The sequence below is a fragment of the Bidens hawaiensis genome, unplaced genomic scaffold (genome assembly GCF_021521415.1).
Source record: "Bidens hawaiensis isolate Kalapana, Puna unplaced genomic scaffold, B.hawaiensis_p1.1 tig00002839_1, whole genome shotgun sequence".
NCBI lineage: Eukaryota > Viridiplantae > Streptophyta > Magnoliopsida > Asterales > Asteraceae > Bidens > Bidens hawaiensis.
In genome coordinates this window covers 2,650,888-2,722,976 of record NW_027491153.1, presented here as the reverse complement: position 1 = coordinate 2,722,976, position 72,089 = coordinate 2,650,888, and the positions used below count along the sequence as shown (strand labels likewise).

The following is a 72,089-nucleotide window of genomic DNA, read 5'->3' as shown; positions in this document are numbered from 1 at the left end:
CCTTTCAACGTTCAGAATTTCTGAAGGATCACGTGTATGTTTTCTTTGTTGGCTGAAATGCTGAGAGAACTTTGCTACAAAATCTTTCCAATTTTTAATCTTTCCACATGGTAATTTCTCAAACCATTCTCGTGCCGCGCCAGTGAATGTTAGTGCAAACATATGACACCAATATGGAAGAGTCCAACCACTGACTCCTCCAACTGCTTCAAATCTTAACAAATGATCGCTAGGGTCAGTCATTCCATTATATGTTCCAACGGATGTTGGAATCTTTGCGTTAATCGGGAATGGATCTGTCGCGATACTTGGGATAAATTTTGATTTTTCTGCGAAAGATTCCGGGCGGTATGGTTTGGAAAAATCATGTTCAGCATTGCTGTGATACTCCGCCTGGCGGACAACTGGATGCGAACGGCTAGTCCCCCCATAATACGGGAGGCGACTATCCCCGCTGTAATAACTTCCATTTGGATGATATGTTGAATCGTATTCGTCCAGCTCATCCTCATAAGATGGTAGTCGCATATCTATGCGAGGACGAGGACGTAACCTCCGGACCTCAATCTGTTCCGGTGGTTGACTGTATTGGATGTGTCTTCCCCTTATAGGAGGAGATATAGATCTCTTGGGAGGCTCATCGTACGTCAAAATTCGGTCATGAAAATGTTCATTTCGGACCCGACGTTCATATTCTGCTTTCAAGCTGTTTTGTTGAATACGAAACCACTCATCCGGAGACAAAAGTCCTTCGGTTCTGGAGTTATGACGGCGAGCTCTTCTTGAATCAAAGTCACCAGAATCTTCTTCCAATCCTAACTCTTATTGAGTTCGGTGGACTTCTCTTGTAATTCGCTCTAGATTCCTCAAACTAGAACCTCCTGGGGCTGTAACGTACCCCAAGTCAGTAGTTGGTGTGACAACATTTCCGGTGTCTATTGAAGTAACACCTTCTTGTTGAGCAAACAATCCCCGAGCCGTCGAACCCCCCAAGGAAAATTTCCCTGGGTTGACGGTCTCGGTTCTTACGACAGGAGTTATGATTCGAGCAAAGACAGACGTTGCTTCTTCACGTGTTTCCAGGTTAGGATCACGTGAAGATTGCACTTGGTTCTCCGTCGGCCCTTTAGGTAACTGATTCATATCGTAAAGAGGACGGAAAAAATTTTAGCTGTTCTAACAAAACACACGGATGGCGCCAATGAAGAAACACGGATCTGCTCCGCACTAATGGGTCCTAGATCCAATGAGTCCACAGGATAGGATACGGTTGACTGCTGATACGATATGAACTCAATTGCCCAAAGTCCAGTGACGTGAACCTGCAAACAGATACCATGAGCTCGTTACGGGAAGGACAAGAGGGGGGTCTTCCCGTAACCACCCTCCGGCGTGAGAATAAGTATAGTTCTTATGAGAGTAAAGTACATAAGTAAATTGAGAGAGTACAGTGGGAGTGAATGAATACCTCTTGATGATTGAGAGGGTATTTATAGCCGAAGAGTGTAGGGGAAGTGATTGGGCCAGCCGTCCTTTTAGAAGATGCTCTCGTAACCGTCTGGACACGTGTCCTCATATGATAGGTTTAGGCTATACGTTGCATGTGCATGTATAACAACCTGGGCACGTGTCTCTCTATCATTGGTTAACGGAGCAATATTGGCCATGTGCACGGTTATAACAACCTTGTCAGGTGTTATTGGCTGATTTGCTGAAGATCACATATTGCCCAAGAAAGCATCTTGGCAAATCTTCTAGAAGGTAATTGGTTATTGACAGCTGTCCCGGAGCATTACCTCGTAGTTATTTACGCGGAAGGATATTCCTTCTTGCGGATGACTTTTGAATGTGCTGTGATGCTCCCGCATGTGCTATGAGGGTGTTCCTTCCTCAAATAGTTATGCGGATGGTTTATATGTCCCGCGGGTGCCTTATGAGGGACTTCTGATTGACCCGCGGATATTCTTTAAGGGTATTTGGGTCTTTTTGGTACCCTACCTCTATATGTTTAATAATACAAAGTTTCACATCTAATTATTTCATCTTAGGTCTCTTCATCATGTATACTTTCAGAGAAAAAACCAATCTCTATAATTTCTTAGTTGTTTTAACTAAAAACCTTTTTGGTTCTGTTATGCACTTTATATTCTCATCACTCTCGATATCATCCAAATGCGCATATAGTCACGACATTAGCTAAACGATTTCAATGAAAACCCTGATCAATGATATGTGTATCCTTCGCGATAACACCCTGCAACTTGTCAATACCTCTTTCAAGTGTATTTTCATAATTTGCATGATTAATAGAAATATAGAATTCTTGGATTGATTTAACATATGTGAGATGGCATTCGTGTTTTTTCCATCTACAATTATGCAAATGAGATTATATTATAACTAAAGTTTATATTTGGTTACATTTTTCAATAAACAACAAATATATGTTTACTTTTTCTTGCGAAATATTTTATCAGCCTAACTTATAATTATTGCAAACTGTATACTATAACGTAACCATAATATGGTTATTGACCTAACAACTATATTTATTGTTTTCTAAAAGAAACAAATACGTCACGCATTTGTCTTTTGATATCTTCTAGAAACAATACCTCGTGTTATTTTCAATTTTTCATATATTGTGGTGGTTGTGGCCGTTTTATTTTCAAGCCTTGTTTAAATGTTCTCCAAAATCTGAACATAAATAAACCGAATTTGATCAAACCATAACTCTATATATACAAACATGTAGGTATATCCGGAGAGAGACTCGTTTTAGTTCCTATGTGAGAACATCTATCCTGTGTGACGATAACGAGTTGTGTTTTAGTTCCCCCTAATGTTATTTGTATGTGTATTTTCTGTTCATGGTATTTTTAGTTAGTAGTTTGTGCATATTTTAGTCACTCTATTTTAGTTCATGGCATTTTTTGTTCATATGGATCATTGATCAAGTTCATAGTTTATGTTAAGCTGGTAACCGCATGCGTATTTCAGTTCATGGAATTTTAGTTTGCGGTTTGTGTATTTCATGTTTACATTGTTTTGGTTCATGATTTATGTTCATGAGTGTTCACTATGATGATTGAATGACTCAAAAAATAAAATCAACATATTGTGTTTTAGTTCAAGATGCTCAACATATTGTGTTGTAATTCATGATGTTCAACATATTGTTCGTAAGCTTTAAGAGAGAAAGTCAACATATTGTGTTTTATTTCATAACTAAGTTAGTTACTCGTGTACTGCACTACCATGCAGGTTAAACAATTAAAATTAAATAAGTCCTAACTGTATTCATTATGAGTTCATTGGAGTTTTATATCCATCCTCATGAACGTCAAATTTCTAAGAAGCCGACTGCGATAAATGTTGCCAATTTGATAATCTCGTTCTTCCACTTGATGAATGTGAAGAGCGGGGCAACAAATTCCATAAAATTAACATATTAGCTAATGTTACCACTTACTATACATCTGCTATTCAAATGCCGCTAAAAAAATACTATTCATGTATATAGGACAAAAGGGTAAAAATAATAATAATTTTATAGAGCCTTAGATGATCAATTTTGTTCCAATGGCCTTGTAATTTTATTTTTTTTAACAATTAATTTTTTTTCACCAAGTCCAAGCACTATTTTTTTTCACCTCATGTTTTAAATAAGCATAAAACCCATAACCATATGATTGTAAGTCATACACCTTTGTTATTAGAGTAAAATAGTGCTTGGACTTGCAACTTTTAGTCTTTAAAACTACAATATGCAATTAGTATGGTTTGTTTGACTTTTTGGGGTCAAACTTACATATTTCATTTCCACGATAGTTGAGAATAATAGCATCATTTTTTTCTAAAGTCTATGCAATAATATTGAGTCATAGAAAATATTGTTTGGGACTGTGTTTATAACATGAGAGAAATACTTAGCCGTAGAGCAAATTGTTTCAGGCGATAGTAATTAGTATCTGAAAAATTCATGCATGTTGGTTAGAACAAAAACTTTCGATTCTGCGTTTTATTTTCAATTTTCATATTATGTGATGGTTATTGTTTTTTATGTTCACCAAAGTGAAAATATAAACCTAATTTGATCATATCACATTCTTGCACTTCCCAAATATGAACAACTTTATCTTCGCCACCGGATGTTAAATATTGCCCATCAAAACTAAATCTCATTGTCCGAATCAAACAGTTTCCACGAGCTTTAGGTTAAACCCATTATGAACTCAAGTTCTTGTCGTTAGAAGTTGTAGCCAATCAACCAACTAAGAGGACTTTTCAAATTCGAAAGTGTATTTAAAGTAATGTTCGGTCTCTTTGTAGAAAGCAACAAAAAGAGAGGAAGGGGCAGCTATCTAGCGGGAGTCATTTAAGTTGTAGAGCAACGTGTAGCCCATAATTTGCCGTGGAGCGGACACGTAACTTACCGAATAAGTCGGATGTTGCTGAGTGTTGCTTTAACTTAATAACCATCGAAAGTTTCCGCTTGGGATATTAGCGGTGGTGGTGAGGTGCAAAACTCGTTCGGAAAAAGGATTTTACGAAAATTGCATGTGTGCGATTTTGGAGCTTGGAGTTGAGACCAGGTTTAAAATATAAACAATGGCTGACCTGAGTTTTCTTTTAGCGGGATCCTTTTTTTCGATGTTCGGATTTTGCACAACCATCATTAGAATTTTCGGTTATGTCAACGTTCGGGTCAGATCAGGATGAGTAACACAATATACAAAATTATAAATATAAACAATGGCTGACCTGAGTTTTCTTTTAGCGGGATCCTTTTTTTCGATGTTCGGATTTTGCACAACCATCATTAGAATTTTCGGTTATGTCAACGTTCGGGTCAGATCAGGATGAGTAACACAATATACAAAATTATAAATAGCATATTGGCATTGTTGTGATGTTGACAACTAGACATATCAACGAGACGTATGTTAGCAATCTATAGACTATAGGTAGCTAATGTATATGGAAATATGATGAGACGAACATAAAAGGTTTATAAAATATCAAATCAATTTCCCTTCTAATGTCAAAATTATTATAAACCTTGAAATCAATTTTCATTTCCACTATACAAATCATTTATAGCCTCGGGAAACACCTTAAAATTAAAACCAATGAAAAAAACGTAAAATAAAGAGGCTAAGTGAGACTTGAACTCATAACCTATTATATAAACTAGGTGAGTGCCCGCGCGATGCTGTGGGTTACGTATGCAAACATAACATCGAACGCGTAACAGGGGTCAACACGTGCATAATCTTGCAACGGAATGACGGTAACCCAATGATGGTATGCGCACAACGTAACATCGGACTTTTAACCAGTGTCGGTAAGTGCATCACATAATGTCATCCTCGTAACAGTTGCCTAAACGCGTGTAACAAGTGACAAAAATCAAGAAGAAAAGCTTAAATATGTAGTAGTTTTAAATAAATCATTTTTTTAAACCAACATGTTTTGACTCAAATCATGTTACGACCCGTCACTATTCTAAATCAAAACGTTCTTAACTGACCCCTTTCGATCTGAACCCTACCGACCTGACCCGGACCAAATTAATTGTTTTTTGTATCAACCCGTTCCAACCCTAATACGATCTTATACAGGACCATATCTACCCTATTTGGAACCATTGTCGGTCCTAACGCATAATTTCGTAACATGTTAGTTTTTTAAAATGAAAAGGTATAACAATACCATCTTCAAATTAAAGAGAATAAAATGCATGTTTTTATGATGTATTTTGTTGTTAAAAATATTAGCGTGTGAAAAATTTATAGCTGTTAAAAAGTCATGGGAGTAGTTGATTTAAAATAAGGGGTAAATGTGTAACTATGTTATAAATTAACAGAAAATAGTTAAAGCTAGTGTTATTACCCCTCGATTTTCAAAATTTTAATGCATTTTTGATTATACATTAGGTATTAGATATTGGGCCTCTTAAGAACTAAGAGGTCCTTGCCATTCTCTTTATGTATATACTAGCAGAATACCCGTGCGATGCGGCGACGCGATAAGTTTCAAATTTTGAAACCAAATATGTAACTATTTAACCAACCGACATCATATGGCCAAATACCATATTACCCCTAGATTTTCGAAATTTTAATGCATTTTTTATTGTACATTAGGTATTAAATATTGGACCTCTTAAGAACTAAGAGGTTCATGCCATTCTCTTTATATATATACTAGTAGAATACCCGCGCGATGTGGCGACGCCGATAAGTTACAACGCGATACATGTTTCTTGTTAGTTTATCAATCCTCTTGCGATATATCATATAGTACGGTAGCCGTTGTTTATTTCTTTAGGCTTTTCTAAGTTTATTTCATCCGTTTTTTGAAGTCATTCCAGTGAGCTTTATACGATTGGTTATGCGTGATGTGATTCTCCAACTTCGTCATTTCTCATACTTATTTCACATAACAGTTGTAAGTAAACTTATAAAGATTCGTGTGATATGATAAAATCAATAAAAAAAATTTGTTTGTTCAGTTTAAGATAAGCCTACCAAATATAACCTATAAAGGTATTATGCGTTAAAATAAAATGTTTAATGGTTTAGAATTATTACAAACTAAAAGAATAAAAAATTTGAAATTAATTAGCATGTTTCCAAGATAAAAAAAATGGTGAAAATAAGTAGAAAAATGTTTAGTCTAGCGCAGGTACGCACGTAACGTGTAACTAAAACGGAAAAACCCGAAAACAATCGTCTCGTTTTTTTTTGTTTCGTTTGGTCGGTTTTTTTGTTTATTTTTGTTTTTGGTTTTGTTTTGGTTTTTTTCTCAGTTTCGTTTCAATATTTTTTTGTTTCGTTTTTCTCAGTTTCGTTTATGTTCGGTTTCCATTTTCTTCTTTCGTTTTGGTTGGTTTCATTACGGTTTTTTTTCCAGTATTGTTTTTTTGTTTTCGGCGGTTTTTTCGATTTCTATTTTTTGTTTCGATTTTGTTTATTTTGATTAGGTTTCGGTTTTGTTTTGTGTTGTTTTAGTGAGTTTTCTTTATTTCGGGTTCGGTTTTGTTGTTTTGTTATGGTCGGTTTCGTTTTGGTGTTCGGTTCACGCGCGCAAACGAAGCATCGAAAGCGTCATCGGACCCGTAACCGGTGCCAGTAAGTGTGTCACATAGCGCTTCTCTACATACGATGACACACGTTTACTGACCCCGGTACGTGTGAACAATGTCATCCACGTAATTGATTTCTTAACACACGTAACCCTTTGGCGAAAATCAAGAATTGAAAGCTTCAGTATAAATAAATCAATTTTAAACCAATTGGTTTTGACCTGAATCTCATTACGACCCAACACCGTTCTAAACCGAAACATGTTCTGACATGACCCCATTCGACTTGAACTCGTACTTACCCTACCCAAACCAAAATAACCCTTTTATGTATCGACTTGTTCCGACACTAATACGGTTTGACCCATGACCCGAGTCGTTCAACTCGTTGCCGTCTTAACTGGTAATCACGTAACATGTTGATTTAATTTTTTTTAAGTATATCAATACCATACTTAAATTAAAGAGAATAAAAATGCTTGTTTTTATGATATAACTTTTTTATAAAAATATTGGGTTGTTAAAAAGTTATGTCTGTTAGTAGATCGTGGGGGTAGTTAGTTTGAAATAAAGGTTAAATGTGTAACTTTTCTTTATATATACAAAAAGTGTATAAACTTGAGGGACCAAGGTGATATTTATTTTTGTAAATTAAAGTTTACGTAGAATTGATGGTGATGTAAATACCATTTTACCCTTGATGTATCAAAATTAAATGCAATGTAGATTGTACATAAAGCAAATAGTTTTGTACCTCTTAAATTTTAAGATGTCCTTGCTAGTTGCTTTATATATGGTATGTATATATATATATATAGAGAGAGAGAGAGAAGAGTTATCCTAAAAACAAGTAGTTTTCTAAAATGGCTAATAATAAACATAGTCATTGGATCATGCTAATCAATGGTTGAGATTTAAAATTACCAAAAAACGACATAATTTCCTAGAATTACTCTTTCACCATTATAATCGACATAGTTTCCTAGATTTGTTTTTTCACAATAATTTGTAATGCCACATGTCAAGAATCTATTGAATCTTACCACTTGTAAGGCCCCGTTACCGGTACCTCACATTTGGACGTTGGATTTACTCATAAACGCAGTTCTAAATATCATAGTTAATTAAAACTTTACGCGGAACATAAAACTTCAACCGTAAAACATTACATACTTCCAAATCTTGTCTTATCAAACATTCATAGTCATTTAAAAACAAATCATAGTCTTTAAAACATCATAACATGTCCTTGAGACGCCAGTATCTTCAATTCAATGCCATGTGTCCTCATCAAGCAAACTGCCTCATTCTACTCACCTGCGTGCATACTAAAAGTCAGCTACGATGAGTGAGTTCTAGTTAATCACACATAATACAATACATACACTTACCTGCAGCTATGCATCCGAAGATACATAATAATTACTTTACTAACTTGCTTTCATTACATAATTTCATACATACGTTCATACTTTACTACTTTCATACTATATAATTACTGTCCATTCTATCTCAAATATTATTAGGGTCTGGTCCCTCTTTCCTTTGTCTATCTCAGATATTATTAGGGTCTGGTCCCTTTCTTGTCTATCTCAGATATTATTAGGGTCTGGTCCATTTTTACTTCTCTATCTCAGATATTATTAGGGTCTGGACCCTTCTATCTCAGATATTATTAGGGTCTGGTCCCTCTTTCTTCATCTTCGTACATACCGTCTTTACATACCCATAACATACATACTTTCTTTAACCATTCATACATACTCATCTATTGTACATATATCTAACATACACATTCATCTATCATAAACATACCTCCATTGTTAGCATGTGCAATATTCGAAGATCGTTCACATACCAACAAGCTTTCATTCACATTTAAGATATACATACATAACATATAAACCATATAACGCATACACTTACCAGTTAAGGTAAGTGTATTAACTATCACATCGAGTATGCACACAGCCCCGAAAACATAACAAGGAAATGGGGCTAGAAACTCACCTGGATCCTGTTGCGCTCGCCGTTAATCGTAATTCCTTTCTTTAACTGGGCACGGCTAACTGTATAATATATGCTTGTTAATTAACCGTCTAACTAATTAAGTGGGTTATTTAGTTAAACTATGCATCATTTAAGTTGGGCTTGTTATTTATCTAAATAGCACATGGGCTTAAGCCTGCGGGCTGAGCTAAGTCAGGCCCAACGGCCCATTATAGATTATGGGTTCAGCTGGGGTTAAGGTCCAAGCCCAAACTGGGTGGCCGAGAACTTCCAACCGAAAACCCAGGAGTTGTCCGAGAATCCCATTTCTGACCGAGAACCTATGTTCTTGGCCTAGAACGCCTAACCACCGAAATCGATGGTTGACCGAGAACCTCTTGGTGACCGAGGACTCTCTTTGGCCGAGAATCCATCTTGGCCGAAACCTCGAGTTGACCGAGAACCACATGGTTTGACCAAGGGTCTTCACAGTTGGCCAAAAACCCTCAGCTCGGCTTATTGTCTATCTTAGGTTCCCTCCTTGCCCAGCCAACTTGCCTTATGGTTCAAATCATGAACCTTTAATCCTTTATCATCATCATTCATACCCGTTAACACCCATTACTATCACGGCTTCAAGATCTATCTCGTTTTAGGCATAAAGCTTAGACCTTTATGGTTTAAAACGTTCCAGGTTAGATCTAGGGTTCGTCTTTGAGCCGTATACCATCATAAGGCCATTAGGTTCATATTAATCATCAAGTTTGCAACTTTACGATTTATATAGACCCGATCTATCATCCTACCAATTTTCATATAAATCCGTTCATGAAAAGTAAGTCTTTTTAACAAAAACGTACCTTTGAGGTTTTTGTATGAAATCACTCGAGATGCTCAAAACCATATCAAACGAACTCCGATTTGAGAGATTCAAGCGGCCACGGAACCGTCTTGTCCCGATCCACAAACCCATCAGCTCACCTTCGCCGGAAACCGCCGCTTCAGTCTCCGGAACAGCTGAACAGTCGCCGGAATCTTCACTTTTGAGCTGCTGTGGTTTTACTGATAAAAATCGGACTTCCCGACCTCTGATCGAAGATCTTTTCAGTGGAAAACTTCATTTATATGTCAAAAATACTCGGTTAAAATTTGAGACCGATCCGACGGCTGGATCTCCGGGAATACTTGTGTCTTTGTGGGTGTTTTTCTCAAAAACGGGAATTGGGTTAAGTGTGTGTTTTGATGGTGTAGGCTATCGTGTGGAGATGTATGAAAATGGAAAGGATTAGGTTTTTAAGTGGTATTTATACTCCCTTAAGCCCATGGACATTAGGCTCATCTTTCCTTTTTGGTCCATAATTAATTCCATCTAATTAGCCTACTTATCCTTCCATCTTCATTATTTTATTTCTCTACTAACTTAAGTAAACTTTTCCATCTTAAATAAATATTGTATTAATTATTTATTCTTAGAAATTTCGGGATGTTACAAGTCTTTCCTCCTTAAAGAGGTTTCCTCCTCGAAACCTAACTATTACTTAAACAGATTAGGGTAGAACTTGTGCATCTCATCCTCAGATTCCCAAGTAGCATCTGATCCTTTTCGATGCTTCCATATCACTTTTACCAGGGGTATAACCTTGCGACGAAGCTGCTTCACCTTGCGATCAACAATCTCTATCGGCTGTTCAACGTAGTTCAGCTGTTCATCGACCTCGATGTCCATTAATGGCACGTGAGACGTGTCATCAGCTAGACACTTCCTCAGATGGGAAACATGGAAGGTCAAATGAATTCCCTCTAACTCATCAGGTAAATCCAGCTTATAAGCTACTTCACCCACACGATCTAAAATCTTAAGCGGTCCAATGTAATTGGACTCAACTTTCCTCTTTTCTTAAAACGGATAATTCCCTTCCAAGGCGAGACCTTGATCATCACATTGTCACCAACGTTAAACTCAATCGGTCGCCGTCGCTTATCAGCATACGACTTCTGTCTGTCTTGAGCGGCTTTCATTCTTGCTTTGATCTGATCAAACTTTGATGAGGTTTCTTGCACGACCTCTAGGCTTCCTACCTCTTTCTGATCAATCTTTCCCCAACATACCGGGGTTCTACATCGTCTACCGTATAGCATCTCGAATGGTGGCATACCAATACTTGAATGTTAGTTGTTATAGGAGAACTATGCTAGGTGTAGATGATCATCCCAACTTCCTCCAAAGTCCAAAACACAAGCACGTAGCATATCCTCAAGGGTCTGGATCATCCTTTCAGACTGCCCATAGGTTTGAGGATGATACGCCGTACTTATGTTCAATCTTGTTCCCATAGCTTCATGGAATTTCTTCCAGAACCTCGAAGTGAATCGAGTATCTCTATCGGACACGATCGACAGTGGCACTCCATGCTTAGATACAACCTCCTTGATGAACAACTTGCTAACGCTTCTTACGAGGTGGCCTCTCGTATATGCAGAAAGTGAGCACTTTTGGTCAAACGGTACACTATCACCCAAATGGTATCATGATGCTTAGCTGTACGAGGTAGCTTAGTTATGAAATCCATGGTGATGTGTTCCCATTTTCATTCAGGTATCTCTATTGGTTGCATCTTACCATAAGGATTTTGATGTTCGGCTTTGACTTGTAAACAAGTTAAGCACTTACTAACATAATCTACTACATCATTCTTCATTCCAGGCCACCAGTAATCTCTTTTCAAGTCTTGGTACATCTTCGTAGCTCCAGGATGAATCGAGTATCTTGACTTATGAGCTTCATCTAAGATTCGACCTCTGAGATCTCGATGGCGTGGGATCCACATACGGTCAAACCTAGTCTTAACACCCTGAGTGTTTTCCATCAACTCACCTTGCTGGCCATAAATTCTTTCTTTCTTTGCTAACCCTTCATCTACTAGCACCTCTGACTGTACCTTGACAATCTCTTCAAAAAGACTTGAGTTCATAATCAGCTGGTATGACTTCACTATTGCAAGGGCTTCCAAATTCTTACGACTTAGCGCGTCGACGACCACGTTAGCTTTACCAGGATAGTACTTAATGTTGCAGTCGTAATCCTTTATCAATTCTAACCACCTCCACTGCCTCATGTTCAATTCCTTTTGTTCGGAGAAGTACTTTAAACTTTTATGATTAGTATAGTTAGTACACTTAGTACCATATAGGTAATGCCTCCATGTCTTTAAGGCATGCACTACTGCTGCTAGTTATAAATCATGCGTCGGATAAGTACTCTCATGGACTTTCAACTGTTTAGACGCGTAAGCTATCACCTTTCCTCGTTGCATCAACACGCAACCTAACTCACGATGCGAAGCATCAGTACAAACAACCAGATCCTCGTCACCATCGGGTAAGGCAAGGATTGGAGCTTGCGTGAGTCTCTTCTTTAACTTCTGAAAAGCCTCTTCTTGAACTTACCCCAACTGAATACTATCGACTTTCGGGACATACCGGTCAACGGTGCGGCTATCTTGGAGAAACCTTCGATGAATCTCCTATAGTAGCCAGCTAACCCTAAGAAGCTTCGTATATCAGTCGGATTTTGTGGAGTCTTCCAATTAGTTATCGCTTCTATCTTAGCTGGGTCCACGGTAATCCCTTCAGGATTAATTACGTGACCTAGAAATTGCACTTCTCGCAACCAAAACGCGCATTTCGAAGACTTAGTCTCTTTCTTCAAGGTCTCCAATACCTCTTTCAGATACTCAGCATGATCAGACTCACTCTTTGAATAAATCAATATATCGTCGATGAAGACGATAACTGACTTATCCAACATTGGCCGACACACCCTATTCATCATGTCCATAAATGCTGCGGGGGCATTTGTTAGACCGAACGACATTACGAGGAACTCGTAGTGTCCATACCGCGTCCGGAACGCTGTTTTAGGGATGTCTGCCTCTTTCACCTTCAACTGATGATAGCCTAATCTGAGATCTATTCGTGAGAACCAACTTGAACCTTGAAGTTGGTCAAACAGATCATCAATCCTTGGTAAAGGATACCTATTCTTCACCGTAAGCTTATTCAACTCGCGGTAGTCTATGCACATTCTCAGACTTCCATCCTTCTTCTTCACAAACAAGACAGGTGTGCCCCAGGGGGAAACACTTGGTCTAATAAAACCTTTGTCGAGGAGTTCTTGTAGTTGGGACATCAATGCCTTCATCTCGGATGGTGCTAGACCGTAAGGCGCTTTCGCGACGGGCTGGGCTCCTGTTACTAAATCTATCTAGAATTCTATCTCACGCTCCGGTGGCAACCCCGGGAGATCCTCAGGGAATACTTCTAGGTAGTCGCGCACAATAAGAACATCTTTCATTTCTTTTGTCTCGGCCGTAGAGTTGACAACATACGCCAGGTAGGCACCGCACCCACGTCGTAATGAACCTTCAGCTTATATCATCGGAATGATGTTAAGCCTTGAACTTTCCTTATTACCATAAACCGTCACTGTACCGCCATTCAATGACATAAACCTTATCAACTTACTTTTACATGCTATACGCTCTTTAAACTCAAACGTCAAATCCATTCCCAAACGACATCGAACTCTCTTAGGTCAATCATAAAGGGTAGCAAGGAACTCGCGTCCCTCTAGTTCTATCTTAAAATTCTTAACAATTCTCATACTTTAACGAAAGTATCGCTAGTGGTCTCTTCCATAAAGTTTCAGGTACCCAACTACATTCTTCTTAGCGTCTTCTTTCATATTCGCTACACTAGGTAGCCTCATCCTTTTATGCATGTTAAATTAGGATATCTTGACAATTACCCGTCCCTCTCGATCATCTCCGCTTCCCCGTCATTCACTTCGTTATTCCGGATCCCAGCAAGTTCCTTTATGGAGTTAACTATTGCAGACATACTACATGTCTTGACTCATTCTAGTTGGCTTATCTCTGTTTCTTTCATGCTACTTCCATTTGGACTTCACAGTTCAGGCTCCCTTTGATGCTTCGGCGAACATTATTATCTGGGAACCTTCTGAAGAACAGTTACTACCACGAGAAAGAAGGAAGGTGAAACTCTGCAGGGACCAAGCAGCGATGAAGGGTATCAACTGGACCCCGTTGTTCAAGCCGCCATTTCTCTAGCTGTAGCTGCTACAGTGAAGAAATTACGTCCTGGAAAGTCTGCCAAAGGACATGCAAAGACCACTGAGAGGACAGGAGAAGACGGTGAGAAAGGTGATGGCAATGAAGGAGGAGCGAAAGGAACCAAATGATCTGCGAATGTCGGGGAGCATGCAGGGAGGAAGACACAGAAGAGGGAAAACAAGGAAACATGCAAAGTGTGAGGTAAGATGCATGGTGGTGAGTGCAAACAGGGTAAAGGTACCTACGTTTGTCCTAAGTGTGGTAAAGCTCATGGTGGAGAGTGTAGGTTTGGATCAAATGCCTGTTACAAGTGTGGAGAGGTTGGGCATTATGCTCCAGAATGCACTGCAAGGCATGCGTGTTACAAATGCGGTAAAACTGGTCACACGGCAAGGGAGTGCAAGGGAACGGAGGCGAGATAGGCGAAAGGGATATGAGCGTAGGCCAAAGGAAAACTGCGGAGAGGAGAGATTGATGATGGAATAATTGTTTAGACAATAGTTTAATTTTGTTTTAAGTATGATCACCTAAGAACTTGTTTTGTGTTAAGGTTTAAAACTTATGCTTATCTATGACGTGTAATATATTAATTTTGGCTATGAATGATTAATTATGTTATGATAAACTGTCGTACTAGGCAATGGTGTTAAATGGTAAGATGGGTATCGTACTAGACACCGTTTGTGTTTTTCCTTGTAGAATACGATGGCTGGAGCTGGAGAAATTGCTGGAACTGGAGGTCGCACTGGACGTCGTGGCAGGCCTCGTCTTGTCCGGCAACCCTCGGTAGAAGCAGCTTCCAACACTGGAAACGAAGGAAGCGCAGCTGGAGGAAACCCGAGAAACAACGAAGGGGTTCAACTTGACCCTATGATTCAGGCAGCCATTGTTCAGGTTGTAGCCGCTGCTGTGAAGAACCAGAATCCCGAGAGATCTGTTGGAAGCCATGGGAGAACTGCTGAAGGGTCAGGGGGAAATGGTAAGAAAGATGGTGAGGGAGAGAATGGTGACTCGGGTGAAGCTGGATCTGTGAAAGCTGATGATGGAAAGAAAGGTCGAGGTGGGTGTAACTACAAGTCCTTCAAGGGTTGTGACCCGCCGAAGCTAACTGGTTTGGGGGGACGCGATCGCTACTCTCCAATGGATAACCGCAATGGACAAGATTATCCGAATTAGCGAGTTCCGTCCCGACCAAGCAGTGGGTTATGCCACTCAGTCATTTGAAGATGAGGCTATGTACTGGTGGGAAACGATGGAACAAAGGAAGACCCGATGAGAGATTGAGGCAATGAGTTGGAAGGACCTGAAGGAGTTGGTGATGAAAAGGTTCTGTGCTGATGCTGAGGTTGAGAGGACTGGGATGAAATTTCTGAATCTGAAGGCGGGAAAGATGACATACCGCGAGTATACTACTGAATTCAACCGACTAACTAGGTTGGTGCCTGACATGGTTGACACTGAGGCTAAGAGAATCAAATGTTATGTGAGGGGATTGCCACAAAAAGTCCGCACGTTAGTCAGGGCAAATAAACCTGCTACTTTTGACTCGGTTGTCGAGCTTGCAGAAGTGGTTTATGCTGACCTGGTTGAGGACGATGTGGTGGTGGAGGAAGGGAAGGAGAAGAAATGGGCTGCCTCTACTAAGCGGTCTGGCGATATGGTAACAACAACTGGTGAGAGGAAGGCTAAGGTTGGAAACAAGGATGCATGTAAGACGTGTGGGCAAGTGCACCAGGGAGAATGCAAGACTGGGACAGACAGGTGCTATCGGTGTGGAAAGAGTGGACATTACTCTCGAGAATGCCCTGATCGTCCGAAGTGCTTCAAATGCGGAAGAGCTGACCACATGGCTAGGGATTGCAAGGAATCAGAGGCGGGAGGTGCGAAGGGGGTAAGGACTTAGGACAACTGCAGGGAGGAGCACTCGACGAAGGAATAATTGCTTATGCAATAGCCTTGCTAAGTTTAACTTATGTTTGGTCTATGAATGACTAGACGCGTGTTTCTTTTTATGTACTTAATTCAAAGTTTAGACCGGTGTTTATTGATTATGTTACAAATTGTCTTGGATGCATGTTGGTTATGATAAATAGTTGTGTTGTGTTAGAGCGTCATCTTAGGCGTTGGCATTATTATATAAAACAAGGTTCCTTGGGAAGACGAGACGAGACTTGAGACATCGAGAACCTCATGGACAAGCTACCTTAACAGCTAAAACACATGATCATCGCTCGATGACTGCAAGTCAGGAGTAAGAAGGATAACCCAGGGAGCAAGGCGATTCAATAAGGTGTGCGAATATATGAAGTTTTCCTTTTACAAGGAATAAATTAGGTTTCGGGGACGAAACCTCTTTAAGGAGGGAAGACTTGTAACATCCCGAATTTTGTAATGATAAATAGAAGAGGTCTATGATTTAAAAACGAGTGTTAATATTTAATTAATATTAAATATAGAAAGAATCATGGACTTGGGTAATTAAATGGATTAAGATAGTGGGATGGCCTTCGGTCCATGGGCTTTAAGGGATATAAATACCCCTTAAACCATCCTAAAACCCTAACTTTGTAGGCTCCTGGACGGATCGTACACGGGACGTCGCTAACAACGCAGGTGCGGAATCCCTGCGTGGGTAGATACGAGTGTAGAGTATGTAGAGATCGAACACGAAAGCAATAAACCAACCACGTTATATTAATAACAACCACGTGACCCGAGGTCACTGTTACAGACTATGACACGAACAAGTTCACTAAACAACTGAAACAAATCCTAAAATGACCAACTACGTAAACTGTTCGCTGAACAGTATATAAACACGACAACTTCGCCACAGGCGAAGTTGTCAATAACTTCGCTGGTTCAACAAGTTCGCCATAGCGAACTTGTTGACAACTTCGCGCTTTACATAAATAATCAAATTCAAAACATAATTACATTACAGACTCGATTACAAATGCTAGACTATGAACTACTGACACACATGTACCAACAGACTCCCCCTTGGCAGTAGCTTCATATCTTGATCTTCAAATCTTGAGTCTTGTAATCTTTCATCTCTACGCGTGCGCCCCTTCTCTAACACATACCGACACCACCCGTTGATATTTCCTAGCTTGATCCTTCCAAGCAGGAATGTAGAAGATCTTCTTCTCGTTGAGCACTTTCAGATCAGCCTTCGATAGATTAACAAGATGCATCGGGTCGTAAACCCGAAGTACTTCTTGTTCATCCTCATCTTCCATTACCGCCTCAGCTGTCTCACAATCCACGTACCACCATTTTAGATCTTTGAGCACGTCCTTGGGCATGAACTTCATCGGTACTTCTTTAAGGCACCGGATCGGTTTGTATTTCATGACCATCCAAGGTTTTCCATCAACTCTCAGACCTCTATCCTTGTCTTCGACAAGTTTCCCTTTTTGTGGTTTCAGTAGCTCAAACTTTTTCTCTTTAACGCACTCTTTCCACACGATCTTCGCAATGATTCTAGCCATGTTGTCTTCACTTCTGTTTATCAATCCCAATCTGGCTAAATCTTTTACTTCACATTCTGGCAGTGTGTTTAGAGATCTCAACTTTCTCTGGAAGTACTGAATGCCATCGTACCTCTTGATCACAAAGAGCCGCAGCTGCTCGTCGTATAACCAGCAGATAATACCTTTCTTGGCTTCCGTGTATCCCTTAATATTGTAACTTTTTCTGAACATCTTAGGGACCGCCGGCTTCTTCGTCTTTACGAACCAGTGAGCACAACCCTCCTTCCATTTCGGTTGTTCCTCCCACTCAGCATCTTTCTCCACATTCTCGTCACACAAACCTGTTCTGTCAACCTCCGGAATCTCATGTTCCACGGAGTCATCCACAATCTCACCTTCTTCTAACATGTTTTCAACCGTAATCTGTTCTCCAATCCTCTCAATCTCATCCACTGGCAGCACATCATCTTCCATCATAAACTCATCATCCTCCTCATCCAACTCTTTCAATGCATCTATCACGTCTTCAACATCAGCATCATCATCAACTGCTACAACATCGTCACCAGCTGCATTTGTAGACTCCCCCTCAGTTGTGGAAGCCCCAAGAGCCTGAGAGGTTCTTGGCAGCTCACCACCTGCACCTTCTGGTGCATTGGGATCATCGTCATGATCTTCTCTTCGTTTCGTCCTCAACTCATCACCCGAAGAACGATAACTTCGCCCGATGAACAAGGAAACTGTTCAGATCTGATTTCGTCAATCCAGCAGTTTCCGATCAATGCAATGGCTTGAAAATGACTGTCAAGCACGAGCAAAACACAATCCCAACAAAAACACGTCCCGCGAAAAGGTCAAACGAGACGTTTCTACACCCGCGTGAAATCCCGAACCTCACAATCGAGCCGATGGCTCTGATACCAATTGTAGGCTCCTGGACGGATCGTACACGGGACGTCGCTAACAACGCAGGTGCGGAATCCCTGCGTGGGTAGATACGAGTGTAGAGTATGTAGAGATCGAACACGAAAGCAATAAACCAACCACGTTATATTAATAACAACCACGTGACCCGAGGTCACTGTTACAGACTATGACACGAACAAGTTCACTAAACAACTGAAACAAACCCTAAAATGACTAACTCCGTAAACTGTTCGCTGAACAGTATATAAACACGAAAACTTCGCCACAGGCGAAGTTGTCAATAACTTCGCTGATTCAACAAGTTCGCCATAGCGAACTTGTTGACAACTTCGCGCTTTACATAAATAATCAAATTCAAAACATAATTACATTACAGACTCGATTACAAATGCTAGACTATGAACTACTGACACACATGTACCAACAGACTCCCCCTTGGCAGTAGCTTCATATCTTGATCTTCAAATCTTGAGTCTTGTAATCTTTCATCTCTACGCGTGCGCCCCTTCTCTAACACATACCGACACCACCCGTTGATATTTCCTAGCTTGATCCTTCCAAGCAGGAATGTAGAAGATCTTCTTCTCGTTGAGCACTTTCAGATCAGCCTTCGATAGATTAACAAGCTGCATCGGGTCGTAAACCCGAAGTACTTCTTGTTCATCTTCATCTTCCATTACCGCCTCAGCTGTCTCACAATCCACGTACCACCATTTTAGATCTTTGAGCACGTCCTTGGGCATGAACTTCATCGGTACTTCTTTAAGGCACCGGATCGGTTTGTATTTCATAACCATCCAAGGTTTTCCATCAACTCTCAGACCTCTATCCTTGTCTTCGACAAGTTTTCCCTTTTGTGGTTTCAGTAGCTCAAACTTTTTCTCTTTAACGCACTCTTTCCACACAATCTTCGCAATGATTCTAGCCATGTTGTCTTCGCTTCTGTTTATCAATCCCAATCTGGCTAAATCTTTTACTTCACATTCTGGCAGTGTGTTTAGAGATCTCAACTTTCTCTGGAAGTACTGAATGCCATCGTACCTCTTGATCACAAAGAGCCGCAGCTGCTCGTCATATAACCAGCAGATAATACCTTTCTTGGCTTCCGTGTATCCCTTAATATTGTAACTTTTTCTGAACATCTTAGGGACCGCCGGCTTCTTCGTCTTTACGAACCAGTGGGCACAACCCTCCTTCCATTTCGGTTGTTCCTCCCACTCAGCATCTTCCTCCACATTCTCGTCACACAAACCTGTTCTGTCAACCTCCGGAATCTCATGTTCCACGGAGTCATCCACAATCTCACCTTCTTCTAACATGTTTTCAACCGTAATCTGTTCTCCAATCCTCTCAATCTCATCCACTGGCAGCACATCATCTTCCATCATAAACTCATCATCCTCCTCATCCAACTCTTTCAATGCATCTATCACGTCTTCAACATCAGCATCATCATCAACTGCTACAACATCGTCACCAGCTGCATTTGTAGACTCCCCCTCAGTTGTGGAAGCCCCAAGAGCCTGAGAGGTTCTTGGCAGCTCACCACCTGCACCTTCTGGTGCATTGGGATCATCGTCATGATCTTCTCTTCGTTTCGTCCTCAACTCATCACCCGAAGAACGATAACTTCGCCCGATGAACAAGGAAACTGTTCAGATCTGATTTCGTCAATCCAGCAGTTTCCGATCAATGCAATGGCTTGAAAATGACTGTCAAGCACGAGCAAAACACAATCCCAACAAAAACACGTCCCGCGAAAAGGTCAAACGAGACGTTTCTACACCCGCGTGAAATCCCGAACCTCACAATCGAGCCGATGGCTCTGATACCAATTGTAGGCTCCTGGACGGATCGTACACGGGACGTCGCTAACAACGCAGGTGCGGAATCCCTGCGTGGGTAGATACGAGTGTAGAGTATGTAGAGATCGAACACGAAAGCAATAAACCAACCACGTTATATTAATAACAACCACGTGACCCGAGGTCACTGTTACAGACTATGACACGAACAAGTTCACTAAACAACTGAAACAAACCCTAAAATGACTAACTCCGTAAACTGTTCGCTGAACAGTATATAAACACGACAACTTCGCCACAGGCGAAGTTGTCAATAACTTCGCTGATTCAACAAGTTCGCCATAGCGAACTTGTTGACAACTTCGCGCTTTACATAAATAATCAAATTCAAAACATAATTACATTACAGACTCGATTACAAATGCTAGACTATGAACTACTGACACACATGTACCAACAGACTCCCCCTTGGCAGTAGCTTCATATCTTGATCTTCAAATCTTGAGTCTTGTAATCTTTCATCTCTACGCGTGCGCCCCTTCTCTAACACATACCGACACCACCCGTTGATATTTCCTAGCTTGATCCTTCCAAGCAGGAATGTAGAAGATCTTCTTCTCGTTGAGCACTTTCAGATCAGCCTTCGATAGATTAACAAGCTGCATCGGGTCGTAAACCCGAAGTACTTCTTGTTCATCTTCATCTTCCATTACCGCCTCAGCTGTCTCACAATCCACGTACCACCATTTTAGATCTTTGAGCACGTCCTTGGGCATGAACTTCATCGGTACTTCTTTAAGGCACCGGATCGGTTTGTATTTCATAACCATCCAAGGTTTTCCATCAACTCTCAGACCTCTATCCTTGTCTTCGACAAGTTTTCCCTTTTGTGGTTTCAGTAGCTCAAACTTTTTCTCTTTAACGCACTCTTTCCACACAATCTTCGCAATGATTCTAGCCATGTTGTCTTCGCTTCTGTTTATCAATCCCAATCTGGCTAAATCTTTTACTTCACATTCTGGCAGTGTGTTTAGAGATCTCAACTTTCTCTGGAAGTACTGAATGCCATCGTACCTCTTGATCACAAAGAGCCGCAGCTGCTCGTCATATAACCAGCAGATAATACCTTTCTTGGCTAACGTGTATCCCTTAATATTGTAACTTTTTCTGAACATCTTAGGGACCGCCGGCTTCTTCGTCTTTACGAACCAGTGGGCACAACCCTCCTTCCATTTCGGTTGTTCCTCCCACTCAGCATCTTCCTCCACATTCTCGTCACACAAACCTGTTCTGTCAACCTCCGGAATCTCATGTTCCACGGAGTCATCCACAATCTCACCTTCTTCTAACATGTTTTCAACCGTAATCTGTTCTCCAATCCTCTCAATCTCATCCACTGGCAGCACATCATCTTCCATCATAAACTCATCATCCTCCTCATCCAACTCTTTCAATGCATCTATCACGTCTTCAACATCAGCATCATCATCAACTGCTACAACATCGTCACCAGCTGCATTTGTAGACTCCCCCTCAGTTGTGGAAGCCCCAAGAGCCTGAGAGGTTCTTGGCAGCTCACCACCTGCACCTTCTGGTGCATTGGGATCATCGTCATGATCTTCTCTTCGTTTCGTCCTCAACTCATCACCCCTACACGTCTTCTCCCCCTGAGATGCCAAGAATGCCTTGAAGGCATCTATTATTTTACCGTGTTCAACCAGGAGGGCTGCTTGTAGTCGATTGGATTCCACTAGGCTCTGAATGGTCTTTGTCTGATCAGCAACAATCCGCTCTAGTGATGTAATCCTCTCGGAATCTGAAGTAGGCGTAGGAGTTGGCGGAACATCAGCAGAAGTGACCGCAGGTGGTACTCTTGGTAACCCTGCAGTAGAAGTGATGGTCGACTCCACAAACCGTGCAACTACCACCGGTGGATTAAGCGGTTGTGGTGGTAGAGACACAACTGTTGGGGCCGACGTCTCGACCGCTGTAACCTGTGCTGTAGTAGGAATAAGAGACATACCAGACAAGGCAGGTGGAGCAAAACGTACCAGCCTTGAAGATTCTCCAGCTCCCGAACCTGTACCTCTCTGTTCTCTTCTTGAACGTCTGAGCACAATCTGCACTGCCTCCTCTTCATCAACTTCTTCCTCATCCTCGTTTTCCGTTCTCGGTCTCTTTCCCGTAGTCCGTTCCCGAGACACCATAAGTCTTCTTGCCTCAGCAAACGTCTCGTCTAGATCAGAGTCGGCTACCGAAGTAACTGCTCTAGTAACATCTACGAACTGAGGACCCGAGACATCCATATCAAACACACCATGTACGCCAAAGGCAGCATTAAGGTCAACGTCTTCAGCAGTAGACACAGCGTGAGATACAGTAGCTGGCACAGCAGCAGAGGCAACATTAGAAACCACAGGCGCAGCTGATACAGCATGAGGTGCTGCCGCCTGATGTGGTTGGGGGTCTCTGAACTCGTCCCCTCCTGCAGGAACATACTCCGGGTTGATGAGATACCCGAATAAAGGAGTATGCCTGGGACGCAGCTCAGGCTTGCTACGAGTGCTCGAGGTGCGGCACTGAGCAAAGATACGTTTCGTCACGCATTCTACGTATCTTATTGGGCGTCTCTGTGGCAGCGACGGAGCGACATGATTTAAAATCATTTGTAAGAAACGAGGATACATAGTGAATCGCTCGCGCGCCACAGCCCTTTGTTGACGATCAATCTCGTAAAATATAAGCTGACTGAATGAATATCTGCGGTTGTAAGTCAGCGCTATCATGGCCGACTGCATCGTCGCGCCCATCCCGTCTGTTCCTGCCTTCCTGCCGGACATGCATACTATTAAAACATGCATCAGGAAGCGCCACTGATCTAGCAGAAACCCTTTCCTCCTCTGCGAGTCCCCCAGCGGACCCGAATAACCCATCCTCAAATAAGCTCCATCCCGGAAAGGAGCTACGAACTCCGTTGGGTCATCTCTAGTTTCTTCACCGAACTGCAGAGCCAACCGTATGTCTTCCGAGGAAAACTGTATGTTGTGACCATTTACGGTTGCTCGCATCACCGGAGGCTCAGGCCTGCAATCGTAGTACACTGTCTGCCAAAAGTCTTCAATGTTAGGCAGAGAAATAGGCAGTGTATTTGTCAGCGCGTGAAAGACTCTTGATCGCAGGAGAAACGTAATAATCTCCCTGTAGTCTTCGACGCCTCGTGCTTCTGGATCTAACGTGATGTACTGGTTATGGGCTGGAAAGAATTGTCGTTGCTCATCACCATCATCACCACCAGCACCTCCAATAGCAGCCATATCTGCACCAAACAAAACAAGTTAGACAGTGTGTAAGCAGCTCACAAGTTCGCTAAGTACCACGAGCGAAGTTGTGATTAAATCTATACAGGCGAACTTATAGGTGAGGCGAAGTTGGGAGCAACTTCGCTTCAACTATAATTTCGTCTAAAAATTGTTAAGTAAAATGGTATAGGCGAAGTTGATGTTAACTTCGCTGAATCACAACATCGCCAAAGGCGAACTTGAGTTCAAGGCGAAGTTACGGATAACTTCGCCACAGGCGAACTTAAGCTTCAAGGCGAAGTTACGGATAACTTCGCCACAGGCGAAATTAATCTCCTGGCGAAGTTGTGGATAACTTCGCCTAAACCTTAACTTCGCCTGAATCTGAAACGGCGACTGTTCAGATTCAAGGCTTAGATCCGATGTTTTCGGACCGATTTGACGATCCATCAGTGATTAACAACATAGAGTAATGATATTGAGACGTAAAGGACGTCCATGAACACGTAATACGTGGTTGAAAAACTAGGTTTTGAAGGTTCGACGACCCGAGGTCTCGAACCGGGTAAAACTATAACGAACGAGTATGTTTATGAATGATATTGACCACACATACCGTTAAAGAGCACAAGAAATTGAAATCAAGGATCGAAAACGGAATGAAAACAAGATCTCGGATAATAAGGTTTAGATATTATGTTCGCCGGAAAATAAGAATTATATGTTACTGTTACTGTTTCAAAAGCCTTATATAGGGCAGAGTTGGTTCAGGCGAAGTTACGCTTAACTTCACCTAGGCGAAGTTAAGCACAACTTCGCCGAATTCAACAACTTCGCCCGTATTTTCAAAATCAGCCCTTTAAGTTTGAATAATCTTGCAGTTAACACTAGAAGTTTCCAAAAAGAGTTAAACAAAAATGATCATGTCCAAGTAACCAGTTTTTCAATAACACAACTACAAAAATAGAAAAACTTATAAAAATTTTACGAAATAAGGGATCAAATTTCAGTCTAGTCAGGGACCACTATGTTATAGAAAAGATCCCAACAGGAATCATACCAACTATGTGACTGTCACTTGGATCCGTGTTTAGCTGTATTATGACATAGAGAAACAGGTTGTAAGCATGTAAATAACTTAAATGGTTTTCATTGTTTCTGTGATACGGATTAAGGTTCAGTTAAGCTCAAAAATTTTAAGTTGGCAACAACTCAGAGATAATGATGTCTTCTATCTATTCTCAAAGCGTATTTGGCTATACCCAAGTCACCTCGAGTTGACTTCGACCCATAGTGTCTGATTAACTTGTATATACTCGTTGACTGCTTCCCGTTCTCTTCTTACTCCAGACATGAGAAGTCTTGATTGTTACTATGTCTCATAAGTACTAAAGATATACACATTTTTTTTTTTTTTTTAACCAAACATTCTTATTGACTTCGGAGTATTAAACTACTGCAAGTCCCGAATCTGGATCACTGCAGTGTCTTGAAATGCTTTCTTCACGGGAATCAGATCACTCACGGGCTCGTGTATGACTGGGTAGTTGCTTTTCTGCCTATCATTCGGAAAGATATGTGTGAAGACATTCAAAACTCTTAAGAAGTTTCCACGTAAATTCGAGTAGTTTAAGTTAGTATCACATACACTTTTACGCACCATAAAAATTACCATGACATACAATGACTGTTCTAAAGCCTTTTAAGCCTAATAACTTCACTAGTTAAGCACACACAATCAGTATATATATCATTTTCCAATGTTGGATCAATTTTCTGTTAAACACAGCACAGAACTTCTTACGAAGTATTAGACTTGAAAAGTAATTTCATTTCCCTAAAAAATTTTGATTTCAATCGCCCCGATCACGTCAAAGTCGTCAGGTAAACGGCTATCCTGAAGATCCAATGGATCAACTGGACCGACCACATACAAGTATGTGTCCTTCTTACTAAGAATGACCGACTAATTTTCAGCAACTGAAAGAACACACGTCATAACTGCCCCGGTCACTTTCAGTCTTCCGGTTAATGGCTATCCTCATTCTCTAAGTTGAAACGAGGACCAAAACATATCCTAGGATATGTCCATCAAACTGAGGTAACCGACTAATTTTAAGCAATAATGACACACATTTTTTTTTTTTTTTTTTTTAAATAAACACAAAGGCATGGTTACTCGGGATTGATCATCCCGTTCAGCTCAATTAGGTTTTGAAATCTAGATTTATCAAACGCTTTTGTAAACAAGTCAGCAAAATTTTCAAGTGTATCAACCTTTTCGATCTTGATCAGTTTCTTCTCAGCACAATCCCGTATGAAGTGATGACGAATGTCAATATGCTTAGTTTTACTGTGCTTCACGGGATTGTTAATTACTGAGATAGCGGCAGTGTTATCAATTAAAATAGGAGTGAGTAAGAAATTCAGACCATAGTCGCGTAATTGTTGCTGAATCCACAAAACCTGAGAGCAGCAGTTGGATGCTGCCATGTATTCAGCTTCGCATGTTGAAATAGCAACTGATGTCTGTTTCTTGCACTGCCAGGAAACTAATCTTCCTCCAAGAAACTGACAGCCTCCCGTCGTTGACTTCCGACTCTGATTGCATCCACCATAATCAGAATCTGTATACGCCACCAGTTCAACGTCTCCTCCCTTTGGGTACCACAACCCCAGCTTCGGCTTGCCCTTGAGATACCATAGTATCCTCTTTGCACCTTTCAAATGAGATTCTTTCGGATTTGCCTGAAAACGTGCACAAAGACAAACAGCAAACATTATATCAGGCCTAGAAGCAGTTAAATACATTAATGAACCTATTATCGCCCGATACAGAGTTGGGTCCACATCTGCGTCACCATCTGATTCAGCACCCAATTTGTGATTGACGCAGATGGGAGTATCATATGGAGAACTGTCCTCCATCTTGAATCTTTTCAGCACATCATGAACGTACTTCGTTTGATGAATGAACATCCCGTCCTTCTTCTGATCAACCTGCAATCCTAGAAAGAAAGTTAGTTCACCCATAGCACTCATCTCGAATCGTTTCTTCATGACAGCTTCAAAATCCTGACACATGGATACTCTTGATGCAGCAAAAATGATATCATCCACGTAGACTTGAACCAGTAGGAAGTCACATCCTTCTCTCTTCACAAACAACGTACTGTCAATCAATCCCCTTTCAAAACCATTTTCCAGCAAGTAGTCCGATAACGTTGAATACCAGGCACGAGGTGCCTGATGTAACCCATATAACGCCTTGCTCAACCTGTATACATGATCAGGAAAGTCTGGGTCAGGAAAACCCGGAGGTTGCTCAACATACACAACCTCATCAACTTTCCCGTTTAGAAACGCGCTCTTCACATCCAACTGAAATACCTTCATCTTTTTAAATGCAGCAAACGCCAAAAACAATCGAATCACTTCTAACCGGGCGACAGGAGCAAACACCTCATTGTAATCAATACCCTCTTGCTGATTAAAACCTTTAACAACCAGCCTCGCCTTATTTCTTACGATAATTCCCTTATCATCTCTCTTACACTTGAACACCCATTTTGTGCCTATAGCGTGCACATTCCTTGGTTTTTCAAACAAGGTCCAAACTTCCATTTTCTCGAACTGAGCCAACTCTTCTTGCATGGCCTCGACCCACGAGCTGTCCTTTAAAGCCATTTGATAATTCTTTGGTTCAATTTGGCTTATAAAGCAGGAATACAAACATTCATTCATTATACCCGTTTCTTTTATGCTTGTATAAACACAGGTGTGCTCATTCAAGCTACTTCTGGTTTGTACACCGGAGGACACATCACCTATAATATTCTCCAATGGGTGATCTTTGTGAATTCTCGTGGTCGGAACAGCACCGACATGCAAATTATCTTCCAAATTTGAAGAGATCTCATCAATGGTTGTTTCTGGCTGAGAGTGAAAAGGATTAATAAATTCATCTTCAGTTGAGGCCGCAGGGGTATTGATAGGGTTTGATGTGGAAGGTTGAGATTTCTCAAACATCTGATGTTGCAATAGGTTCTCTTCCTCATCAAGCATCATCTTCGACACAGCTCTTTCGTCTTCTTCAGAAATTTCCAAATCAGGTACGTTAAACGACTTAAAAAGTTTAACATGGTCGAAAAGCTCAGCAGGTCCATGGCTTGGTTTTGGCGGTTGGTAACTAGTAATGTCGGTGTTACAAACCACCTCCACCTTGCAAGTCGACGTATTGAAGACCCGTCTGTTGGGAGTCCCAACAACATAACCGACTAGGATTCCCTCATCGGCTACTTCACCAAATTTCGAATTAGTCTTCAAAATCGAACAAGGAGACCCAAATGGTTCAAGACCGCACAAGTTGGGCTTCCTTCCGGCATAAGCTCGTAACAAGTTTTTCCAAGTCTCTTAACGGTTAGCACCCTATTCAGAACATAGCAGGCTGTAGCAACTGCTTCAGCCCAAAACATCACAGGAAGCTTCGAGTCTGCCAGCATAGTTCTGGCTCCTTCAATTAACGTTCGGTTCTTCCTTTCAGCCACTCCATTCTGTTGTGGAGTATACGGAGCGCTGTATTGATGCTCAATTCCCTTCTGAAGACAGAAGATTTCCATTTCAAAGTTCTTGAACTCTGTCCCATTGTCGCTTCTGATGAATTTAACTGATTTACTCATGACGTTCTCAACTTTTGTAATGAGATTCTTCACCATCTGAGTTGTCTCGTCTTTCGTTTTCAGAAAATATACCCACGAGTATCTCGAGTAGTCATCAGTTATCACCAAGCAGTAAGAGGTACCACCTAGACTTTGTACATTCACGGGACCGAAGAGATCCATATGAAGTAGTTCTAGAGTACCGGCAATTGAATTAATTTTCTTGGTGAGATGGGATTTCTTGTGTTGCTTTCCCTTCTTGCAGGCTATGCATTTGTCTTCAAAGTTAAAACTTTTTAAGGGAACGCCCATCACAAGCCCATTCTTGACAATGAAGTTCATCTTGCGAAGATGAATATGTCCCATTCTCCTGTGCCACAATTCTGATTCTGATTCGCTTGCTTTTGTCATTAAACAAGATTCTCTGGTGGCCATTTCAGTAGACCTCATATCCATCACGTATGTATTCGTTTCACGTGGAGCTTTCATTACTATCCATTCTTCTGGTATTTGAAAACCAGGCTTCAATACGATCGCTTCATTCTTCGTGAAATGGACAGTGTAATCTTTATCACAAATCTGCGACACACTCAGCAGATTGTGCTTTAATTCCTCCACAAAGTTTACATTTTCAAGTGTCATTCTCCCATTCGACACAGTTCCTCTACCGGTAATCCTTCCACCGCTTTCACCAGCAAAACTAACTCTAGCTCCCTGAACAGGTTTTAAGTCTTGCAACAAGTGTTTGTTGCCTGTCATGTGCCTGGAACAGCCGCTATCTACAATCCAAAGATTGTTGGCAGCCCTGTTCAACTGTTCCTGCACAATAAAACAAAGAGTTAGAATCTTGGGACCCAAGACCAATTGGTCTTGGATCGATACGTCCCGTACCCTGGCTTTCTCAAGTTAGCGTCAGGATAATTTCTGTAAGTCCTGTTAGGGAATCTCCCTGCAGATTGCATGTAATGTCTTCCAAACCTTTGAGAAATGAAAGTGTTATATCTTGTGGTTTGGTTGTAAAACTGAGGTTTGTTTTTATGAAAACTTGAATTCGTTACATTTTGGCATTTTTTAAAGTTTTCATTTTTATCAGTAGCAAAATGACGCTTATACTCAGTTTTATTTGGCTTCACATCTCTAAATCTCGGTTTCAAAGGGCAATCTGCAACTAGATGTCCTAACTTGTTACATCTAAAGCAACATCGACTCTCCATTTTCTTGTCAAATGTTGGTTTGGATGTAGAGGCAGTGTTACCAGCCGTTCGTCTCACATAAGGTGGGACGTACGGATTGTGTGGAGAACTCTTTTTAGGAATTTTATTTTTATCTCCTTCGGTGGGTAAACTTACCTTCTCTTTTGTCTGACCAGATTCGGACAACTTATCCAAATCCGATGAGACAGGACTTGAAACAGAAATATTCACACTAGAAACAGGCGAACTTGTTTCGCCACAGCTAACACTTGGTTCTACACTAGTAATTTTGATAGGAGTTGTCTGAGGAACTTCGAAATCAACAGATTTCTGAACACTTGGATTATAAGTATAGTTGTGGTTAAAGGGTGGTGGAACTTCGTGATAACCGATTCCTCCCCTCTTTGCAGAGGTACCTTGATCACTCACGAGGTGATCAAGGATTGCAGAGGAATTCCTGAACTGCTCAAGTTTGCGGTTCAGTTCCACCACCTTTACCTGGTGGTCAGCAATCTGTTTATCCCGATCAGCAATCACTTTAGTTTTTTCCTCCAAAACTTCATAACTAAGATCAATTATTTCAATTTTCTCAGCAAGTTTAAGCTTTAAGCTTTGAATGTCTTTTTCACATGCTTTTATTTTAATTTTATAACTTGTTTCTCTTGCTTTCGTAAAATGGTGATCTTCTTTAATGGTTTTAAAGTCAGCATCTAAACGGACGTACTGATCAGTCATTGTTGTTAGTTGCTCAGACAAATTTTCACAATTAGTACAAATATTCTTATTACATACCTCAGAGCGAGTGTCCTTGTCATCTGCCATGAAAGTTGTTTCTTCTTCAGTAGCTTTCTCATTTCCATCAACCTTCTCACATTCTTTAACTTCAGCCTCAGCCATGTTTGCTTGCTCACCAGAACCACTTGAATGCAGGTTCCAGTTGTACTCACCTGCTTCTCTGGTCAACATGGCGTTAATCTCTCTGTTAACTCCAGAGTGTTGTGTAGGTCGACCTTGTCCTCGTTCAACCCTCTCATTTCTGCATTCCTTGGCAAAGTGCCCGTACTGTTGACAATTATAGCACCTTACCTTGGATTTGTCGAACCCAGGCCGACCACCAACAAACTTTCTCCCAGTTTTGTTCATAAACCGTTTCACACGCCTCACAATCATTGCCATTTGCCATTGCAAGTCCATCTCCTCCAGATCATCAGCATCGATCTGGTCGTAATCCTCATCTAGTACAGCAGGGTCCACAATCTTCCCCTGGATGTAGTTTTCGTAGGAAGCAATAAATGAAGCATAGACTGCAAACTGCTCTTCAGCAGATTTTACACTCATAGGCATCTTGGTATAATTATTGCTTGATGCATTTGCAGAAAAACCACTTGAGGATGCTTGAGGCTTTGAAGTACTTGATCCTCCAGCAACGAAACATACATCACCATTCGAGTTTACATAAACGTTTCCTTCATGAGACGAGTCAGAACCTGACTCCCCTTTAGAGTAATAAGCAGCAGATTCAGGCCTCGAACTTGAGCCTGAGTTAACCTTTGCACCATACATACCAGGGTCTTGTATCTGATCTGTAGGTGTTTCTTTTCGAACCATATTAAGCTCATAAGTTCTGAGCTTGTTCACTGCCGTTTCAAGATCATAATTAGGAAAGTCTCTGTCTTCCCTCATAAGAACGGTGTACATTTCCCACTTCGGTGGGAGAGCATCGAGAAGTTTTTCAACGATCTCTTCTTCTCGGTAAGCAATTGAATAATTGCTAAGCTCTGTCATTAGATGATAGTATCTGGTGATAATATCATCCAGTGATTCGTTCTTCAAAAATTTGAAGACGAAGAACTGGGTCTTTAAGAGTTTGATCTTTGACGCACGGATACCCACATTCCCCTCGAATCTATTTTCAAGAGCATCCCAAAGCTCTCTCGCAGAAGTGTACTTTCGAAACGTATGGAGAACCTCTTGAGGAAGTGCCATTGTTATAGCTGCATGGGCCTTACTCTCAGCCTCATACATTTTCTTTTCTTCGTCCTCCATTTTGCTATACTTCTTAACCACATCACGTCCTTCGTATTGCATAGTTGGAGGGATATATCCATCCTGGATGCACACCCACATTTTGGCATCCTGGTATTTGATGTATTGGATGAATCTGTCCTTCCATGCCACGAAGTCAGTTCCTTTCATCAGCCTCGGGGCCTTAGTGGCAGACCCCGCTTCTACTTCCATCTTGACCAAATCGGAGATGTTAATCGACGACATCCTTGCGAAAACCTGAAAAACCTGAAAATAATAATAAAATATTAAAACAGCTCAGTAGGCGAAGTTAAGAATAACTTCGCTTGAAAGTTAACTTCGCTGAAAAGAGAACTTCGCTGGGCCTTAAATTCGCTTGAACTGGCGAAGTTAAAAATAACTTCGCTTAGAATGAGCGAACTTAGGAGTTAAGCGAACTTGGGTGGGAAGCGAAGTTGCGGATAACTTCGCTGAGGCGAACTTATGAGGTAAGCGAAGTTGTGGTTAACTTCGCTAATCCTTATATCTTCGCCGAAAACCCTAATTCCAGTGACGGCAACTTCGCCTGAAGAAAGTTAACTTCGCCCGAAGAACGATAACTTCGCCCGATGAACAAGGAAACTGTTCAGATCTGATTTCGTCAATCCAGCAGTTTCCGATCAATGCAATGGCTTGAAAATGACTGTCAAGCACGAGCAAAACACAATCCCAACAAAAACACGTCCCGCGAAAAGGTCAAACGAGACGTTTCTACACCCGCGTGAAATCCCGAACCTCACAATCGAGCCGATGGCTCTGATACCAATTGTAGGCTCCTGGACGGATCGTACACGGGACGTCGCTAACAACGCAGGTGCGGAATCCCTGCGTGGGTAGATACGAGTGTAGAGTATGTAGAGATCGAACACGAAAGCAATAAACCAACCACGTTATATTAATAACAACCACGTGACCCGAGGTCACTGTTACGGACTATGACACGAACAAGTTCACTAAACAACTGAAACAAACCCTAAAATGACCAACTACGTAAACTGTTCGCGGAACAGTATATAAACACGACAACTTCGCCACAGGCGAAGTTGTCAATAACTTCGCTGGTTCAACAAGTTCGCCATAGCGAACTTGTTGACAACTTCGCGCTTTACATAAATAATCAAATTCAAAACATAATTACATTACAGACTCGATTACAAATGCTAGACTATGAACTACTGACACACATGTACCAACAAACTTCTCATTCCATCTTTCCATAATCCCTACACACACCCAAAACACACACACACTAGCTACATATCGGCCGAGAGAAAGAAAGAGAAGAAGGAGCGAGATTCAAGGTTAGATATAGATAGATCCGAGGTTTAAGGTTCATAAGCAAGCTAACCGAGACCAAACGAACACATAAAGGTATGTTCTTCATATTAAAGTTTACGTTTTTATGAACCGTTAGCCTTGAAACTTAAACATAGAGTAGATCGGGAATAAACGGGTGTTAAAGTAGCAAACTTGATGTTAAAACGAAACTAACGAATCCATGACTATGTGTGGCTCGTCTAAAATGAACCCTAGATCTAGTATTAAATGTTAGCCTTAAAGGTTCATACTTTATATCACAAACGGGTCAATTTTGGGCCGCAATAGGACTAGGGAATGGCTGGGATTAAAGCCGAACCATAAATGAGCGGATTAAGGGATGTAAAATGTGTGTTTTAGTTGATAAACTAACCCGAGAAGCAGCAGCTCGCTGCGACAACTTTGCCTGCAAGCAAGTTCGCTGCAGCTAAGTTCGCATGTAGCAAGTTCGCCTGCTGTTAACTTCGCTACAGCAAGTTCGCCTACTGATCAACTTCACTGAATGATAAGTTCACACCCATATAAGTTCGCCTCGTACAAGTTCGCTTGATGATAAGTTTGTTTAAATGCTAAGTTCGCCGAATGTTAAATTCGCTTAATGATAAGTTCGCTTAAGTTAAGTTCGCTTAACATGAATGTTGGCTTACATGTATGTACAAGGTAACGAATCGGATAGCGAATCAGACTTAATTCGTTATGAAGAATGAGTTAACGAAATAGAAATAAATTAAAATCCTAATGGAAAATGTGTTAAGACAGTTAATGGAAATCAGCGGATCAGCTTAACCCCAGCCAGGGGCTCTGCCCCTTGGACCCCGCTAGGGGTTGCTGCCCCTAGAACCCCGCTGCCAGGGGCGCTGCCCCAGGACCCCCGTTCGTTGTGGGTAATAATTGAACTAGAAAGACGATATAGGTAGTGATAGTTAATTGATACGTGTAATTGTTATACAGTTAGTCGTGCACTACTCAAGAAATAAGTAACCATTAATGGAAGAAGTAACCGAGTTCAGGTGATTTTCTAGCCCCACTCCTTGTTATGTTTTCCGGGGCTGTGTGCATACTCGATGTGTTTAGTTAATACACTTACCTTAAATGGTAAGTGTATGCCATATATGATATATGTGATAGATATGAATGATTGACTGTCGGTACGTGAACGATCTTCGGACATTGCGCGCACTGTCAGGTTGTAAATGAAGATATGAATGTTATATATGGATGATGTATGATCGTTATAAATGAATGCTTGTCGGGGCGTGAACGATATTCGGATATTGCACGTACCGACAAGGAGCATGATTGTTAATTGAATGATGTGAAGAACGCCTAGAGTGTTCTTATGCTATGATGTGTTTATTGTATATGCGAAGTAAGTGCATGCAGGTACAGGGATGGTACGTGATTTCTACGTCTGACGTAGTAAGTTAGGATGACAAATCCCTCTAACTTCTGTTGGACATCGACTTGGCAGGTGATGGCGTAGTTAAGGACTGTGGGCCTTATACGTGATATAGATGATAGATGTAAATGTAATAGGGACATTGGCCTTATACATGATATAGATGATAGATGTAAACATAGATAGGGACAGCGGGCCTTATACGTGTTATAGGTATAGACGTCAACGTAGATAAGGATTGCGGACCTTATATGTATTGTAGATATGCGTCAGCACAGGAAAGGACTGTGGACTTTATACGTGCTATAATTGTGTTGGGGTAGCATAGGGGAGGACTGCAAACTTCGTACGTGCTATGGTTTAGGTTGCAACATAGGGAAGGACTGAGGACCTTGTACGTGTTGTTATTATAGGATGGTACAGGGAAGGACTGCAGACCTTGCACGTACCAAAACTCGTGAACATAGGTAAGGACTGCGGACCTTTTACGTGTTCACGACCTTGAGTACAGGTATAGACGGCGGACTACGAACGTACTCTCGGTAGTCTGAGGTTAGTGATTGTAGATATGTATGTATGTATGGTAGTAGGGTAATTGGTTGAGATGGATATGTATCTTCGGATATGTATGTATGTATGATATACGTAGGTATTGTGTGTCGCCTGATTAACTAGAACTCACTCAGCGTAGCTGAATTTTAGTATGCACGCAGGTATACATGTTTATCGAGATGGCAGGAGGATGACATATGGCATGGATTGAACGGCTGGCATCTGAAGATAGAAGAAAAGATGTTTTAAATATAATGTTCTGCGTTATGGTTTTAAAGGAAAGATTGAATGTTTCGTAATAAATGATTGATGTTTTATATTCCGCAAAAGGTTTTAATAAACTCTGATTTGTAGAACTGTGTTTATGAGTAAATCCAACGTCCAAAGTGAGGCACCGGGAACGAGGCCTTACAGAAATCCATCAATTTCAAACAGTCTGTTAAAACTGAAAAGAAGGAAAACACTTTGGTCCCCAATCAATCCTTATCCGGATCTTTTGAATGAGGGTATGACAATACAATGACATTATATCCGCCATCCTACGTTTTAATTCTCTTGCATGATAGCGATCATTCAACTAATTGATGTTTTACACATCAGACTCCCGTTTTTAGAACAAGATCCTTGGAAAACCATTTTCTATTACAAGCAACTAATCAACAATTTTATACAAGTATGCATATACATTATTACATATAAAAATGTAAACACAAGCTTACCTCCTTGCGTTTATACTGTTTAAATGATAATTTAGATCTTCATAAATCGGATAAAACTCTTTATTAAGAACAAGCCTCAAGAGCCTTTCGTACTATATTCATTTTGCTTTCGTGTATAGCGTATCCATTAAGTTACCACCATAATCTTAAAAATATATCGAATCCATCATACAAGCGAAGACATTCTCAAGGCATAGCAATTTACATTCTTATGGTTGTCTAAGAAACACTTAATTTTGCTTGATGATGAATCCGCTTGATGAGTTTTCAATTCAAGAAATTGATTTCCTAACAATAAGGAAATCCTTATTGTTATAACCATATTCATATGTATTGCAACAACTCATAATCATATAACTTTGGTTGTCACCAGTTTCCTCTTCAATTATATGATGGTACCGTAAATCCTTTTATATATAACACAAACCGAACTACATCTGGATAATGGGTAAGTGAGCAACAAGCTGCGCCGCTATCCCCTTTTGAATCGCAAAGCCTATTCTACTAAATATAAATCCTTGGTTCCTCGGGCTCTGCGAGTCACTGTGGACCACCTTCTGCACCCGCTCCAAGAAGCGAACCGCCTCGGGAGCTAGGGATCCAAAAGTGTCGAAGGCAAATGGAATGAACACGTGCTGATTCTCTAAACACGATGTCTCATGCTTAGCAACCTTCCTAGACTCCGCTCTCAAAACCGCATGTCCCGGTACGAAGCCACTGTCTCTCAGCCCCACCAACGGGGACACCCCAGTGAGGTCAACACACGCATGCTTACCCCCTGCCCAGCCAAACACAAGAACATCCGCAGGACGCAGGGTAGATCTTCCCTCACGCGGATCACTCAAAAAGTTAACAGATGCCTCTTTCTTGGCTGAGATCCCGGCACATCTAAGCACATCCCATAACACATCTCTAACCCAGTCATGACGATACTTGAATCCCGGCAATTTCTTACAGTGGAGGGCATGCTCACCGAATCTATCCAAACAAGCGTTTTTACAAATGGGGCATAATTCATCTGGAGGGAAAAGGGGAATCATAAGCCGGTATTTAAGGATGGCTCTGTATTCAACTGCCGACATCCGTTGCCCAAGACCTTCAATGGGCACAACAGTCAAAAAATCCTGGGCATGAGCCCCCTTGAGACAAGCTAAAACTACCTTTTGTCTCGGGGTCATATCGAATCTCTCCTCCAAATCATGTACGTGTTTACCATAAAGAGCACTCGCCAAGGTTTGTTGAGGTTTCTTGGGGGCGGTCTCCTTATCAGTAAAACCGCCTATATCAAGGTTCGGGAGAGTTGTTCCAATATTACCAAGTGCAAAAGAGTAGTCAGGATCTACCCCCGTAACACCAGCGTTTCGCAGGACGTGGTCCTGCAATTTCCACGACTGAGACCTAGAAGCCACAAATGCATATGCGAGACATCCTCAGCCGAGAAAATTTCTAAGCCTCCGCAACGCATAGGGAAGGAAGCCAACCTCCACTGGAGGTCCCCAAAATGCGGTCCTCCACACACAACAATATCTTCAATTTCCCCCCGCAGACCCGCATCAAAGATGGACACAGCCTCTTTGACATGTTCAGGTTGACAGGTTCGGAGCCCAAACACTAACTTAGCAACCCCCATGCACGAGCGTAACAAAAGGAGCTCACTTTGGGGGTCCCTCAGGTCCGGCAGGCGTTTCATAAGTTCAACCGCCCTCAAAGCTCTTTTAGTTGCCAAAGACCGAATAAACCCTACATCCCGACTAACCGCTCCCCCCAAGAGTTTAACTCCCATCGCAGGCCTGCTAATCTCTCCAGGGAATAAACCCGACACTTTCTTCGAATCATCACATGACGGCCAAAACACCTCTGTTTTTCGAATATTAAGCCTAAGCCCTAAAGACACCCCCTCTGAGCGAATAATGCCCAACGCTCTAGCGACCTCCTCAGCCTTACCAATAATAGTGCCATCGTCTAAATACCAAGCATGGAAGGGCAAGGAACAGGTCCCCTGCACCCTAAGGATGAGCGGATGAAGGACCAACGCAAAAAGAAGAGGGCCAAGGGGGTCCCCTTGCTGCACCCCAGTAAAAGCCCCGATATGAGTATCCCCCACATATAAACGGGCGGGGCGGGCATATAAAAGCTGGACCCATGGGAAGATGGATGGACATATGCAGCTAACTTCCCTGAGAAGGGTCGTCCGATCCACCTCGTTGAAGGCGTTAGAAAAATCAACAGTGAGCATAGCCAGGGACCCGTCAGAATGAAACGCGCTCAAAAATCTGTTAGCACTATGCAATACCGCTTCTGCCCCATTAGGGATCCCAACCCCGAATTGGAAATCCCCTAGATAAGCAGCCACCTTTTTCCATATTTTACGCATAGCGACTTTCGACACCAATCTTCTCCAAATGGCCCCCACTGCGATGGGTCTAATTCCATTGCCAGGCTTCAACAGGGGGTCAACGGTGCCGAAGCAATGAACTCCGCTAGAACTTTTGGACAAAGCCCCCCAAGCCACAAGTTGACAACATCAGTGATGGCCTTTAAGAGCCCGGAGGCGGTCGGAGACCCCTGGCCACAGAAAGCGTCTAAAATATGTTGGGCCCGCAAACCATCCCTCCCACAAGATGTACCTTTCGGAAAGGTTTTAATACATTCCAACACACAATCACCGTCCACCTACAAGGCTGGTTCCAACGGCACGACGGAGGGCATGGTCGGGGGGTCCACCACAGGATGTTTATCAATCAATGCTCTCAAAGTATCCCCCGGCAGGCGCGACCCCGGATGAACACAGGACTTTGATCGCCGCTGTGTAATGGCCGTCCGCTACCTTCCGGAGGCACTGCTTGATATTGCCCCCTCCCTCTTCTTTATGTTGGCAATCCCACATCACTGGAAGTTCAAGGAGCGGTAGCACCAACTCTTCTAAAACTGCCCCATCTTTCCAAACAGCCAAAGCCCGCATAATGGAGCTACATTGAAGCGATTTCCTGTTACCAGACCTTCGTTCTTGCCTAGTAGCCGGTTTGACAACACGTAACGTGCAACGAGGCAACAACAAAAGTTTAACCCAAGCCTCAATAGACCTCGGGGCATCCACCACTTTACGGAGCCCCCCTGATAAAGCCTTGGAAAAAGTCATGCGACACGGGGGCGGGATACTCTTGACAGTGGCAATAGGAATGGCGAGGATGCGCTCAAGGAGAGTGACATCTACCACAAACGTCTCAGACTGACCACTCCCAAGTTCCACATGCGAATCGCGGGGTGAGGGATCCCCACAATAAAATCAAAGTCGCCTCCTGCACGTGGGGTGCATTTAACAACTTCTTTTCCGTGCAGACAAGGCCTATTCAAGGCATGCAGGGCCATGCACTCCCCGCATAACCAGTTCTTAAGCAAGCGCAAGGTTTCGACAACGTCATTGTTGAGTTCCAAGTCCGAAGCAAGACGCTCCTTTAACTGATCTCTCATTTCCTTTACATTGAAGTGATCCCGCTGAAAATGCATGAGTAACCTAGAGTACCCCTTGTATCCCGGGATACCATCTTTGCGAACATGAAAATTTTTAAAAGGGCAACGCCAAATCCCCGTGCTCGAGCTAGGACCGGGCTCTCCACCACAGGCCCTCATAAATCACTTAAGAAATTAAAACTTTTTTTGTTTTTGGAAACAAAGGAAATTAAAATAAAATTTGGTGTTGGCATTTAATCAAACACCTGGCGGGCATTACTAGCGAAACCTCCAAACTAATGTCATTCAAAACAAATCGCCTAGAAAATGAAATGCTAGAAGACCAAATAAGCAAAAACCGAGAATGGGTGATGACGGTGGCAAAATAAAGGTGGAGTAGTGAGGTGGAGATGGGGGGGGTAACGGCAGTGGCGGTGGTGGGTGAGAGGCGAAGAAGGAAAGGGAGGTAAAGGCTGTGTCGTTTGGCAGCAAAGCAAGTAATATAATGATGGTATGAAATTATATTACTACATTGGAATATTGGATCATGTCTTATCTTCATTGCTAATGGCATAGACTAGATAAAAAATTCTTCTTTTATATTTTTCATAGAAACATCCAAACGATTTACAATGAAGTGACAGGTAAGCGGGCAACAAGCTGTGCCGCAACCCCTTTTTGGATAGCAAACCTAATCCGACTAAAAACAAAGTTTTGATTCTTATGAGCTGATACGTTACTATACACAACTTTCTGAACCCTAGACTGAACTTAACTTTGAGCTTGCTCAAGTTAGTTCCGACTTATTTAGCATGATCCAACTCATGGGCCATGACATTCCATGATTTCCATCTCTGTATAAAAAAGGCCCACTCATTTGATGCTGGCACGGCCCATTATAAGGAAAATGTATGTATACATGGATGCGTGCTGTGTATGTTCAAACCAGTGTTTCTATTCATGTTTGGTTTCATTTATTACGATTGATGTTTTATCTAATTTTTATGTAATTAAAGGAAGACAATAAATTATAAGTGATATCAAAGTTGTTTTGTAATGAAACTATTTTGTACATGTTTGTAATATGTAGATATTTATTGTGATTATCCATATTTAATATCTAAAATAAATTCTCAAACCATATCATCATTGAACTAATACGATTTATGAAATATTGAACCTATCAATATATTAACTAGTATGGTTTACTTTGGTATTATAGTTTATTGGTTTTACCTTTTGTTTTGATTGTGGCATTGGTAATGCTAGAACTTGTATCAATTTAGTCCGTTTAGTACGAATCACGTACTCGTATGTGTATCGGTACCCAGACTGTTTCAACTTGTGGTGGTACCTTCACTGATATGTAGATCGTGGACCTTCATTGATGTGGACTTTCATTGATGTAAACCTAATATGACGATTTGTAAAAGGTTCTTATTGCATTGCAGATGCTCTAATATAACATAAGTGACATCTCACCTCTAATTGAATTTTGATGTAAAAGTCACAAACTGTTACTATTTCATGTGAACTTTAAATGAGTATACCAAAAATTACCTAAAAAGTTGACGCATTGACTCTAGATTTACATGATTAACAGCTCTTTATATGACTTTCTTTTCTACACAATTTATGTTTTTAATTAAATACTTCTTTAAATTTTAAGTTAGCACATTATAAACTCACAATGTGTCAAAAAATCAAAATCATGTGACTTTGTCTCTTTACGTTCTTCTGACACAACATATCCTGTTCTAGTATCTTACAGAAAGTGAAATCCTGTAGTAAAATATATATATAAAAATATTAAAAAAAAACGTATATCTCATGCAGGCAGCAAGATCTTTAACTTTTAGTTGTTTATAAAATATATATTTACTAAAATAATATAATTCGAGTGTATTAGAGACGTGTTGATTTATTATTGCTCATGAAGAAACACTAAATGGCCCCGACAGATTAAGGATAATCTGGGGGTTAAGTAGATGCTTCCCACGAGGGTTAGGTCCGGCAAAGATGGTTATTCTTCTCAACCTGCAAAACAGACTCCGTAAGCTCGTCACTGAGAAGTGGGGGGGGGGTTCCTCCTTATGACCACCCTCCGGCGTGAGAATCAGACTAGATTGCTCTGAATATAAGTGTATATTGAGAGAAATAGCTAGAGAGAAGATAAGATGCTGATATCGTTCCAAGGTGTTAGAGTATTTATAGCCGAAGGTAGGTTTCCAAGCAGGTACGGCCAGCTGTATAATATTCCTTTTCCACCAACTACGAGCTATGTTCGTGCCACGATGGGAGTTGGTGGGTAGGCAGCAGCTGATAGAGACATTTTGTACTGGAGCGTGCTGCTCCTCGCACTATTGTCGGTGAGCTGTCACCCTGTGATTGGTTCATGGGTTGCTTTTGCCAGACCTTGTCTATTTATCCATACCTTGGTAGGTATAGTACAAAAGATCTTCTAGAAGCGTACGGACTGGCTCTTTTGGGCGGGAATATTCCCGCCCTGCTCATTCCTTCTTCAGGTGACATTAATGAAGTTTAAGAGTTAGTGCCTTATGCGTGTAGCCTTACTGTTAGTGCGGGTAGCCCTCCTTCTTGGCTTGTATCTGCAGCTGCGGAAACATGCAGGGTACTTTACCAAGTGAGGCTTTCCTGCGGGAACAACTGGCTTACTGCGTGTAAGGTCTTCATCTCTCTCAGCATGGTGGGTCCTGCGGATCCAGTTGGTCTTTGCGTAGACGTCCCTCTTCAAGGTGAGTCTTGCGGGTCCAACATGGCTTTGCTGGGACCTACCTCTTCAAGTCCCCCCAGTCCATTGTTCTTCTCATGAATTGTTAATGAGGGGAACTTTTGGACTTTAAGCAAGGGTTTTGAAAAGGGTTTTTCGTTTTTTAAGGTTTTTCGTGGGGATTTTTCCCGCAGTTTTCCTAATGTCACTTGAAGAAATTCCCGACTTTTCTGCCTGATCTTTGGGTATGATGCGGGTAGGTGTGTAACCTCCTCGCAAGTCGGGAGCGTTGAGTTTCACTTGTGTAGATTCTCCACGAGGTTTTGGTAGTTTAACATAGTGATCAGTTATGTTAAACAACCAATTCCACCTTAAAGCTTCAAAATCTAGTTCTCAACGTTCCCGCCATGCGGGGGTGCTATTTCTCTTTCCGCAAGCATGGCCCATAAGATCCTTCTTGGTTTCAATTCCCTGCAGGTGCTAAGTATGTGAAGGGTTTCGCCTTGACACTGTACCCGCACTTGTCTTACGGTTTCTTGTTTTCCAAGGTAAGGGGTATATTCCCTCTTATTTTTGAATCTTTTTGGAATTCGGAGAGTTGGTGAAAGGATAAGGACAATCCAAACGGTTGAAGGAACGTTGGCGTCTTCTGACGGTTTCAGGACGTGCAGGAAGTTATGACGACGTGACAGCATGTGGTCAATCAGGACGCTTTTTCAGGCGCGTGGGCGCGAGTTTCATGTCACGCGCCATTCCGACACCTGTTGCCAGCTTGCTTTATCTACACGTGTCGCCGTGTCATTGCGCCTGCGCTTTCTCTCTCATCTGCATTAAATTCATCGCATTCACTGCGATGAGTATATAAGGGGGGAGAGGGTGTATCTCGTCCCATACCATCACTTCACCTTTCCTTTTCCTTTTAAGCGATTTCCGGCGAATACTCATCTTTTCCGGCGAGCATTCTCCTGAAACCGCTTTATTTCATTAACATTTAAAAAATGTCTTCTTCTACTCATGACCCCGAGGTTAACGTCGAGGAGTCTGACGTTTACCTCGAGAACCCGACGTCCACGTCCGATAAGGACGATAAGAGTACTGCTGGCGAGTGCCAGTGTACTCTTTCTGTCGATGTATACCATTACATCATCAAGAATTTCATGCTGGAGCCGTATGAGCCAGAGTTCCCGGAGGCCAACCAGACCGTATACGACGCCCCTAAGGGCAAGATAGGGGTCTACGTTTCGTTCTTCCTCTATGGGAATCTAAGATTCCCATTAATGAAGTTCGTGTACCGTGTTCTGGAGAAACACGGTGTTCACTTGACGGAGGTGCACCCAATGGCAGTTGCCAAAGTTCGCCATTTCGAATGGGTGTGCCGTATTTTGGGTATCGAGCCTCGCGTCGACCGCCTGATGACCTTCTACACTTGGAGGTGCATCCAGGGTAGGTATACCCTTGTTACTCGGATCAAGGGTTTGAAGATCTGCGCTACTGAGTGTAGTCTTCGTTCTTGGAAGCGGGAGTTTTTCTACATCTCCGCTCGCGTCGTCCCCATCGCGATGACGTTCAAGAATGGGAGGGCACTCCCTAAACTGCACGCCTCCAATTACCAGGAGACCGAATGGTTCGCCAAGATCTCCCAGATCCAGACTCCGGTTTATCGCTTCGCGGAGTCTGGGATGGTGATGCTTGGGATGAGCCGCGTGTGGAAGGATGCCGGGTCTAGGACGCCGCAAATACCCATCGTCCTTGAATACGGTTTGAACTATATTCCTTACGGTATGCTCCGTCTTTTGTGTTGGTTTAGGATTTTCTTCTAACATTATCTTTTTTATTTCAGAGGGGAACGACTTACAGTCGCTCTTGCATCCGCGGAAGACTGGTGATCCTGCACGGTTGGGTACTCGTGATCTCGATGAGAACAAGTTGCCCATTTTGGAGCAGACGGCGGATAGATTCGCAGAGGTCTACCCGCCGGGCCACGAAATTTTAAGCGCCACTCGGCCAGGTAAGGAGTTCTTTAATCCTCGTCCTCTCCATGCTCAAACTTCTGCTGGAATTCCTCTAATTTGTCATCTTCTGATGAGGGATCCGCAGATGGCCTTTCTTTGTGAGGAAGAAGAAGGCTGTTGGCGTGAAGGGCAAGGGGAAGGTTGCTTCCGTCGTCGAACTGGGGAATCAGTCTGATTCTGAGACTGAAAGTGAGGAGGCGGCGGGGAACCTTGGTGGTGGTGACAAGACCATTGTCTCAGAGGTTGAGACAACGGCTGTCACTTCCGAGCCACCAAGCTCTCCGAAGGTGACTGGCGCGAAGAGGCCAGTTTCATCGGGTCTATCTCCGCCTGTCAGGTCTTTCAGGATCAAGAAAGCCAGTAAGTATATTTTTTGTTCACCTTTTCCGCATTTCCTTCCGCCTTTGTTTTTAATATCTTTTGTTTTTCTTCATGCAGGAGTGGACTTATCCGCTTTCGAGAGCGGTGCGGGAGGAAGCAGTTCAGGACCCACGACGATAGGTTTGGTCAACCTATCTGAGGCGATGACCCAGGCGGCTGCGCCTGTTTCCGGTGCTGGTTCAGTTGCTCATGCTGTTGAAGCAACTGTTCCAGTTATGACGTCCTCTCCGCCGGCCGTCAGTGCCATCTTTACTACATCCTTCACCGGACCGGCGGTGACATTTTTCGCGAGCTCATCTGCGGCTGCTACCACGGTTATGAGTTCATCTCAAATGAGTTCATCTCCGATGGTGTCTACCTCAATGGCTTCTGCATTGTCGCATTCGGCGTCAGCGACTACCTCTGTTGGAGCCAGTTCTTCAGGTATGTTTAGAGTTGGGACCTCTAGACTTACCTCTGTTGATGAGGGAGTCCAACCTTTGCCTCCTTCTCATCTCCTTGACCTCTTGGATGGATATCCTTTAGGTTCAGGTGATGGGTTTAGCGGCTATCGGCCTGTAATCGACCCTACAGGTGCGTGGGGTTACTTTGGCCTGTTATTCCTCCTGATTCATTTTTTCTTAACTGTTTTTTGTTACAGTTTTATATTCCAATGAGATCTATGCGCCAAGGTGGAATATCCGCCGAGGCACGACTCTCAGGACGGCTGCAGACTACGTCGACTGGGCGCGCCATGCTGCTCCAAGCGGTGCACTGGGGGAGGCTATGGCTAGCTACCAGGAGGGCAGGTTGTCCAACGAGCTTCGAATTCTTCTCGCCCGGATGCAGCCGCGTGTCGAGTTACTTTGTCGTGAAAACGACAAGTTAAAGACTGCGCGTAGCCTGGAGGTGGCTCAGATGCGATCGCTGCGGGAGGAGAACAAGAAGCTTGCCGCCACCGCTGCTGAAAAAGAAAAGGCCTTCAAGGACCTTGAGGCCGAGATCCAAGCCAGGCATGAGGCCCGTTCCAAGGCTACTCAAGCTGTTAACGAACAGCTTAGGTTAGCCAAGGAAACTGCGCGTAATGCGACCGAAAGGGCCACCAAAGCTGAAGCCGTTGCTAAGCCCCTGCGCGCTGAGAATGAAAAGCTTAAAGCCAAACTGGAGAAGCTTCAGCAGGCTCATGAGGCTTTGGCCTTAGAGGATGCCAAGAAGCTACAGGAGCTCTTGGATCAGAGGGCTGTGCTTGATCGCACTGAGCGCAAGCTTAAAGGCGTTGACGAGGCTGCTGCCAAGGACGTGTTGTTTGCCAACCTCAACAAGAATGAAGCCGAACGCGCCCGCGATCAAGCTCAAGCTACCCTTCAAGAAGCTCTATTCAATAAGGATTGGCTTCTACGAGAAGCATTGCCGCAGGTACGCATAGCTCCATAATTTCTTTGCTTTGCGCTTTTCTTTATACTTAGAAAAGTTTTTTATATATATTTTTTATTGTAGATTGTGCATCGGATATTCGCGAACACATCCTATGATGATGCCATGAGCGCAGCCCTCAACGCTTCTCATGAGGATGGGGAGAAGGCTGGTTTCTTGCTTGGTCTAGGATTTGCAGATAAAGGCATCCCGCCTTCCAATTTTCCTTTACACGATGTTGATACTGAAGCTGCCTATGATCAAGCTGTGAACCAGTATGCTGCCTTCCCGCATCCGGTTGTGGAGAAGGTGAATGAAGTTGCTGCTGATGATGACGGGCTAGCTGTTCTCAAAGCTTTCCTCAAACCGCCGCAGCTGACTGATGGTGCGGGTTCAAGTGGGTTTGGAGGAAGTGGTCCCGAAGCTTGAATCTTGAGATTCCTTCCAACCGTTAAGATAGATTTGTATTTTTTGTAGGCGGGTAGATACCTAGCCATTTTGTAATGTTTGAACAACTTTTATTGTGAATATAAATGTTTTGTTAACGCCTTGCCTCGTAAACATTATATGATTTGCTCATGCATATTTTAGTTTAACTTAGCAATTTTCTAAGTGTTTTGAATAAGTTAACATTTCGACGCGTGTTAAATAATAGGTTAATGTTCTGTTTCCTCTATCATGATTGTGCGGGTAAGACCGTCATTTTCACTTAGTAGGATGACCAAACTTTATCTATATCTGACCTGCGTGAAGGTTTTTCTCATCTTCCACTTAGAAATATTTACTGTTTTTGTGTTTATGCGGGTTGTGCCGCTTTCCACACGCAACGACTTACTTCCTCCCTCACTTATTTATGCGGTGAATACCGGCATATCAGTTTGGTCAGTTCATAAGTATAAAGGTAAGGCTATCAACACAATGTGATAAGGAGAATCATTTCCATTAGAAGTGGCTCTAGCCCTTTTCTTTACAAGTTTGGAATTGATCTACATGTAACATCTGCGTAATTGAGAACCATTCCATGTTCTTGGGATGGGGGTTCCATCGAGCCTTTCGAGCCGGCATGCGCCCTTTCCCAAAACTTCTTTAATAATGTATGGCCCTTCCCAGACCGGGGCCAGCTTTCCTGGGCGCTCTTGGTTCGAAGCCTCGTTGTTACGCAGTATGTAGTCTCCGACATTGAAGTTGCAGAGTTTCACCCGCGTGTTGTAGTACTTTTGCATTTGTCGCTTGTAGTTCTCTTCACGCGCTACGGCTAGGTCTCTGCGCTCTTCGGTTAGCATAAGGTCTAACCGTCTTTCCGCATCATTGTCTTCTGGTTGAGTTATGACTCTTGGTGAGGGTAGACCAATGTCGACTGGAACCATGGCTTCAGTGCCATAGGTGAGGCTGAACGGAGTCTCGCCCGTGCTTGCTTTTTTCAGCGTTCTGTTTGCCCAAAGGACATGTGGAACTTCGTCCACCCAGCCGGATCTATGCTCCAAGAGTCTTTTCTTTATGCCGTCGACGATGCTCTTGTTTGCTCTTTCCACCTCACCATTACCCTGCGGGTGTGCCACTGAGGTAAAGGTGTGGGTGATTTGAAGCTCTTTCAGCCACTTTTGTAGCTTCTGGTCAGCAAAGTTGGTGCCGTTATCGCTCACCAAATTCTGTGGAAGTCCAAAACGACAAATAATAAATTCCCAAATAATTTTTTTGATATGTTTTGCGGTTGTTTGGGCTAAGGGTTTTGCTTCTATCCACTTGGTGAAGTAGTCGATGGCTACCACTAGGAACTGAACGTTCCTTGCTGCTGTGGGAAATGGGCTTGTCACATCGATGGCCCCCTTCTGGAATGGCCATGAAGAAGTGACTGAAACAAGTTCGTTCTTCGGGCGATGCGTGTTGGGTGCGTAAAGCTGGCAGGATCTACATTTTCTGATGTAGGCCAGCGCATCCGTGTGCATCCCCGGCCAAAAGTATCCTGCGTTGTTTAGCTTAGCTACAACTGCGCGTGGACCTGCGTGTACTCCACAGATGCCTTCGTGTACTTCCCTTAGGAGGTAGTCGGCATCTTGGTCGTCAACGCATCTGAGGAGTGGGCCAAGAAAGTTACGCCTGTAAAGTATGTCATCAACAAGTTGATAGTTCAGTGATTTACAGCGTATCTTTCTTGCCTGTGTCTTCGACTCTGGTAGTATACCCGCTGCAATCGTTAAAATCGCGCATAAGGGTTTTGGCTTGTGCAAGGTACAGGGCCATTATGTCATTCACGGCCGTGTACGTCCCGTTTATCTGGTTGGCTACTAGCATGGAGTCCACGTGGGCTTCCAAGTTTTTCACTCCCATCTTACGCGCAATTCTTAATCCGGCCAAGAATGCTTCGTATTCCGCTTCATTGTTCGTACTTGGGAAATCAAGCCGAATAGCGTAAGTGTATTCTTGGCCTGCCGGGTTAATTAGTTTCAACCCTATGCCTGAACCTTCGTTGTTGGCTGCTCCATCAGTGTAGAGTCGCCAGACATCGTTAATGTCTTGTGCTGGAGAGGTTGAGCCTCTTCCTGGCACTCTTTTTCCCGCGATGCGGGGACTTCCGCAATAAAGTCGGCCAAGACCTGGCCTTTTATGGCTGGTCTTGGCTTGTACTTTATCGCGTATTCCCCCAACTTAATTGCCCATTTGGCTAGGCGTCCCGACAACTCGGGTTTGCCTAGAACGTTTGCAAGTTTGAAGTTGGTGAGAATGGTGATTGGGTGACCTTGGAAATATCGTCTTAGCCTGCGTGAAGCCTGTACAAGTGCTAAGACTAATTTTTCCAGGGTAGAGTACCGGGTTTCCACGTCCGTTAAGACGCGGCTTACATAGTAGATGGGCATCTGGATGCCTTTTCGTTCTACTAGTAAGACTGCCCCGGTTGCTCTGTCTGTGGCGGAGAGGTAGAAAATTAATTCCTCCCCCACTTCTGGTGCTGTGAGCGTTGGGAGTTCGATCAAGCGTGACCGAATCTCTTGAAAAGCTACTTCCGCTTCTGGTGTCCAGCGGAAGTGCGTTTTCTTCAAGCAATTTCTCAATGTTGACACGAATGGGAACGACCTATCCGCATGGTTTGCCAAAAAGCGGTTAAGTGCGACTAGTCGTCCATTCAGTGTCTGAGCCTGTTTGATGGTAGTAGGTGATTCCATTTTCATAATGGCTTCGACCTTTTCAGGGTTCGCTCTGAAGCCATCTTTGGTAACGATGACTCCTAAGAACTTCCCTTCTTCCATCCCAAAGGAACACTTGCTCGGGTTGAGCTTCATGTTTATTTTTCTGAGCGTGCTGAAAGTTTCTTCGATGTCTGTCAACATCGCCTCTGGCTCAAGGCTTTTGATGACCAAGTCATCCATGTAAACTTCTAAGTTCCTCCCGATTTGGGCATGGAACTCTTTGTCCATCAGGCGTTGGTACGTGGACCCAGCATTCTCCGAATGGCATCATTTGGTAACAAAATGTGCTATCGGGCGTCCGAAATGCGGTTTGTCCTGATCGTCAACGGCCATGTGGATTTGATGGTATCCCTTATACGCATCAAGGAAGCATTTAAGGCGAAACGGTGCTAACGAATCTACCTTAAGGTCAATTTCGGGTAACGGGTAACAATCCTTGGGGCATGCTTTGTTTAGGTCTTTAAAATCTATGCACATGCGCCATTGTTTGTTGGATTTTGGTACCATGACGGGATTTGCAACCCATGTTTGATATTTACTAACGCGTACGATGCCTGCGTCAAGGAGTTCCTTGACTTGGGTTCTACACGCGTTAGCCTGTTCCGCACCCATTACGCGACGCTTTTGTATGACCAGCGTAAAAGCCGGGTCACACTTGAGCTTATGCTCCGCCTTACTTCGGGGTACACCAGTCATGTCAGCTGGTGTCCACGCAAAGATAGCATTTTTTTGCAATAAGCGTTTGAGTAAGGTGCGCGTGGGATTAGTGATCGTTGGGCCAATGGTAAGGTCAGGGTGCTTGCCATTAAAGGCCCATTCTTCCGGCTCGGTAATGGTTGGTTTAGCCATCTTTGGTTTGGGTTTAGATGAGACAGATGCGATGCATACCTGGGGAATACCCGTGATCATCGCGACACCCTAAGCTGTTGGCCATCCCATCATGCCATGGACCGAAGACACCACGACATTAAATCTTGCCATCCCATCTCTCCCGAAGAGAATGTCGTATGTGTGGTGTGGCTTCCTCATTACGACGAAGTCCACGTCTTCTGTGCGGGAGTACTTCCCGTCCGTGAGAGTGACGGGGAAAGATAGGATACCGAAGGGGGTGTTTGTGTTGCCATCGAACCCTTCCATCGAGGCGTAAACCGTTTCTAGGCGTTCTTTGTCTTCGTCTTAGCTTGTCGAAGAACTGCCTGTACATGACCGTTGACGAAGCCCCGTTATCTGCAAGAGTGCGGGAGGTAATGTAGTACCCCAGCTGGCTTTTGATGACTATGGGGCCTTCTTTGTTGGGCCCTCCTGGCACACGCGGGAAGCGCACTTCAGCTTCCTTCCACGCACTTGGCTCTGTTGTTCGTCGTTTTCTTCCTCTGACGTTGCCATGAACCATGTGAATGCTGATGTCGACGGGCTTTCGTCCATTGCCTTTGTACCGATTGTCATTCTTCCCACCGTTCTTGATTGACGCCACGAGGTGTGTGAGTTTCCCATCTTTGACGAATGTTTCGACGATATCCTTCAAAGATGTGCACTCCTCCGTGGTGTGGCCTTTGGTCCCGTGGAAGTCACAGGATTTGCTCTGATCAGCGTTATGACGCTGTCGGATTATTGGAGCCTTTGGCCATGGGAGTTTCTCGGTGGCAACTATCTCGGTGACGCTTTTGGTGAGTGGCGTCCATCTGGGATTCCAGTTCGACGGGTGCGTGTTGTCCCTTCCGCCTAAGAGAGGGCGAGAGCTGGATGAGGTGTCGAAGTTTATCCTTGACTGCCAAATACCAAGCTTCCTCTTCTTATTTTGTCGGGCGGTACGGACGTTATTTTCTCTTGTTCTCTGCGTGTAGAGGTTTGTGCTCTGAGGAAGATTTCTACCCAGTTGCTTCTCCGTCTCGGCGAAGCGTTTAGTTGCCGTCATGATGGCATCCCACGTGGATGGCATGCCATCTTTACCCGTCAACGTGCGGATGAGCTCTGGGTACTCAGCGCCCTGGATGAAAGCGGCGCGAACAAGATCTTCGCTAATGGTGCCTAGACTTAGCTTCTTTGAGTTGAAGTGAGTGATGAAATCTAGCAAAGATTCGTCTTCCTCTCGGACGCAGTTGAGGATCGTCCACTGCTCTTCAGTATATTTTCTTTGTTGACTGAAGTGTTGGCTGAACTTGTGCTGGAAGTCTGCCCAATCATAGATGTGGTGGACCAGTAGACGATCAAACCACGCTCTGGCTGCCCCGACGAGCGTCATCTGGAACATGTAGCACCATGTGGGTTCCGTCCAATTACTGACGGTTGCCCCCACTATAAATCTGTTCAAGTGATCGTCTGGGTCAGATATGCCATCGTAAGTGCCTATGTTGGACATCTGTTTGGCACTCTTTGGAGCAATTGCTTCTGCAATGTCCCTTGCAAATTTGGACGTTCCCACATTCGTAACAGTTGGTCTGAAAGTTTTGGAAAAGTCACGTGGGTTTCCCCCCGTGTTCTTTGGTTTGAAGGTTTCCTCGAAATTTCTCTTCGAGTGGAAGTCTTCTTTACGCTTCCCCTTCGCCTTATGACGAGGGTTTGCGTCACTGTCAGATTCTTCCCAATCTTCATCATCCACATACTCGCAATCATTGCTCATGTTGAGCTGTTGTCGAATGCTTCCGAATTCGTCATTGGCCTGTTGGAGTGAACGTAAACGTTCATCCAACTCGGCTTGGAATTCTTTCTGACGTGCTTCCGCCCAAGCTTTGACTTGTTCTAGTGTTTGGCGGGGAAGCCTCGTCTGTTGTTTCTCCAACTGGGTATCAATGAATCCCAGGGGAGGATTGTTTACTGCACTTGCCCCGGCTAGGGTAACCGGGGTAGTGTTCGTAAAAATCGTGTATTCACCGGTGTTTCCCCCAGTAGCTGGGGTTGTGGTTACCGGAGTTTCTTGGTCACTTTGTGGCCTTGGCGTCGGAGTAACCTTAACCATCTTTCCAGAAGTTTGAAAAAACTGAGAAAAAGAATTAGTTCTAGCTTAATGCACGGATGGCGCCAATGAAGAAACACTAAATGGCCCCGGCAGATTAAGGATAATCTGGGGTTTAAGTAGATGCTTCCCACGAGGGTTAGGTCCGGCAAAGATGGTTATTCTTCTCAACCTGCAAAACAGACACCGTAAGCTCGTCACTGAGAAGGGGGGGTTCCTCCTTGTGACCACCCTCCGGCGTGAGAATCAGACTAGATTACTCTGAATATAAGTGTATATTGAGAGAAATAGCTAGAGAGAAGATAAGATGCTGATACCGTTCCAAGGTGTTGGAGTATTTATAGCCGAAGGTAGGTTTCCAAGCAGGTACGGCCAGCTGTATAATATTCTTTTTCCACCAACTACGGGCTATGTTCGTGCCACGATGGGAGTTGGTGGGTAGGCAGCGGCTGATAGTGACATTTTGTACTGGAGCGTGCTGCTCCTCGTACTATTGTCGGTGAGCTGTCACCCTGTGATTGGTTCATGGGTTGCTTTTGCCAGATCTTGTCTATTTGTCTATACCTTGGTAGGTATAGTACAAAAGATCTTCTAGAAGCGTACGGACTGGCTCTTTTGGGCGGGAATATTCCCGCCCTGCTCATTCCTTCTTCAGGTGACATTACTGAAGTATAAGAGTTAGTGCCTTATGCGTGTAGCCTTACTGTTAGTGCGGGTAGCCCTCCTTCTTGGCTTGTATCTGCAGTTGCGGGAACAGGCAGGGTACTTTACCAAGGGAGGCTTTCCTGCGGGAACAACTGGCTTACTGCGTGTAAGGTCTTCATCTCTCTGAGCATGGTGGGTCCTGCGGATCCAGTTGGTCTTTGCGCAAACGTCCCTCTTCAAGGTGAGTCTTGCGGGTCCAACATGGCTTTGCTGGGACCTACCTCTTCGGCTCATTTTTTAATATTACGGCAAGTTACAACCATTCATTTTTAATCAGTCAAAAGTTACTGCTACTTAACCAATAAATAAGTAGAAAAGCTGTTTACGTTACGTGATTAGCCAATCGGAGATTTAATAAACTCACCGGAAGTTATGACAATATCCTGCTGCCTCGTGGACGCACCAAACCAAACGCTAATATTCTCCTACGGCACTCTGAAACACGGATTCGCTAATCACAAACTAATGCAAGACCTAATCTCCAAAAACGACGCCGTATTCATAGGCAATTACATCACGGACCTCCTTCTGCCACTCGCCCGCGGTCCGTACGGCGTGCCGTTCCTCCTCAACCTCCACGGCGCCGCTCGCCACCGCGTCCGCGGCGAGCTGTACGCCGTCTCCGACGCCGGAATCCAACGGCTTGATGTGCTTGAAGGTGTAACCCAAGGACATTACGAGAGGCTTCCGGTTACTGTTCGGCCTGAAATTTGTGATTCCGGCGACGGTGAAGTGGTGGTGGAGGCGGAGGCGTATTATGCGCACCGGAGCTTTGCGGAGGATATGTGGCGGAGGAGTGGAGAGGTAGGGTTTGAGGCGTTTGATGGTGAAGTGGCTAAAGAGCTATTTAGAGAATATCGGTTCAAAAATTTGGAAAAAAACTTAACGTCGTTAAGTTTTTTTTAACGGATGTTCAATGAAAACAAATAGTGTGAAAGTTGGGACTAGTGACAATTATTTTCAAAGTTTGAATTATTATCGGCCAACTGCATTTAGTTAGGATTATTAAAATCCAATTCGTCTTTTATAAAAGGAAAAGTGTTTTACAAGCTTATAAAAAGAAAGATAAAAAAAGGAGTAATGATAAGCACTTATTCTTCTACAACCTTGTGGAACCGGTCATTTAAAGCATTCTCATCATATTTCCTATATTTGTGTGAGGGGGGTTTGTAATTATATGGTATGGTTATGAGTTTTTGTGAGTAGAGGAGAAAGAAAATGTTATATGAGAAAGTTAAATTTGGGGTTTCACTGTTCATACCGTATAATATTTTAATATTTTATAAAAGTGGTTGTGAGTGAAAGAGGGAGAAAAGATAATGATAAAGGTATAAAAAGTATTATTTAATTAAACAGGAGAGAAAAAATACAGTGATTTTTAATGTAATTATATGATATATATGGATATATGGTAGGGATTGGTCTGAGAATGCTCATAGAGAGAGCAAAACAAGTGTATCAGCCCAATACTTGCTCTTGCTAATCTCAATGCCCTTACCCAGATTAATGATCACCAAACTCGGACATCAGCCAATCCGATTATCATCCCGCCAACTTTTGGACCAGACCTAACCTAGATAACAGCCCATCTCCAAGATTCAGGTCTATGGAATTTGGAAAGAACTAGAAGTGAACAGAAAAATAAGAGGCCCACACATGTATCATTAACCGAAACTAGTTGATTTCAACATATGTACCATTAACATACACACTTCCAACATACAAGCCTAGCCTAGTTAGCATGTCCTATCATCTTTTCATTTATTCTTCTCACATGCACATTTTACTCTCAATGCTATCATATTCATTCTTTCTACACGCACCTTATTATTTTTACATCACCGTTACTATTTATTATTTGAGAACTAATTTATATAATAATTAATATCAATTATATTTAAAAAATAAACCTAAAATTGCATAAAATCTAATTAAAACAACATCAGCCTAAACTTAAAAATTAGAATAAAGACGTTAATAACTTGACAAAATTAAATAAACAAATAAACTAGTCGTTTGAACTAAATTATTTATTTATTAATGAAATATAATTAATTAAAATTTATTTGTTTATTTGTTTAAGTTATTTATAAAACTTATTGAATACTATTTTTGTATTAAATGGTAACATTTAAAAAGAAAAGAAATATTAATTTGAATGGGACCCATCTAACCGTGTATTTAGACGTTTGTCATGACATGCATCTCCTCTAAATGCACATACACCCAGTGTTGCACTCCATGTATGCGCCCTCCATCTTAGTATGTGCACCAATATGTGTTTGTATTACGGGTAGTCTAATAAAGTTAATTTTGATATGTTTATAAGATTAACTAATTTTTAAACCGAACCTAACCGGTTATAAAGATTAGTGTCTTGCACTAAAAAAACTAGTTAGGAACCATAACCGGTTATTGACAATAAACGGTTTTGACCAGTAGCTTGTTATAGTTACAAACTAATATTTTTAAAACCGGTTAATTAGCATTTGTCATCTCTAGGCGAACGTAGTTAGTTAATAGTCATCGCGGACGCAACTTAATTGAAAACCGAGGGCCGAAGGGAGCTTCTCGTCACCGTTTTTTATTCGGTAATGTAAATTTACTAATAATTTACCATCTCAAAGAATAAAATAGAAAAGAATTAAAAAATATATATATTTGGTTATTCATTGGGGTCATCGTCTCTTTGATCATTCACAAACAAACAAACAGAAGAAACTGAGAGAGATGATATACAGAAGATGGAGTTTGCTCACCGGTCCGGCGGTGGTTCTCGGCGGTGTCGCCATTGCCGTTCTCACCGTCGATTCCATCTTCCGTAAACAAGTAATTATCTTTCACCCCGTTTTCACAAACCCTAGTTTTTCATTCACATATTGATCCATGTATATAGATAGATCCAATAATATTATTATTCTACGATTAACCGATCAAACGTATTGGATTGGCCCAAATTAGGGTTAAACTAATATGGGTATACCAGATCCCTAATTTCTGCATCAATTAGAGATTAATTTTTTTTTTCAATCGAATCATTTCGGTTAATAATTTGATCAAGTGATTTGTGTCTATTGATTGCCTAATTAGGGTTGTTGTTAATTTATTGTTTAATTCTTTAGAGATTAAAGAATTACTAATTTTTGTATCAATTAGAGATTAAAAATTAATTTATTTTTTCAATCGAATCGTTTCGGTTCATAATTTGATCAAGTGATTTGTGCCTTTTGATTGTATTATTAGGGTTCATATTAATTTCTTGTTTAATTTGATTAGGCTCTTTGCTAAATTACTAACTGCAGTTTATTATATGGATTTTACAGAACCAGTTTGCTAAATCGCCTGCGAACAAGCAAGAGCTGATTCCTGCTGCAAAGTAGACATGTGAGTGGTCTTGAATCTCGATTCCGAATGTTTTGACATTTTATTCAGGTTTTATTTGTTGTATGATCTTATGGGAAGTATGTAATTCAGCTTTTAATAATCTACTCATGGAAATTGATTTCATTTGAATAATATTGATGCTTCCTTTTCTTGTTACAACTTACAAATAACAACCCTACTTATTATATCTATACAACGATACTCGCAATATGTCACAGCTTAAGAAACTTTTATTGATGTCTGACACCTTCTCCTCCCTTGTCTATTACCCTGCTTTTGTGAAACCTGTTAACCGAATGGGACATAAACGACCCTTATTGTAGATTTGTATAAGATCGTAATACTAATATTGCACGTCGTTTAGGGGCTTGTGATTTTGAGCTTCTTTTTGTACTCCTCAGAAAGCATCAACTTGGGTGTGGGTATGTTGGAAGTTGTGAATGTTACCGGGCTTTCATCGTTACTTTCGTAAGTTGTTGACCGGCCTTTGACCATCTCAACCTCCCCATTATTCTTCATCACAAGAATGTTGCAAGGAACCTTTTTAGCAACATAGTCTATGAGTTTCTTGTTGTGATGCCTGCAAGTCACATATTCTCCACCGTTAGCGGTTATTATGTTGTTTTTCATTAAAAAAAATGCTAAAGAAGAATTCATCTACCTGTCGAATACGACCCATGTTGCAGACGAGCTCGCGATTCTTTCTAGAATTAGTAACCGTTTTGGGAAACCTTGCCCACTTTCTATCTGTGGTGTCACCTGATTAAATTATATGTTTTAACTTTAAAGTCTCTAGCTTTAACAATTATCAAATCAAGAAAAACATAGTTGTAAAGTTATATTGTATTTTAAGCATAGATTCACTAGTTCGCGACTCTTTTGAAACCGTATATCATTCTTCCATTCATCGGTGTCTCGCATCTTTAGTAAATCCTCATATTTTGTCGACCATATGTCTGTCTCGGTTTTGCAAGAAACTGCAATCACGAAAATTAGTCACCTAACCATTGTTTTATTACCAGAGGTTTGAATAAACATGTACTTACAGACAAAAGTCAGCCATGGTTTTACACCTAATAGAGTAATGGTGCAGCATCTTTCCAGCTCAATGTTCTTAAGGACCCATTCTAGTGTTTTCACCGAAAACTCCTTTGTGGCATTCATCACTATTACCACATCCTTTCTCTGGAACGGTTCATGTGGCAATCGAGGACCGAAATCACGTCCAAGACATTTTCGTTGTTGGTTTGAAGTCGGGTGGAGGCGGTGGTGGCGGAGATCGTGGTCTCTGTGGTGGTGGTGGTGGCTGTTTAGGTGGTTTTGAAATTGCATGTTTAAGGCTGCTGTCATCTTATATTTGAGCAAAGGAGAATGTAAAAGGATTTAGGTAGAGGGTGTTTAGAGTTTTTATAATCAGATAACATGAGCAAGGAAGATATAATTGAATAAGCATGTTCTTGATCTTGGAGGTCAAACTAAGCAACTGATGCCCAACCAAAAGACCTGGATCTATTTTCTAGGGCTTTTATTGTCTAAATGTTCTATGCACTTAGGAGTTTCATAGAGAACTAAACTTTTCACCCAAGTACAATTTTTTGTCCAGTTCTATGCAACTAAGTACTCAAATATGCTCTTGTTTGTTTTAGGGTTAATACAATAACAGATTTCCTCATTGTTCACGAAAATGATTCTTCGACATAGTTTAAAATTCCTAAACGTTCAAAAAAGCGTGTCTCGCAACCCAATTTGTTAAATTAAAGTCTTTCACTTGTCTGAACTCTGAATGCATGTCAAAAACATGTACTTGATTACTTGGAAACAAAATATTAAAAACAATTTGATCTAAGTGACATCAACTTATTTGCACAGAATTTTTATATAATCTTCTTTTAACCAAGTGAAATGAGTTGTTATTTTATATATTTTTAACAATTACATGCACATCTAGATAAATGTACGGACTTTAATATAACAAAATTAGTTGAATTGTTTTTTCGTGTTTTTTTTATTTATAATTTTAAAGACGTAATATTTGAAATTATTTTGAGGCTTTTTTGCGAAAAGAGAAAATATATTGCTTTTTATGTACAACAAGTTTTATTAAGTTTAATACTTAAAAAGGTAAAATGTTTATTTCTTTTAGACCCGTCACTTTACTACTAAACTCTGAAAGATGTAATGCTAATTGCTAAGACAGTGTTAAAAAAAAAGACCCAAACTGTCAAAATCCGACCGTTTTAGCCGGTCCAACTCAGCCAACCAGGCCAGTTCGATTTATTAAAATCGGCCAAACCACACCATTAACATTCCTAGCACATACACACCATTGCAAGTTGTAAAAAAACAAAGTCAGGGCAAGCCCCGCCAAAACAGTGAAAATTGCAGGGAAAACCGTAGTCTTCCCATGTTGGCATCGCATTAAAAACTGTAAAGACAATTTAAGTGTGCAAACATGGCACCAAGAATCTAAAATATGATATAGTCTTAAAAATGTAATACAGAGCCTGTTTCTGAAAGATTTAACCTTATACATATACCTCACCTTCCAACTGCATAAAAATTAAAATGTCCCCAACTGAATCCATAACGCCTCGTACCTCCCTAAATCTTAAACCTTAAAAGCGATTCACACATCACGATATTAAGAGAATTTCCCACTACAAAATATGAAAAAACAGGTACCCTTTACACATAAAAAGATTTTCTTTATAAGGGTATTTCTGTAATTAACACACCTTTCTCACAGGATTCTGTCCTGAAAATCGTTCATAAAGGTCGAGGCTATGGAGCTCAGCTTCTTTCCTGTTTCTCCTGCTATGTTCTTTAGGGATGACATATCCTGTTGTGCCTGAAATTATAAGATTTAAAAGGTGAAATTTCTGAATCAGCCTCCACCATTAAACTTAGAAATGAGCAGAAAAACGGTTAACCAAACCCAATCCAAAATAATTTAACCGAAAATTTTGGTTTTTTCTTTTGAAACCGAATATTACGGTTCAGTGTCATTTATACCTTGTTCCAACACGAACTATAAAACCCAGGGCCAGCGCTGAGTCGAAATACAAAGGCCCTAACGAATAACCAAATATATAAGCTACATTTTTTAAACGACGATTAACGTTACGGATAATAAAAAGTTTTGGCCCAATATACTTAAGATCCATACATATTTTATAAAAGAAATTTTAAAATATATATATGTATAATAAATTTGGCCCCCGAAATTACAGGCTTCTGCTGAATGCCCGACTTGCGCTACCCTAGGGCCGACGCTGTTGTTTACCATGTGACTAAAACGAAAAATCTATTGAGAAATAAATAACACCATGTAAGAACTTGATAAAGCTGAGCAATCTTTTGATCAAAAAATATTGTTAACTAATAATTCAATTATATCTTTTGTTAGAAGTATATAAAATAGTTAAGAAAAATCAAATAAATCATAAGATTGTAAATAGTCAAAGCAATTCCTTAATTTTCTATTATGTTAAAAGGATAAAGATACATTCATAAAACTCAAATAGAATTTTTATTGTATAGTATATCTGTAATAATAAACTAATTCAATTAAATACAAACAAAAAAATAAAAGGCAATATGTCAAGCCTCTGAATAGTTTTACTTCTAAAGCTTTGTTATGTAATTTTTTATTTTAACTTTCGAAAAAAAAAAAATGTAAATTTATTTTTAAGTATATTGCAATCCTACTATTTTTTCTCATTAAAATATTCTATTAGAACGTAAGACAATATTTTAATGAGAAAAAAGAATTACGATTGTAATATACTTTAAAAATAGTTTTCTTTTTTTTTTGAAAGTTAAAATAAAATTATATGACGAAAAAGTTATAGAAATGAAACTCTTCAGAGGCTAGACTTATTACCTTTTATTTTTTTACTTGTATTTAATTGAACTAGATTATTATTACTAAACTTCTTTCTTGTATTTAATTGAATTAGATTATTATTACTAATTTCATGACCGTAGGTCACCGACGCCCAAGTGGGTCAGACCAGATAAAAAGAAAAATCAAATAAATGCATAAGAATGTAAATAGTAAAAGCAATTCCTTAATTATTTTTTTTTGTTAAAAGGATAAAGATACATGAAACCATCGGTCATGAAACCATCGGTAAGTATAGGCCTAAAGTGGGCCCCATTATCAACTGGACCTTTTACGGTGTAAAATTATTTCTTTCTTGAAATGTTATTTGTGAAAAGTGGTAATTGTATGCCAATGTGCATTTAATAGTCGATAATAATAAAACCTGGAAAGACAATCGGTTGATGAGGTCACTGGCACTGATATCAAGGTTAGAATTATCTGAGTCATGACCAAATAGATCAGCACTCAAGATAGCTGCTGAGCCCTATAAAACCAAATAAACAAATAAAGACACAAATGTTTCAGTCATGTGTAAAACCATTCACATAAAAAATGTTCAATATCAATATTATAAAAAGAAATAAAAATATGCCTCACGTGAGATTTGAAGTAATACTGTACCTTAAACTTATCAAGTCTTGCCTGACCATCAAGATCGGCTTTCTCATTGTCTCCAAAAAATTGAGCCGATGAAATAGATTTAGCATTGGAAAACTTCTTTCTTGCTTCATCAGTTTCCTGTACCTATACAACACAAATTGTAATGTTTTAAGAATTAAGAATCATCATACAAGGCTTTTAACGGTATTGCTGACCTGAACTTTTGCTGAAGAACTTTTTTTGGAGAAACCACTGTCCATACCATACTCTGCAAAGAAACTGGATGACTTAGGTGGCGCAACATGACTAAGTGTGTTCACACCTCCAGGACCCGTCTCAACAGGCTGAGAACTATCCACATACTCAAAACGAGATGTATGAGGTGTTGGAGCTGATGATGTCATGCTACTTGCTGAGGTGGACACTTGTACAACTGGTTCTTCAGGCTTCTGATCATACAAGCTTTCACTTGTCTGCATTGAAACAGTCAAATCTAAATTATATAAATAAATACAAAATCTTATGATTCTTGACAATTTAGGCTGGTAAACAAACGAACATGAAGAAACAATGTTGTTCATTCAGTTAAACGAATGGACATGAACACATGTCTCATTAGTTCATTTATGTTCATGAACGTTAAAACGTTTGTTCATTTATGTTCATCAGTTTATGCTTGTTCATTTACGTACGCTAATATATTCATTTAAAATTTTTGGTCATTACAACTTCTAGCCTAGTTTTAATAACTTTTTAGGCCAACACATTGTTCTTCACATTACTTTTAACTAGTTTTAGCTTCGTTATGTCCCCGAACCATTCGTTTACACTGTATCAAACATAAACGAACAAAGCATGTTCGGTTTTTTAACAAACAAACATGAACAACAATGCTCTGTTCGTTAGATCGTCAATATTGTACCGAGGGCGTCTTTAGAGTATACCGAATCAGTAAAGCTATCCTTCTTCTGACACAGCAATGCACTTTCAATAAGTATTGGAAAAAGGTGCTAAATAATTTCTTTCTTCCTTTACTTGTTGTTTGTCGATGTAAAATAATGTCCCATTCAATAGAAAATTATTGAATTTCAAATAATCTATTTCTCGCCATTATGAGTTTAGGGCTATAAACTAAGGATAAGGTAAAATGTAAATCTGATAAGTGAGTTTCTAATAATTCATGAAATGAATTAGAATATTACCACAAATGTAAGTAGATTTGAGCTTTGTTATTCATAGTTGTATAAGCGCTTAAAGTTTTTCGTTTCCAATCGTTTGTCTGTTTGAAGTTATACAAACACTCTCATCATGTCGTTTGGTTCATTTACAAGCCTAGTTAACACGATATGTGTATGTACCTTAGTGCTAAGCTTTCTTGCACCAAGCCCACCAGGCTTTCCAGTCTTTTTTGCGCCAATGGGCTTTTTAACAGTAGCTGTACGGATCGATGTAGCTGCTTTAACTGAAACAGAGCCATTTGTCTCGGGCTTTGCTACAGGGGTCTCTTTTGTGGGTTCAATGGCTTTGAAATCAGAGGGTCCATCAAAAGGTTCAACTGTTTTGGAAGAAACAGGAGATGATGGCAAGGTAACATCTTCTGCAGAACTTTTGGCAACTTCTTTTGAAAGTAACTGTTTGTACAACTCAGCAGCTCTTGAGGTGTATTTGGCCTCAATTTTTCCTCCATCGGTCCATCCGTGTTGCTTGAAGAAGACCTGTGCACGATTGTTGCCACCAAAGCTCATCATCTTTAGCTGATCTGGTGTCCATGAATCTAAATTGGTTGACCTGAAAGGTTAGCAGCTTGATGGTTCAATAAAATAAAAACAACTTCAAAATAACAGTATATGTTCTACCTAAATTGTCAAAAGACCTGCCTTTACATTGCCATCATCAAATCACAACGTTTGTTGGGAGTTTTGATGTGGACGCATAAAACATCATATCGGCATATTTTGGGTTGCATAAAAGTCAATTAAGAGAAGTGTTACTATTGGTATGGTGTACTTTCTCACTCACTTAGATGTTCTCTACTACCTTAACTAAGGAAATGTAAATCTTCTCATGCAGAGTTTGTAAAAAAATAATTCCAATAGGCGATCAAACCAATACAAAACAGCAGTTACTATAAGTTGCTATATAAAACTTGAAAGTGACAAAAGTTCCAAACTAATTGGGAAGACGTCCCAAAATTCCCAGTTCACAAGGTTACAGATTAACAATGTAAACTGCCACAAATGAATGACAGGATAGCATCGATCCGGATTTACAATTTAAACACCCCTTGAAAGCTTTGATTTTTAGTTAATAGCTTATTAAACCAACATTATTATCCAACTTTAAAAATAGTACGTAAAAGTCAAATAGTCATAAATGGAGAGAGTACTAACAGTAAAGTATGAAATTATTCTTATTGACTAAAGAATACCATCTATAAATGCCTACTTAGAGGACTTCCCCTAAAGCAACGACTAATGAGATATAATAATCAATTTAATGATGACGCAACAGAGTAAACTTCAACGACTTTTATGGTCCCATAAATCCTTACCGGTGTGCTAAGAAAACAACCCATAACACATTACAACAACCCTGTAAAATCCATGGATTCATTTCCCTAACTTAGCATTCAAACACATTTAAAGGGTGTTCATCATCACTTGAACTTAATAAAAGTATAAGATTCAAATTAACGAGACCAAACGATCCTCACATATAATAAAGGGGAACAACAAATTAGTACTTTTTAAGCAGATTCTAACTTTTAAGTTACATCAGCCCTAATTGTTGATCCTAAAATCAGATCATCTCATATGCCCTAAAAACAACAAATAATTATACCTACGAAGCTGATATGAACACCGAGGCTGCGATGCGTGGCAGAGCAATCAATACAGAGGAATATCCCGTAGGTCACCGACGCCCAAGTGGGATTCTTGGCGTTACAATCGAAACACATCTGGTGGATCATTTAACAATAATATATATAATAAACACGTATCAGATCAATTGAAACAAAACCCACATAACAGATCTGACGAATTCCAATAATTTAATGAAAAAAAATCTTGACCTTGTTCTCCGATTTGGCTTTGAGCTTCCTGAAAACAGCGGTTTTGTCGGTGAATGTTTCAGAAGCCATTGAAGAATCAAGAAGCTACAGTTCCAGGGAGGAGATTTCTGAATCTGAGATTTGGGATTCCAAATCCTATCTCTCTCAGGGGAACAATAATAATAATAATAACGTATGAAGAACAACAATGGACAACGATGTTGGGATATATGTATATATAGGTCCTAAAACACCTTATTGTTGTTGTTACCAGCTTTTCCTTTTTCCTTTTTAGAAGTTTATTGAAAAAACAAAATTACTATGCTTAAGCTCGAGCTCAATTAGTTTAATAGTTTAGTTCAATGTGGTTCGAGCTTGGGTTACGCTCATTACAGGCTATGGGTCTAAAGCTCAGATCCGACTCATGAGTAATTACTTACTTTTAACATGATACTATATATAATGATAGTGTTATGTAAATATGTAATCATAAGCTCCAGTCCTAATTGAGCTTGATTAGTGAAGCTTGGGCTCGAGCTCGTTTATTAGATGAGCTACAACATGGGCTATAGGCTCGAGCTCAAGTACGTTCTAAACTATCAATATCGGTGATATATCGGTGCTATATCACCGATATATCGGTTCTCGGCCCCCCAGCATCGTATCGGTCCAAAATATCGGTTTTAATATCGGAGCCGATATTATCGCCGATAAGTACCAATATATCGGCGATATTTTACTTTGTGTGTATCGGCCATATCACCGATATATCGGTTGGGCCTGTTATGAGTGTTTTTAAAGCCCATATATATTATATTAAGTTATTAACCCCTAAAATCTTAAATCTGAAGATCCAACCCAGCTCACCTAAAATCCTAAATATGGTGTATGTATGATTTTCGTGCACAATAAGCCTAGTCACCACACCTTTTAATCTAAAACATTGTGTTACGTGTATTATTTTCTAAGAATATTAATTAGTATTCAGTATTGATACGTGTATATTCACTTTTGAAGTTTTAATGTTACTATTAAGTATTAATATTACGAATGTTTTAATGTGTTACATATATATATATATATAACCGATATATCACTGTGGAAAACGATATCTCATGTATCGGTCTTTGACCGATATCCAATATTTTTCCGCATTAACTGCTTAGATTACGTTTAAGCTTGATTTGTATCGATACTATAGTGTGTCAATCTTAAGTAGCTAGTTGACAATCGGCCTATTACACGTTGAAAACCCTTGTTTATGCGTAGTAGTAAGGTTATATTATGGAAATTGTATGTGATTTGTTTGAGTTATATTGTCTTATTAGTTGATTGCAATTGTTTTGCATGTCTTACTGTGTTTTTTCTAACACGTCTACTTGAGTGCCAATTCTCATTTTTAGTCATAGCATAGCCTAAGTTTTCAAAATGTCATCAATTTAAGTCTTTTTGGCCAACACATACAAAATATCCATTGAATGTCAATCACGTGAATGGCACCCAAGGGTATTTTTGTTCAATCAAGTGTATCCCCTTTAAACCTCTTGTAAATATTCAGACTTATATCATCTCTCTCATGTAACATATCTTCTTATCTAAATCAACAATGATTGAACCAACGACCAATGTGTCACTCATTTGTTTCACGTTACGTGGTCACGGCTAGGTACCCTCTTGCACAAGATGTGCAATCCAAGGCGGCTATGAGGTAGGGCAAGAGGGGTCCTTAATTGAGCTTATTAGTGAAGCCTCGGGTCAAGCTCATTTATTAAGTGGGCTTCAATATAGGCTCGGGCTTGGGCTCGAGCATGTGTAAGCTTGATTTGTATCGATACTTTGGTGAGCCAATCTCATGGAGCTATATGGTGGCTTGACATATCAAAACCAATATTTATGTGTTGTCACAAGGATCGTGAGGTTACATTACAAAACTTGTGATTATATGATATTGTCTTGTTAGTTGAGTGCAATTGTTTTATGTGGCTTACTATTTATCGGAATGCATACTCAAATAAGAATTCATTAGTTTACTAGGTTAGTTATGGTATTATTGTAATATATTGCAAAAAAAAAACCATGTTAAATAATAATCTAAGTCCATTTTGTTCCGTCGTATATGGTATAAGAGCCTTAGTGTTTCGGACCTCTTTCTTCTTCCTCGTCACGTATACCAACCCAGGTAATTACTACATCCGTCGTCACTTTGTATAAACCCTAGACAGGGTTGCGAGCCACCATCATCATGCCTGATGGTTGGGTATATTTCATGTATATTATTGTATTTTGTTTCATTTTAGTTTAATTAATGAGTGAACATTGATACTTCAAGCGTGTTTACGTGTTTCAGGTCATTGGACACTAAGGATGCTTATTGAGGTGATATATGAGCTTGGAATGATGACCTAGAAGAGCGGAATTGGTTAGCACGCCTCCCAATGCAGAATTTAAGAAATGGCAAAAATCCGTGCTGAGGAAGCCATTTGCGCTACGCGAAGGGACGAAGTCCTGATGTTTTGCGTAACGCGAAGCAGTCCAAAGTGTAGCCCGACTATTTTGTTCTCTGCACTACGCGAAGGACCGATGTTGAAGAGCTTCGCGCTACGCAAAGTGACCTAAAAACGAGAAAATTAAATCTAACTTCATAAAATCAGTTTCCAGCCCCCATTCGACATATCTTTGATTCTAGCAGCTTTTGAAGAACCCCAGGACGATTTTGCATCATCCTGGAGCCCTCGGTTCGTCTAATCAGTCCATGCTTCCATCCTTTCAACAAATAATCGAATTATTCGTGATGTCGATGTCAGGCTAAACACCATTGTGATCACTTTAGGCTAGAGTTTTTTGTAAACTGACTTTGATCAGATTCTATGTGCTTTATTGATTAAGACTTGGTTGAATATATTATTTAATCTTGTTTGCTTTATTAATTAATTATTTAAATAGTTTGTGTTTTTTTTATCGAATCTTGCATCAACTATTCGGTTGTGTTCATCAAAATTTAGGACTAGGTTCTTGTGTCATTGATCCAATAATCGTTAGTCAATGCAGTATAATTGGTTTTCATAATATAAAAATGGTAATTGGATAGATCGTGTTCAATTGTGTCAACAATTCGGATAGGTTTTCGTTTGTCATCACAACCAAACTACCAGGTCTAGTAATTACTGCACAATTAATTTAACAAAATATATGATTAGTCATGATCGCATTACATGAACATGGAGTGAACCGCGTTTGTCTCGTAACTGTTTACAAATTTACAAATAACTGTGTTGCTTTAAATCATCTCTTAAAATTGCTTGACATCGTTTGTTTGCTTAATATAATAATTAATAAGTTATGCGTTTTACTTGCACTTTCCTTTTATTTCCTGAGGAGACGTCCTTCCTTACCCATACTAGTTATAGGTATTTAAGGTATTGAAATCCTTGTTTTTTTATTAGAGCATGACATCCACATCATTGCCCTAGTTTCTTCCTCCTCACAAACTATTATTCGTTAATTTGGGATCTCATTTTCTCAATATGTTTACCGGCAAGTATGCCACGGAGCAATCTATTATAAAGATTGATTATCATGGGAACTTCCAATTGATGGGTTTTTTTTTGCGATTCAAAAGGGGATAGCGGCGCAGCCTGTTGCTCCTTACCCGTTATCCAGATGTAGCTCGGTTGGTGTTTATATGTGTAAGAATACAGAGTTAATTAAAAAAATGATGCTTAGAATGTATGAAATGGAAATAAATTAAGTGTTTATGTGATAAAAATTGTACATTTTTTGCAGCAGTTAAAATGAAGTCCATGATTAGGGTTATAAACAAATTGGACGTTCGGCGAAAAGTTCGTTTATGCTCATCCATTTAATAAATGAACCGGGCATGAACAAAAAACTTCGTTCGGTAAGCTTAACGAGCGAACACGAACAAAGGTTGCATTTTTTCAACAGTGTTCGTGAACGTTTGATAATGTCTTTGTTTTCGTCCATCTGAATTCGTCTGTTTACATGCGTTTAGTTAGGTTCTTTTATGTCCGCCCGGATTTGTGGGTGAATTTTTGTGAAATCATGATTATTAATCTTTAATTAATATGTAATCATTGATGTTTGATTGTCCATTAATGTTATTTCTCTTTGTTTGTGTGTTATAGTCATTTATTTTTGTTTTTCCATTAATGTCCATTAGTCTCTGTTAGTGTCATATTGTCCCTTAACGTCCATGTGTTTGTTTGTCCATTAGTGTTCGTTTGTTCGTATACTCATTAGTTTATGTTTAGAATATTAATGAACGAACACAGGTTTCGTTGGGTAGTGTGTTCATGAACCGTCTGTTTTCATGATAAAAGCTTAGCAGACGAACACAAACAAACTCTCGTCCGGTTCAGTTACAGCCCTGTCCATGACGAATCACACTTTAAGAAAGAATTAGATTATTCCCTAAGCAATGAAAGTTATCATAACTATTAGTTTTAATAGTGAATTTTAGCTACATAATTCCCAGTAGAAAACTTATCAAAAGAAAAGTTCAATCATTAACGTGAACTAAACATTAAAAATGTTATTATGTTTAAAAGAGCATTGATCCATTATGCACTAATAAAGGACTTATGCGTACTTTCTTGATAAAAGTGAACTCACATGAGCTACAACATTCGTATGTTCATTTTGACAACCAATACTCGTATTCTTAGTAATTGTTGCTACTTCAAAAATGTTTGATAAAAGGACAAATAAGCAAAAATATGTATCCAGCGCCATCCCTAAGAATGGAAGGATATTCATAGACCCTGTGCGACTAAAAATATGGGCCCTTGTATAAACTTAGACCATCTCCAATAGAAGATTTGAGGTCATTCTTCATGCCTACTTGGCATTCTTGAGTCCACAAATCCATTAGAGTGTTAGATTCTTGAGTTACAAATTCTTCCACACGAATTTGAAAGAACGAGTTCTTTGCAGAAAAGTGTCAGCTGGGTGGGAATATGGAGTGGGGGCATGGTTGAATTTTATTTAAATAAAAAAAGAAACTGTATTATATGACTTTGTTTTAAATATGCAGATATTATATAGATTTATATATATATGTAATATTATTAAATATAAAAATACTTTATAAATTATAAAAAGTAAATATTATAAACGAAAATAAATAATTATTTTATATTTTAAATTAAATAGTTAATTATTATAGTATATTTATTACTCTTTTACCATCAAACACACACTTTGTACTTTAAACATACTAAATTTATACAAATAATTTATTACTTTTACTAATTAAGTTTTAAAATTTAATTTAATATTTTATCCCCCCCCCCCCACCACACCACCACCACCACCACCCAACCCAACGACTATATTTTAAAATTTCAAACTCCACCCAAAACGATATAGTTTCTATATATATGCAACCATATATCTAGGAGTGGATTTAAGGCTTAGGTACGGTGGTGCCCACCATACAGTTGCAGGAGTGGCGGATTTACAGGTAGGAGTTAGTATATGAGAAGTTAACAATCAGTCAGTGTGACCGGATATGCTGCTTTGGCATGTTTATTAATATAGCCTGAATGATCTTTATGTGTTTAGGGATTATGACAAACATTGATAATCTTCCAAGTCACATATATGTTTCGATTTTAGCCTCTTTTTAATTTTAACATATGCATTTTGTTATGCTCTCAGATTATTGAGACGTAATATTGTGTTATGTTTGATATTTTTTTGTTTTTGTATGAAATTTTGTTAAAACTTAGTTAATTGTTTATATAGTTCTAAATATTGCGGTTGTAAATACTAATTAATTCTAAAGTGCTACATCTCATATTATGAAAAAAGGGTTCTATTACATGACCAACTCATTTTAAAATAACGGGGTATAAATGTGCTAAGTTTAACCCACCCTTAATATACTATTATTATTTATATGAGTCTCAATTTATAAAATTCAAAAAGTGTTGTTTAATAGTCAAATTATATTATTAAATTAAATTAATGTGAAAGATTTGATAAAATATATTTCTAAAGGTCATATATATACGAAACTCTAAAATTATTGTGGATGTTTAAAACTAATACGATTTTCCATATATAAAAATATACTATTAATATATCCAATTAATGATTATTATTTTGGGTTTGTTTCCTACATTTATTATCCTCCAAATTATATATGTGTAAAATAAAATGGTGGACAATAAGTTATTTACAAAATGTAGCATATTTATTCTTTCATGGGTGCTAGAGTAGTGTTCCAACTCTATTATCTATTCTCAAGATAATAATGAAACAATTTTCATAAGTATATAACGTCATTAGATTTTCAAATTTCAAACATTTCTTATCAAACATTATTCAATAAACACGTTATAAATATATTAAAATAACTTTCCAGAATATAATACTAATATCAGGCCATTTGATTTTCAAAAATTTCAAATTTTATCATTTATTTTTTACCAAATTTATTTTAAAACGTTAGCCGTATATATTATTATGAGACTGTTAAAATATTAGTGGTACATACAATTAGGATTAGATAGTAGCAGTAATTTTGAAAATGCTAAATGACATTTTTTTTATTTTTGTAAATTGCTTAAATTATGTGATTGTTTGAACAAAGATCTAGATTTTATCATGGTAATACTAATTACTATTTGGTAGAATGAATTTGTCATAAGACGTTTAAATAAAGTCAAGATTGCATTAATTATAACCATATAATTTATTTTTGATATATAATGTCTTTTTGAAATTTGAATCTTAATAAATATGAGATGATAAACATATTTAATTTGTTATTAATCAAAACCAATTATTATTATTAATGTCATTATTAGATGCCTAAAGGAGCTTAACCATCGTGTCTTTAACAATAACACGCTATAAGTTTAATATTATTGGAATTTATTATATAGTATTTTTATTTTAAAAACTTTACACTATAATTTCCTTTTTTCTATTAATCAATCAATATTTAATTATAAATATAACAACGTTAACTAAAATATGAAATTAGTGGATGCTTAACAATATGGGTGGTAAATGGCCGCTAATTATGATCTAATATGTTTTGCTATGACGATTAACAAGAGTTAAGAAAATCTCTTTCAAAGGTTGGTTTGTTCCTCCAGAGTAACCAGCATACATGGCCTTAACTTTGATATTGAATGATAGACTGATACTTGTGATAAAACTACACTTATATATCAAGAGATTTTCTCATATTTGTAAATTTAAAACTTTAGACTTATTATTGTTTGTAATATACATTCCGTTTCTTTTTCATCTTTAATTTTGTGTATTTATTAAACAATGCGTTTCTTTTTCATCTTTAGTTTTGTGTATTTATTTTAAATAACAAACTTTATTAATTTTTATTGTTTGAAAATCCCGTGTAATACACGGGTACAAAAGCTAGTAGATTTATATATATGTAATATTATTAAATATAAAAATAATTTATAAATTATAAAATGTAAATATTACAAACGAAAATAAATAATTATTTTAGATTTTAAATTACATAGTTAATTATTATAGTATATTTATTACTCTTTTACCATCAAAAACACACTTTATACTTTAAACATACTAAATTTATACAAATAATTTATTACTATATATATTAATTTGCAACCTTTTGTTGCATTGGTCTTTGTACCTTATGTTGTTGGTGTTGTACACACACAATATAACTTTTCTTTGAAATCGTGCCTATAGAGTTGCATTAGAATGTTGTACAATATCTATTCATCTGTGTCAACTCCACGTGTTATGTATAGTTTACACCTGTTTCCTGGAGTGTCTTCTATCTAGAAAATGTAAGAGAGACCAGGAGACCACCACTATTTATTTTTTTCCTTCCATCTTCATCACCCACCCACTAAATTGCAACCCCTCCAACTTTTCTTCTTTGCGTTTTCAATGTGCAACATCTTCATTCTCCCCACTTACTGCTGCTGGGTTCCATGTGGCGGTGGTAGTCTGGTGGTGTTTTACGATGGCTGTACATGGTTAAGGTCCTGCATTGGGGTTCTATTTGAAAAGTCGAGCGTTAACGCCGTGTCGCTCCAGCCCTGACTTCGGTTTGGTTAATCAGATTTGTGAAAGGATCCAAGCTCAGTTGGGTTGAATTGAAGAAGAAACCAAAACGTATGGCTACTGTGAGCTTTGATTTTTAACTTTTAAGTTGTTTTTGTTCTTAATTTTTCAAAGATTCGTTAGGCTATGATGGTATTGCAGCCATATGTCTTAGTCCATATATATGTTGTTGCTCATTGTTAGTGGTGTTTGGTTGACTTTCTTTGCGGTTGCTATGTTGTCGGAGACTTTCGGGTCATCTATGGCAGCCGCGGATTTACAACGTGTGGGTTCCAGGTTATGATTATTGTCGTAGATATGAACCTCTTCAGATAGTTTGATTCTTATATAATTTTGATGCGATGCTCTGATTACGAGTTGAAATGATGAGACTATTCCCATTTTAGTGGTGGTTTTTGGGTTTTTATGGGTCGGTGGTGTTCAAAGTTGTGATTGGATTCATTTTTTACCCTTGATTTATTTGTTCTATGATGATGGTTTGAAACCGATTTGAGCGAATTTGCTATGATGACGCTCAGTTATTTGGAAACGGCTACTTACGTTGTTTCCGTTAAGGAGATATGGGCCTTTGTTGTATTTTAATTCCTTTGTGCTATTATGATGGTTTGAAACTGACCTGAGCAATTCAAATGCTTCTT

The 72,089-nt window shown here is 40.3% G+C and overlaps 1 protein-coding gene, 1 long non-coding RNA gene and 1 pseudogene across 5 annotated transcripts; 1 reads left to right on the top strand and 2 right to left on the bottom strand.

Moving 5' to 3' along the window:
• Window positions 1–52,719: 52,719 nt before the first annotated feature.
• LOC143621322 (putative gamma-glutamylcyclotransferase At3g02910 pseudogene) lies at window positions 52,720–53,338 on the top strand (annotated as a pseudogene).
• Window positions 53,339–56,143: 2,805 nt separating this feature from the next.
• Window positions 56,144–57,168, bottom strand: LOC143621361 (uncharacterized). The gene is made up of 3 exons (XR_013151501.1): window positions 56,863–57,168; window positions 56,478–56,793; window positions 56,144–56,396 (listed from the first exon to the last, which is right to left on the bottom strand). It is a non-coding gene; the product is annotated as an uncharacterized LOC143621361 (long non-coding RNA).
• Window positions 57,169–58,253: 1,085 nt separating this feature from the next.
• Window positions 58,254–63,455, bottom strand: LOC143621397 (putative ADP-ribosylation factor GTPase-activating protein AGD8). Of its 4 annotated transcripts, XM_077092835.1 has the most exons (8): window positions 63,376–63,455; window positions 63,148–63,261; window positions 62,340–62,344; window positions 61,661–62,090; window positions 60,518–60,775; window positions 60,324–60,446; window positions 60,085–60,186; window positions 58,254–58,664 (listed from the first exon to the last, which is right to left on the bottom strand). In XM_077092835.1, the coding sequence occupies exons 1-8, from the start codon at window positions 63,442–63,444 to the stop codon at window positions 58,557–58,559; spliced, it is 1,209 nt and encodes a 402-aa protein (XP_076948950.1). In that variant the 5' UTR covers window positions 63,445–63,455; the 3' UTR covers window positions 58,254–58,556. The 4 variants fall into 4 exon arrangements, with proteins under 4 accessions (XP_076948950.1, XP_076948947.1, XP_076948948.1 ...); XM_077092832.1 differs by lacking the exons at window positions 62,340–62,344; window positions 63,148–63,261; window positions 63,376–63,455 and having other exon boundaries at window positions 58,254–58,473; window positions 58,552–58,664; window positions 61,661–62,120; XM_077092833.1 differs by lacking the exons at window positions 62,340–62,344; window positions 63,148–63,261; window positions 63,376–63,455 and having other exon boundaries at window positions 58,254–58,430; window positions 58,552–58,664; window positions 61,661–62,120.
• Between the last annotated feature and the right edge of the window lie 8,634 nt (window positions 63,456–72,089).

What these genes read in the sequence shown, in the direction of transcription:
- LOC143621397 (XM_077092835.1), bottom strand. Translation starts at nt 63,444, where the DNA reads ATGGCTTCTGAAACATTCACCGACAAAACCGCTGTTTTCAGGAAGCTC. An exon ending in CAAGAAAGCTTAGCACTAAG is followed by an intron (nt 60,776 to 61,660) that starts GTACATACACAT and finishes GTTTCAATGCAG; the next exon opens with ACAAGTGAAAGCTTGTATGA. An exon ending in TCAACCGATTGTCTTTCCAG is followed by an intron (nt 58,665 to 60,084) that starts GTTTTATTATTA and finishes TTATAATTTCAG; the next exon opens with GCACAACAGGATATGTCATC.